Source organism: Amia ocellicauda, unplaced genomic scaffold (assembly GCF_036373705.1).
Source record: "Amia ocellicauda isolate fAmiCal2 unplaced genomic scaffold, fAmiCal2.hap1 HAP1_SCAFFOLD_111, whole genome shotgun sequence".
Lineage (NCBI taxonomy): Eukaryota > Metazoa > Chordata > Actinopteri > Amiiformes > Amiidae > Amia > Amia ocellicauda.
In genome coordinates, this window is record NW_027102676.1 from 183,531 (window position 1) to 248,646 (window position 65,116).

A 65,116-nucleotide genomic window follows, 5' to 3' on the forward strand; every position below is an offset into this window, starting at 1 on the left:
CGTCTGACCTCTGTGATTGCCAACAAGGGTTTTGCCACCAAGTACTAAGTCGAAGGGGTCAAATACTTATTTCCCTCATTAACATGCAAATCAATGTATAACTTTTTTGAAATTTTGCGTTTTTCTTGATTTTTTTGTTGTTATTCTGTCTCTCACTGTTAAAATACACCTACCATTACAATTATAGACTGATCATTTCTTTGTGAGTGGGCAAACATACTAAATCAGCAGGGGATCAAATACTTTTTTCCCTCACTGTATATATATATATGTGATTTGATGTGTATTCTTATTTGATTTCCTCCCTCCTCAGGAATCACTGATAAAACATTGTTATTTGAAGGAGAACCTGACCACTTAATTCCCTCCATATCGGAAGTCCTGCAATGATCCATGTGCTGCTTGGAGGTGCACCAGAAACGGCCAGTCTTGATATTTATGATTGTCCAGATATTGATGTCCGTGAAACAATCAAATTAGTAAGTATTTCAATGGTTGAAACTTGTGTTTGCTCTGTATTCTAAGTTTCTGTGCCTTAGGGAACCTTTGTGACATACTAAAAGGACATACTGGTAAGATGTTGGGCACTTTTCAAACAACAAAAATGGCATTTGGTTAGTTATAAGGGACATTTATACCAGTCTGTGCAAATATCTATGCATATTCCAATGTTTGCTGCAGGACTTACAGATTGAGTGAGGGGGTCAATATGTTTGATTCAGAACTAACCACTGCTTCTTCAATTTTGTTTTAAACATAATTTAAAAGAAAAGTGGGCTATACATTGGTCTTGATAAAAGGAGCAGTGGTCCCTGAAGCAATTATTTTAGTTTTTTGGTCACAATTCCTAAAACCCATTTTCTGTAAAATATGTTATCAACTTGCATTAATATATTATCCAAAGTACAATCATACTAATCATGAAGATGTTCGTATTATTATATTCTAAGGGTTCTAGTCTATTGTGTATTGTGTTTATTATTAGGCCCTTCTCTTATGTTTTACAGTTGTTATTATTATTCCATACAATACAGGGATTAAATTAAGTATTTTAACCACAAACTTGAAGACAAAGTCTTTGAGGAAAGCAGGGCCCTGTTCGTTCCAAGGGTCAAGTTTCTTAAGACTCAAATAGCTATTTAAATGACTTTCGTATTCAGTCGACTTAGTCAATTGTCCAGCTGGATGGCTGGGCACAGGCGGGCAGCGCAGTCTGTAAAGTTCTTTATTTAATAAAGTCCTTTAAAAGAATTCTTCCTACGGCTCAATCTCCTTCTCCCAGTTTAACCCTTCTGTTGCTGGCAAAGACTTAGTTGGTTTCTGGTTCCGGTTCTGGCAACAGAGATACAAGTTCAGCTGTGGCAGCGAGTTACTGGTTTAGGTGAGAGAGAGATAGAGATGCCGTGCGTTATCCTTTATAGGCCTGTCAGATCAATAGGTGATTGGTTCTTTAGTTTGTGAGATTGGATTTCGGTTTCAGCCCCCAGTGTCCTATTGGAGGGGGGCTTGATTTATGACTGATGTCAATCCATGCCATCTTTTGGAAATGCCGGTTGGCACGGGTTCGTAGCTCTGTGTCGGGATTTCGGCTCTCGTCCATTTCAAAGAGTTTTTATTTCCTACAGGCCCCCTTCCCCAGACATCTCACAGCAGGGATTCCAAGCTATTTGGCCCATTCTCGGTGCCATCCTCCCAAGACTGTCACTTTGATGTAAACCAGTTCACATGCTGATGAGTTAAGGAAATCTGATAAATTTGGGGGGGAGAGGTCTTCTTTAGATCAGTGCTTCAGCTCAGAGCTAAAATGCTCTTATCAGAATACACCAACATAACGCTACACTGGTTAATTCTGTTCTGGGAAAAACACAATCCTGCAGGTTTAATAAGTCTCTCTACACATCAGTCCCTGAGTACCTTCAACCAATGGTCATTTTGACCAATTAAGCCCAAGAATTGAGTCAATTAAGTTGTCATGGACTACCCAGTGAAGACGTGAACTCACGACTAGGTCACACTGTGAGCTCACCAGAGCAGACATTACACTGAGCTCACTGTGAGCTCACTTAGCGCTTTTCCAGCGACATGGTGCCGGTGCTGGAGCCGGAGCTGCTGCTCGGCCTGGGATCCAGCTGATCTTTTTTGAACCGGCCCGCTTTTCCACCGGTTTTGACGTCACTGGATGTGGGCGTTCCCAAGCATGGAGTAGAAGTGGAGAAACACAGCAATAGTAATCAGCACCGAGGCGACTGCGTCTTTAAACCCCATTTAACATCACAATCAAACTCATTCCGCGTCTATGGCAAATCGTAACCCTAATGTTACAAATGTTCCCTAAATATGTGTTTTGCAGAATACACAAGCAAACGTTATGGAATATCAGCATTTTACCGACACACATGATAGAACTTATTGTTCTTTAACATTGATGAGAATAATTAACATGAATAAACTTACTGCTGAAGATGTAACCCTTACCCAGTGGCTAACCCTAACTATGTTACAAATGTTCCCTAAACACTTATTTTGCAGGATCAATAAAAAATTGTTAGGATTTTTTAAACTTTTACTGACACACATAGTTAATAGCAATGTGTTATAACTTTACCGAAAATAATAATCTGTATATCTTTAATTGTTTAGACGTTATTAAGATATAATGCATCTTTCACATAGGGAACATTTGTAACATGTTAGGAAAAACAAACAAATGATTTGAAAATATTCATAATTACAGCATACAATTTGTCAGGCTTCATAAGAATGGTATTTATAACATACTCTGTAAAAATCAAGCAAATAGCATTTGTGGTTCACGAGAAAATATATATATATAATCAAAGCTATCAGACTATAGCAGCCGGTGTATGAAGACACATACGATTATACAGCATTATTTGGCAGCTTCGCAAGACCTAATTTGAAACGTTGTTGGTAAGTTAGATAATTAGTGGGGACCCGCTATTTGCAGTTCTTCCCCTCCATAATTGCTAAAATAAAGTTTTACTGACATTTTATTGACCCTACCACTGCATAGGGCACATCTGTAACATGAACGCTACTGAATGGCACATACATTGAAAACTACGGAGAACTGAGACAAATCCACTTTACACTTCATAAATAATCTTAAAACGTTTCCAACCAAGGCAACACCCACTTGAAATACGTTCATTCTCATTTTTGGTAAACAAAAAGAGAGATTGTTACATATGTTCCCTATGATGCATCTACAGAGAGAGAGAGACAGACAGACACTAACTCTCTCTCTCTCTCTCTCTCTCTCTCTCTCTCAGCTGGGAGTGTGTGGGAGGGGTCTGCAGTGAGCGGGAGTGCTGCTGAGAGCTCTGTCCTTTGGCTGCGTTTTTTTGTTGCTTTACTTTTTTCAGTTTGTTTATTTTGTCTTCTGTTTTCAGTGCTTTTCTTATTGTGGGGGAACAGGGGAGGGGAGGGGGGAGTACCGGTAGTTCTTCCCGGGTCGGGGGGTCGGACCCCCTGAATGCGTCTTTTGAAAAACTGACCCGACGCCATGGAGTCAAGATCGCTCCGGTGCAGTTCTGCCCCCTAGAGCAGTGTGTGTTAGCGGTTGGGGAGGTAGCAGGGTGTGAAAATATCAAGTCTGCTGCCATTGTTATCTTCTTAAAAACCACTGATCTGCTCAATCAGCTAGTGGCTAATGGCACAGTGTTAGACGACACTTTCACCCCGGTGTTGCCGCTCGCTGCTCCTGCCCGGAAGGTAACGCTGTCTAACGTCCCTCCGTTCATCCGCACCGGCTCGGGCAGCTGATGTCCGGCATTAAGAGGGTCCCGCTGGGCTGCAAAGCCCCGCAACTGAAACACGTCGTGTCCTTCCGAAGGCAGCTGTATATGATCCTCAATAACATCAATGAGGATCTTAATGTCATTTTTAAATTTAAGATCGACAATACCGACTACGTCGTGTTCGCTACTTCGGAGTCCATGAAGTGTTTCAGGTGTGGGAGCGAGGGGCATGTCGTGAGGAACTGTCCCGAGCAGGACAGGGAGCGGGAGGAGGAGCGGGGCGACGCGGGGAGGAATAGAGACACCGGCCCGCAGCCACAGATGCAGCGGGCAGACAGAGATCGAGCCCCGGCGGAGGAGACAGTCGCCGGTCGGACCGATGGTACCACTGATGCCGTGACGGGGGAAGAGCTGCCCGGAGGCGATGACGCACAGCTGGGGGACGGGGTCGAGGCAGCGGGGGATAGTGACGACCGAGACGCCGGGGGGAGATGGTGTTGAGGCGGTGCACGGGGCGCTGGTTAGTGACGAGGAACAACCTCAGCAGCCAGCAGACGGGCGGACAGACACACAGGGTGTAGCCGAGGAGGAGGCAGGGCCAGGCTCGGCGGTACAAGCCGAGGCGCCGGGTGGAAAAAACGCACTAAGAAGGTGCTGGGAGGGAGCACGGACGGTGTTGGTAAATAGTGGCAGTAAAAGAAGTGGTGGCACAGTAGTGAAGCTGGGGTAGCGAGCGGCTTGGTGGGGAAAGGTCCGGCTACACGCTGGAGCATCGCGGCTCGGAGTGACAGTGAGGGCGGCTTCACGGATTCCTCTCTCGCCTCCTCGTCCTCGGTGAGTCAGAGCTGCAGTGAAGGATATCAGGAGGTTTTTAGAGAAAACGAAGGGAAAGAGGTCTGTTGTAGTGGAGCAGTTTTTCCCAGATCGTGCACGCCTGCTGGCCTCTATTAAGTTTTTACAGAAACCCTGACCTATCAATTTGTACAACACTCACTGAAAACCATGGTTGGGGTCAATTCCTGTTTTTCAATTCCAATTCCTCCTACAAATCAATTCAAAATTGCAATTACTTTTTGCATTCACAGAATATTCTTTATTGGAATTGAATTGAAAAGGGAATTAAAAATTGAATTGGAATTGACCCCAACCCTGTTGAAAACAAAACAAGAAATACAGATCTGGTTCTTCAAATCTTCACTCTGGTTTCATTCTGTGTCGTAGTTCATTTATCTTGCTGTTAATTGCACCACCAATTACACTCTTTGGGGTACTGGGCAATTTTTTCAAGGTAGCCCCTAAAAAACATGTATCACATAGATTTAATGACTTGCACATAGATATATAAAAATCTTTTAATAAACATACCACATATCTTTGAGAAGGGTTCATTAGTTACATATTGCCACAGTAAATCAACATTTTTGTGTGTGGGTGTATTTAAACGTTTTGGTGTATGCTCTTAAACTTGTCTTACACTAGTTCATAGTAAAATCTGTACTTGGCGAAGCAGCTATGCAAAGGCAGTCTTTTCTCCATTAATACCTTGCTTAAGCATTACATTGATGTGGCACAACTGGACTGAAATGTGAAGTATTTGCTCAAAAGTCAAATTTAAATGAGACATGAAAGTTTATATTGTCAAGGATCCCATGGCACTATTCATTATTATTATGTATTAATATGTCTGAAGCATTAATCCAAGGTGATTTACAAGGTGTTGTTGAAAGAGTGACGTGGCTGAATTCAGTCAGGCTTCCCTCAATCAGGTCTAACAAATTTGTTATGACTCCACCTTTACTGCTGTGTAGTAATCTGCTGGTACAAAATGGCTGCACCCCAGAGGGTGGTGGGTGAAGTGAGTCTGTAGAGCACTTTGGGATCTTTCCAGCTGCTACATGTAAGGTATTATTATTTATTAATAAATTAACTCTAGTCTCTGAAACTAAAACAAAGGCCAAAGGAACATTTCAAATGCTAACCCTTTGTGTTCTATACAGTTAAAAAGGAGAGTTAGAAATTTTGTACAACAGCATTTACATACCATATATGGCTTCCACCTTTAAGCGATCCAGAGGTGTCTTTTTCTCCGAAGTTGGATCTCTCTTGCTGCCACCACCACGAAGATTGCTCTTTAATAATGTTGGAAAGTCAAAGACAGCAACCGTCAGGGTTCTTGCATATGACGTATTCGTGCTGCACCTCTCTGCAAGGATCCAGGACAGTTTGTCAATGTAAACTCCAGTGCCTGGGAACTTTTCCACCTAAAAGACAATGGTAAATAAAAAACAAGTTTATCCCCAAACTATTCTTATATTATGTTAAGTGGAATACATTATCAGTAAGGCTGTGATTTTGTTACAGAAATGTGTTATTAAAGACCACAGTATGTCTCAATTCTAAGTTTATTAATTTACAGACATAATAAAGTCAGTGAATCTGTGACACCCATAATTCAATTACATTCTTATTATCAACTATAACTATGAATATAACTGATAATGTAGCATCATTAGATTGTTTACAACCAATATTTGTTTTCAATATATATATTTTTACCTTGTCTTTGTAATATTGTAGACCAAGAGTGTTATACCTGTTTTGGTGATTCTTTGTCAGATTCAGAACAATTTGCTGTGGGGCTGTCAGAACCACTTGATGGTGACACACTTTTGTCTTCATTGCTGATAAATGTGGCTTTTGTTACAATTTTTTTCAGATTGTCCAAAAGGTCTGGAATCTCTGGAGAAAAAAACCTTAGTATTAAATGATAATCATTTCTAGTAATATATTTAATACAAAGTGAAAACAAAACCATCAATGCCTGCAATTATACTTGAGAGACTTGCTCTATGTTATTGGCAAACTGACCTTTTTGTGGGTCATTAACATTAGCTACAAAAAAAATAAAAAAGATAAAATACAAGAATTACCAGGTCTAATGTAATGCATATAGTCATTAATGTAGGATTATGAAGTTATGTTGAAAAACTTTATTTAATAATCAGTATTATTAAACTATTAGACAGTGCACATTAAGAGTCTGTATTGTGGTTCTAGATTACTTCAGTATGATCAACTATAATACATTACTCTGGAATCTAAATTACTGAAGAATAACATTTATCAAGGTAAGGAATTATTTGCTATAAATAAAAAAACTTACCATCAACCATACGGTTTCGAAGACATTGGTTTTCATTTTTAAGTCTTGTGTTTTCCTTTTCGAGCTGCTTAACTTTTTGCTGTAGCTCAACTTCACTGGACTCTTTAAATGTCTGTAGAATATGACGGGATCTAATTCTTGAAGCTCCATCGGTTTTCTTTCTTATTTTGTGCTGTATTCAGAGAGGAAGAGAGTTTAAAATGAAAAAATATATATATATATGAATATGATTAAAAAAAAACAATCCTGCAATACATTTATTTAATATTTGCAGTAATTATCTCACCGGTAACTGTGGTTCATCAAGGTCACTATCATCTGAAATTTGAAGTTTTTTGTTTGGTTTAGGTACTCTCTTCATTTTAGGACAGGGCATTTTTGTTAGGTCATTAAGTTTTCTTCTTAGTTCGCCTTCTTTTCCTAAAATAAAAATAAAATAAATAAAACCCTGCATTATGTCCACAGATATTTGGGGATTATATTTATTTGTCATAAAAATACTGTGCTTTGACCATACAAATTAAGATGAACAGCCAACACTGAATCAAAACTGAAGTTAAATTATATCTGGTTTAATTTATTTTGTGATTTGGGGGATTTTATTGTAAAGCACAACACACAATAAATCGTTCTTACAAATGCCAGTCAAGTATGACGAGTTTTTAGCGCCCTCACCACCACCTACCATGTTATAAGAGTATGTTAGAAGTACAACACATTAATAACTTAAACATTCATTTCAAATATACTGTGATTGTATATATCAAATAGCATGTAAAGACTTTAATGTTTTTTTTTTAAATAAACATTGTTACCAGTCATAATGATCTGCGCTTCATGGACAGGCCATCCACCTTTTGGAGGTTTGTTCGTGTCTCTCCACTCTGCTCTGAAGTTTCGAGTCGTCTCTTCGTCATCATCAGCAATGCTGAATAAATCAAAATTGCGAAAGCAAGCAGTGGGAATCACGCTGTAAGAGTCTTTGTCGACCCCGCTTTCCCACTTCACCAACGCGTGCATCACCGCCATACTACCTTCACCTTCTCGTCCGTTTTTTCTGCGCCTTTTTCCCCCGACAAGTCACGGCACAAAAAACAGTCCCGCTCTGCATTCTGGTACTTGGCGTTCTTAATAACACCAACAGGGTGTAATCGCATAGACCACTCGAGTATAAAGTACTACATATCCCATCAGTTACAGTTTTTTTTCATCTTCTGAAACTGCAATTTAGCACTTTCAACTGTTTCTTAGTGATTCCTAGAATTACTAACCGGTATTGTAGTCAATGTGTTTATAACCTTTTTTGTTTAACGATTTGTGTGTTATCCTATGGGATCCCATGGTCTTTGATTTGGTCACGGAAGTGATTTGTCTTTGATTTGTTGATCTAGAGTTGAATTTTAATTAGTTTTTCCCTTTTGTATAATTAGTGTAGTGCTACATTTAGTCTTTGTTTTTAAATAAATTTGACAATTTATATCTTTGGAATTGGTGTCTGCGTCCAATTATTACAGAAATTGAGTTCTACAAGACTCCAGGATTCGTGATAAGGTGATACTATGAATTCACTTCTTTAATTGAAATGTATAAGTGTACCTTACGCTACATATATGTATGTATGTATGTATGTATGTCCAATTGCTTTGACAATACAAATGAATTGAATTGAGAGGGAGAGAGAGAGAGAGAGAGAGAGAGAGACAGACAGACAGACTGACAAACAGAAAAACAGACAGACACAGACACACACACACACAGAGCCAGCCAGCCAGCCAGCTCAGCGATGACATCACGAGCCTCTCTCAGCTGACTGCTATGACATCACAGAGCACGTACATTCCGTTGCTTGCCGTCTGTCAACCACTCAGTCACTGCCAGCCAGACTGGCTGGCTGGCTGGATGGGGGGGCTGCTTGCTGCTGCTGCGTACCTTAGCAAGCTTATTTGCTTGACCGGCCTTCCTACTCCTCTGCCCACATGCCCACCTATGCCCGATCTGCTGTTCACCTGGATCACAGCTCCGCCCCAACAAGGCAGAGCCCCCCAAGAATGGTACAAACTCACCCACGATCCCCTCCACGGAAAGCTTTAGCAAAAGGCAAAAGCGTTATACGTAATGAAGAGGAACCCGAGTCCAAGACGCATCCGACCAGCCATACATATTTGTGTGTATTAAAGATCACATTTTCTTACATTTAGTTTTTCTGTACTTTATTACATCTTATTGTGATTTATAAAAGTATTGTTTCTTTTCCATATGTATGTATGTATGTGTGTGTGTGTGTGTGTGTGTGTGTGTGTGTGCCTGTCTCTGTGTGAAAGTGTGTGTGTGTGTGTGTGTGTGTGTGTGTGTGTGTGTGTGTGTGTGTGTGTGTGTGTATATGTCTCCCTGTGAAAGTGTGTGTGTGGGTGTGACAGTGTGTGTGAGTGTCTGTCTGTCTGTCTGTCATGTAACTCGCACATCTGTGAGGGCACCATTTTTGCAGAAGAGATGTACACATTTTGGAGCAACATATGCTGCCATCCAGACATCATCTTTTCCAGTGACGTCCCTGCATTTTCAAACAGATCACATTTTATTACACTTTGTTTATCTGTACTTTATTACATCTTATTGTGATTTATACTTGTAATGTTTCTTTTCCATATATATGTATGTACAGTGGGGGAAAAAAGTAATTGATCCCCTGCTGATTTTGTACGTTTGCCCACTGACAAAGAAATTATCAGTCTATAATTTTAATGGTAGGTGTATTTTAGCAGTGAGAGACAGAATAACAACAAGAAAATCCAGAAAAATGCATTTCAAAAAAGTTATAAATTGATTTGCATGTTAATGAGGGAAATAAGTATTTGACCCATTTTCAATGCCCTGGCTTAGGGTTCTCACCCATGATTTGACAGTACATGGCCCCGTCCATCGTCCCTTTGATGCGGTGCAGTTGTCCTGTCCCCTTAGCAGAAAAACAGCCCCAAAGCATAATGTTTCCACCTCCATGTTTGATGGTGGGAATGGTGTTCTTGGGGTCATTCCTCCTCCTCCAAACACGGCGAGTTGAGTTGATGGCAAAGAGCTTGATTTTGGTCTCATCTGAGACCACTTTCACCCAGTTCTCCTCTGAATCATTCAGATGTTCATTGGCAAACTTCAGACGGGTCTGTACATGTGCTTTCTTGAGCAGGGGGACCTTGCGGGCGCTGCAGGATTTCAGTCCTTCACGGCATAGTGTGTTACCAATTGTTTTCTTGGTGACTATGGTCCCAGCTACCTTGAGATCATTAACAAGATCCTCCCATGTAGTTCTGGGCTGATTCCTCACCGTTCTCATGATCATTGAAACTCCACGAGGTGAGATCTTGCATGGAGCCCCAGACTGAGGGAGACTGACAGTTATTTTGTGTTTCTTCCATTTGCGAATAATCGCACCAACTGTTGTCACCTTCTCACCAAGCTGCTTGGTGATGGTCTTGTAGCCCATTCCAGCCTTGTGTAGGTCTACAATCTTGTCCCTGACATCCTTGGACAGCTCTTTGGCCATGGTGGAGAGTTTGGAATCTGATTGATTGATTGCTTCTGTGGACAAGTGTCTTTTATACAGGTAACGAGCTGAGATTAGGAGCACTCCCTTTAAGAGAGTGCTCCTAATCTCAGCTCGTTACCTGTATGAAAGACACCTGGGAGCCAGAAATCTTGCTGATTGATAGGGGATCAAATACTTATTTCCCTCATTAACATGCAAATCAATTTATAACTTTTTTGAAATGCGTTTTTCTGGATTTTCTTGTTGTTATTCTGTCTCTCACTGCTAAAATACACCTACCATTAAAATTATAGACTGATCATTTCTTTGTCAGTGGGCAAACGTACAAAATCAGCAGGGGATCAAATACTTTTTTCCCTCACTGTATGTATGTATGTATGTATGTATGTAAGTGTGTGTGTGTCTGTCTCTGTGTGAAAGTGTGTGTGTGTGTCTGTCTGTGAAAGTGATTGTGTGTGAAAGTGTGTGTGTCTGTCTGTCTGTCTGTGAAAGTGTGTGTGTGTGTGTGTGTGCGTGTGTCTGTCTGTGAAAGTGTGTGTTTGTGTGTGTATGGGTGTGACAGTGTGTATGAGTGTCTGTCATGTAACTCGCACATCTGTGAGGGCACCATTTTTGCAGAAAGAGATGTACACATTTTGGAGCAACATATGCTGCCATCCAGACATCGTCTTTTCCAGGGACGTACCTGCATTTTTCAGCAGGATAACGCCAAACCACATTCTGCCCAGATTTCAAGCGCATGGTTGCATAGGCAGAGAGTGCGGGTGCTAGCATGGCCTGCCTGCAGTCCTGACCTGTCTCCGAATTGAGAATGTGTGGCGCACTATGAAGTGCAAATTAAGACAACGAAGGCCCTGTGCAGTTGCGCAGCTGAGGAAATGCATAATGGATGAATGGGGGAAAATCCCGCTTGCTAAACTTAACCAAGTGGTGTCTTCAGTGCCCAAGTGCTTAATAAGTGTTATTAAAAGAAAAGGTGATGTTACATAGTGGTAAACAGTCGACTGTCCCAACTTTCTTGGTTTCTTTTCACTGCTAATGAGATGCTGTAGAGTGAGTTAGTTATATTGCTTTCAGGAGCTCTAATCGTATTGATGAGTTCATGCAGCATTTGTAATTGAATTTCAAAAAGAAATCTTTGCTGTCTGGCCTGTGTGTATGAGATGTACTCTGTCAATCTTTGGCTAACAACTGAAACATTGGTAGAACAGAAATGGCAACATAAAAAAGAAAAGTACATTTTAAAAGAGCACATTAAATAGGATGAATATACAGTTTTTTACAATCACTTTGTCACTAATTTCAGAACCTTGATGTCATTTTTCAAAACTCTAGACACAAAACTCAAAACGGTCATCACTTGTAACACAGGCTGTCCAATGTTCAAAACATTGCATTGTGCATTCATATCTTTAAAGAAACCTAGCACTTGCAGACTTGTTGGTTCAAATAACTCATTTATCATGAAATACCATAGTAACATAGTAACACAGAAGATACCGATAGTTTCACTGTGTAGTTGTTCGTACAATCATTAAATATTGTAGTACAAAATATGTGATACATGTTTCATTATGGTACTACACATAAATACATCACTGTAAAAGGACTAGTAGAGAGAATACTACAGACACAGTGGAATCATTGAACAAAATCTGAAATGTATTGATGCAATACAATCAAATCACACCATAGGTTTCTTTGAATCCATGCAAAAATAATTAGCTACAAAAACGAACAAAACTACAGTAAAATGTCAACTGCAGTGTTCCTCACCTGGCTTAGTGTAAAAAGCAAAACAAAGGATTGATTACCGTACTTCTAAATTTCCATCAGCCCTGTGTTCAGGTTCAGGTTCTCACAACCATTTTTCACAAGAGGCATTTTGAAACTGAACATACCTGAACATACTCAGTCATCAGCTGCTTCACTCTGTCTGCATTTCTTTCAAAAGGCACACTATACTCTGTGCTACACATTGGTATGCAGTATACAGTCATTTGACAATTGAGAGTAGCCTAATGTTTAGTGCATGCTGAAGACTTGCCGCTTCTCAGTACGGAAATTTCTGATGATTGAGGCCACAGCTGATCCTGAGTTGATTCTGAGGTTTGATTGAATCATTGTAGCTGCCTCAGTCATGGTCATGCCATGATTTACAACATGCTCTACAACTATTTCTCGGATTTCACTGGACACTATTTGCTGTTGCTGCCGCTGTCTGGTCCGTGGCCTTGTCCTCTACCACGTTCCCCCAACACCTCTCAAATGAGGCCCATGGCTGCCTCTCTGGTGAGGCCTAAGCCCTCCTCTATGACGAGGCCCACGACCACCTCTCAGAAGGGGTGCATGTCCCCTTCCATTCCTTTGACCACCACGTCTTCCTCCTCCCACTGCTTGACCTCTATTGTGACCTGGATGACCTGCCGGCTCCATGTTATCACTGTGTTGCTCGGGTGGATAGCACTCATTTCACTCGATACTCGTACCACAATGTGAAATCAATCATCAATAACCAGTTGGCAGTATTGGAAAAGCAATTACAAGGGCCTGCATACATACAGTAATGTCAAATCTGATGTGGAAGAACAATCATCTTCAACCAGGTTGGAGCGTTAGTTGCAATGCCTTTAATACACGCAGCGTGGAGAGGAACAGTGACTCAAGAAGATCCCAAAGTCGCTCTGCCTTCATTTTAACAGTCAGAGCTTTTATACACAAAAATCAAAGAGCTGGTTATAATCAGAAAGTCATTACTATGTTATCTTAAAAGTTAGCTAAGCAGAATTTATATCATTATAGGACAGAGTTCATAGATCAACACATGGATTAGGGAGCAGGCACTTCAATCATACTGTTTGACATTGTCTCCAAGATTCTCATCGTAAATAACAAGCAGAAATCAAACTACCTTCTGGCCTGACCTTCTAGCTTGACCTTATCTTTCTTAAGTATACAAGAGAGAAAAACAGGTATTAGAGAAAGAATTTCTAACTTTCCTTCCACACTGAAAACATGGTGTGGAAAAGTGCTACATGATGATGAATGATGATGAAATATTACATCCATAGATAATGTAGTCCAACTGGTTCATGCTCCTCGGTTATTGGTGTCAATGGATCTCATTATCCTGAAACTTTCATGATCGAAACATGGAATACTGTTCGTCAGTTTCCATAAAACTATGAATTAAGAGTAATGCAACAGTCACTTATCATTTTGAGCAGCTGTATCAATTGATAGTTAGATCTTTGTAATGAAATGAATAGACAGTGATCTCAGATGTAATGTGTGAATTGCATTTTGAAATGGTAATACTTTGACGTTAAGTTGTATCATTTTAGTTCAATGAACAAATGATCTGAGGTTGATGTGTATTGTATCCAAGCAATTGAAAAATGTGCATTTTGATCATCGGGTGTGAGTTTTGTGTCTAGAGTTTTGAAAAATGACATCAAGGTTCTGAAATGAGTGCCAAAGTGATTGTAAAAAAGTGTAATATCAGGGGACAGTGGCTATTACTGATCTGGCCTTCCGTGGCCTCTGTATTAATGTAACAGGTCACATTGTATGTGTACACTGATACTTGATAGTATAATATAGTACAAGTAAAAAACATACATAGGTATCATAGAAGTATTTTGCAGAAATGATTATGGATACTTATCAAAATGGAGAGGAAATGCTAAATCCAGTCTCCCCAGGCTGAGCTTCTATTGCTACACCTGCTAAGTGGCTGCTGGCCCCACTATATGGATAGAGCCACACCAAGTACAAGAGTCTCCCCATTGCTATTTATATCTCCCTATCCAGTCTTCTATACGTGTCAGGTATACAAGTGTGTGTGTGTGTGTGTGTGTGTGTGTGTGTGTCTGTCTGTCTGTCTGTGAAAGTGTGTGTGTGTGTGTGTGTGTGTGAAAGTGTGTGTGAGTGTCTGTCTGTCTGTCTGTCATGTAACTTGCACATCTGTTAGGGCACCATTAATGCAGAGATGTACACATATTGTTTATTTTCCATATATATGTATGTATGTATGTATGCATGTCCAATTGCTTTGACAATACAAATGCACTGAATTGAGACAGAGAGAGAGAGAGAGAGAGAGAGAGAGGTGCTAAGGCACATTTGTAACATAAATTAGGGAACATTTGAAACATGCTTAGGGAACATTCATAAGAACATAAGAACATAAGAAAGTTTACAAACGAGAGGAGGCCATTCGACCCATCATGCTCGTTTGGTGTCCATTAATATCTAAGTGATCCATGGATCCTATCCAGTCTATTTTTAAATGTTCCCAAACTTTCAGCTTCTACCACTTTCCATCTTGAATGCCTTGAAGCCCAATTTCCATTTGTTGTCCCCTGGTGCGTGTGTCCCTGCTGATCTGGAAAAGCTCCTCTGGTTTGAGGAACCTTTCATGATTTTGAAGACTTGGATCAAGTCCCCACGTAATCTCCTCTGTTCCAGGGTGAAAAGGTTCAGTTCCCTCAGTCTCTCCGAGTAGGACTTTCCCTTCAGACCTGGAATAAGTCTGGTTGCTCTCCTCTGAACTGTCTCTAAAGCAGCAATATCCTTCTTGAAGTGTGGTGCCCAGAACTGTACACAGTATTCCAGATGAGGTCTAGCGCATTGTACAGTCTTAACATTACTTCCCTTGTTTTAAATTCTACACTTTTGACGATATACCCTAGCATTCTGTATGCCTTTTGTATTGCTTCCTCACATTGTTTGGATGGAGAAAGTGAATCCACATAGATTCCTAGGTCTTTCTCATGCATTACTTCATCTAGATCTGTACCTCCCATAGTGTAATTATAGTGGACATTTTTGTGTCCTGCATGTATTACCTTGCACTTGTCCACATTGAATTTCATTTGCCAGGTGTCAGCCCACAACTGAATTTATCTAAGTTCCTCTGAATAGCATGTGCTGCCAAGATTGTATCTGCTAAGCCACCTATTTTAGTATCATCTGCAAATTTGACAAGGTTGCTAAGTATCCCAGAGTCCAGATCATTAATATAGATTAGAAAAAGCAAAGGCCCTAGTACTGATCCCTGTGGAACTCCACTAACAACCTCACTCCAGTTAGAAGTGACTCCTCTAATCTGTTTCCTATACATCAACCAGTTCATAATCCATCTACTTACATGACCCTGAATGCCTAAAGCTTCCAATTTGAGGATCAGTCTTTGGTGTGGAACCTTATCAAAAGCTTTTTGGAAATCTAAGTATATCATATCATATGCTTTCACGTGATCTACAGCTGCAGTTCCATGTTCAAAAAAATGTATTAAGTTAGTAAGACATGATCTGCCTCGTCTAAACCCATGTTGACTATCACCAAGAATATGGTTTTCATTGAGATGCTCCTCTATTTTCTGTCTAATCATTTTTTCCAACATTTTACAGGTGATGCAGGTGAGACTGATTGGTCTGTAATTTCCTGGCTCAGTTTTGTCCCCTTTCTTGTGGATTGGTATGAAATTTGCTGTCTTCCAGTCAGTGGGAACATCCCCTGTTCTAAGTGTCATTTGAAATAATCGAGTTAACGGCCTATACATAATTTCCCTCATTTCTTTAAGTACTGTTGGAAATATCCCATCTGGCCCAGGTGATTTGTTTGATTTTAATTCTGCTAGTCCCTTTAGTACCTCCTCCTCATTTATCCTGATCTCTCTTAGGGTTTGACTGGATTGATTGTCAACCTGTGGCATGTCATCTGTTTTTTCTTTTGTACAAACCTCTGTGAAATACTCATTTAGAATATTTGCCACATCTTGTTCGTTTTCCAAGATACCTCCATTTTTGCCCTTTATCTGTTTCACCTCCTCCTTAATTGACCGCTTGCTGTTGTAATTTTGAAAAAAGCTCATTGCATTGGTTGTAGCTCCAAGAGCTATGTTTCTTTCTATTTCCCTCTTTGCTTTCCTGATCCCTCTCTTAAGATCTCTTTGCAGCTCAACATATTCTATGTATTTTGTTTCATCACCATCCCTTTTGTATGTGCTATACAACATTTTCTTCCTCTTTATATTTTTTTGCATGCCTCTGGTTTGTATGTATGTATGTATGTATGTATGTATGTATGTATGTATGTGTGGAAGGAAAGTTAGAAATTCTTTTCTCACAACTGTTTTTCTCTCTTGTATACTTAAGAAAGATAAGGTCAAGCTAGAAGGTCAGGAGGCCATAAGGTAGTTTGATTTCTCTTTGTTATTTACAATGAGAACCTTGGAGACAATGTCAAACAGAATGACCTACGTGCCTGTTCCCTAATACCATGTATAGACCTATGAACTCTGTTCGATAATGATATATGTTCTGCTTAGTTAGCCTTTAAGATAACATAGTAATGACTTTCTAGCATGTATGTATGTATGTATATATATATATATATATATATATATATGTATGAATGTATGTATGTCCAATTGCTTTTGACAATACAAATGAATTGAGAGGGAGAGAGAGACAGACAGACAGACTGACAAACAGAAAAACAGACACACACACAAACACACACACACACAGAGCCAGCCAGCCCGCCAGCCAGCCAGCCAGCTCAGCGATGACATCACGAGCCTCTCTCAGCTGACTGCTATGACATCACAGAGCACGTACATTCCGTTGCTTGCCGTCTGTCAACCACTCAGTCACTGCCAGCCAGACTGGCTGGCTGGCTGGATGTGGGGGCTGCTTGCTGCTGCTGCGTACCTTAGCAAGCTTATTTGCTTGACCGGCCTTCCTACTCCTCTGCCCACATGCCCACCTATGCCTCTACTCCAAGATACTTATACAATAGAAAAACTATGGTAATAATAATATAGCCCAAGACAAAAAATATTAATCTTTCTAGACTGTATTAAAGTTCAGCACTTCGGAAAAATAGAATTATTTTGTATTTCAATAAAACACACACCCAACCAATGTAAATGTCACGGACGGTGTTAATTAGCTCCTTAATCACCATTACTTATTATATTTATATTTCACTTCACTTTATGCAATATGGCTTGTGTATTTTGTTTGGTTCTATATTGCCATTATTTTGTGTGTTGATTATCTTTCACTTTATTGTTTAATTTGTTATTCACTTAGTATTATTTTGATTGTTTGCACGCGTGCCTTATTATTTTTGTTTCTTCTTTCTTTCACAACTCACCTGGGTCCACCTGCACTCTTCACACGCGTCCCCACTTAATCACCCTGCCCTGGGAGAGGAGAGGATTATCTGCTGTAGTCCACTTTCCAATGTGGGAGGTCTCTGCGGCTCATATCTCATTCAATTATTTATTCATTTATCCTACATCAAGTTTATTTATTTTCCCACGTTTCATTCAATCACCATCAGAAGCTCTCTGTGCTAAAAGTGGCAGCACATTTGTCTCACACACATCAAACTCACCTTTTCCTGCTTCCCAAGCCTTATCAACTTACTCAGACCCTCGTCAACTTACTCAAACCCTCTTCAACTTTGGTTAACATTGCTCTGCATTCTAACAGCTATTCTTTCTCCTATTCTTAATTTCTTACAAGAAATGTATTCAGGTTTTTTTATCAATATGTTTTATTTATATTTATACAGATGTCACTCCATTATTCGTTTATTGAAGTCATATATGTACCTAACAAAATATTAGCCAATAGGCCATTGATCTCAATAATGATTCCCATAATCCTAGGACACCTTCTCTTTTACTCTCCCTTTCCATTCTTACTTTTCTCCTGTAAAGCATTTTATATTACTTGAGCTTACTTATTCTATAGTTGTAATCTTATACTTCTGCGGTATCTTACCCTTTTCCTACATCACTCATCTTAAAACCATGGTCTACTTTGACTTTCATTTCAGGTATTATATGCTAGGCACCAATAACCAAACATTTTCTGAAAGACTGTAACATGTCACCAGACTGTTTACATTCTCCTGCTTTCACAGGCTGTCAGGGCTGCACCAGGCTCTCTTCTAGCCTTTCGTTTCCTTGAATTTGACTTTTGACAGAGCTTGTCCATAACATGATGTTTAACAAACAAATTCTGGTTCTTCTTGTGGAGACACCATGACTATTTATGTATTACTATTATTATCCATCTGTTTATTCAATGTATATTTTGGATTACTTTTCTTATAATAGTCTTTCTTTCTGATTTCTGATGCTTGAGGCACTCTGTATAGAGCCAAAGATCCTCATGAATATGATAAATCTGTTGTTACATTTTTAAATATAATTCTAAAATGATTGCCAAAACATAGACATTTACCTTATATCACCTTCAAACTATACATATACATAAACACACAAAGCACATACACATTGATATCTAAAGATAATTCAGATATCCGATCTGTGGCATGTTTTATTGACCCTGCAGTGTCTCAAACAGCCCTTATAACTTATTATTTAAGCTTATGATTATTTAGAATAAAATGTCAAATAATCCCACTCGATTATTTCATTATTTCACTATCTCAGTTTTCTTGATCCATTGTGAAAAAGTTCTGTTATTTCCTCCTCATCTGTAGAGGCTACATTAGCCCACTCCCCGGTCTGATATTCTCGTAGTAACTGTATCCAAATGTTGGGCGGACATTTAGCCTTCACGATGATGTGTACATCGTGCGGGTGAAGGAGGTGAATAACCATCTTTTCATCTAGAATATCCCAAAAAGTTGTGTTACCCTGGTTTGGTTTTAATTTTGGGAGGGACGCCCATATCATTTCTTTTTCTCCTGGGGAGAAGGGGACATGGGTTTTAGTCGTATAGACTATTGATTGACCTTCCTCTTTACTCTGTCTAGTTTTGACTTGCATGGGTGCAGCTGGGACCGTTTTCAGAGCGGTCAGATCTGGATACAATGTATTATTATAACCAAAATCAGTGATTGATTTATATTCCGGATTATATGGGGGAGGAGCGCTAGCAAAACCTCCTTTTTCATATTCCCATGCTTTGCGATCTAAATCATCCCAATCGGGCCTGTCGTCCTCGGAGTGATCTGTGTCGCGACGCGCTCCTAACACGGCAGCACATCGCGCACCTACACCTTCACCTTTTCTGACCACTTTTCTTGCCCTTCTAATTTGCCTTGTAGTTCTATTAATTCTATCGTATTTTTCACAACTTCTTCTCTCAATTCACATTACTGTTTATGATGATCTTCCATTTCTGTTATTTTCTTTTCTTGATTCTCACCAACCTGACACAATATCACAATTCCTTTCTCTGTCTTATCTGGTTGTTGTTGCTTCCACCAGTCCCGGTGCTCCTTCGGAGACCAGTCTTTCTCCCAACTTCCTTCCAACATTTTCTTCTCTACATTCTGTTTTTTTATTTCTCAAAAAACCAATAATGCTGGTGTCACTCACTGTGACGATTTATCTGAAATATTACATTATTATATATTATATTATGTATATATATTATAATAAAAACAAACACTCCAGTAAGGTACGGACACCCGTACATGACACTGGCTAAGGTAAGGGAACCCATAAACAACCATAAGCACCTAGGACCTAGGACAGACTGTAACTTGCTAACTTGCTAACTGTTTTGTTTGCTTCACATCGTTTGCTGCTAGTTGCATGCCAAATGAGTTCGTTCTGTCCAAAATATAAGCTTTTTTCTTCTAATAAACTCAATAAAAATACAGTGCACTAGCAACTATTTCCCTTTCAAAAGTTGTAGTCCCGTTTCAGTTAAAACAAAATGTGTTCTTCAAACAAAGAAAATACTTGTGTTTCTTTTCCCTCTTTACCTGCTCTTATCACAAAGCTTCTCAACACAATCTCAGGTGCAGGTGCACTCTGCGCTATCCTTTGCCCGAGCTTTGTCCAGGAAAACTCACTGTAGCCATCTTAGTTCAACACGGGCTCTCCTTACCTGCGAGTCACACGGGTCCAGTTCACTTTGCAAGTGAACAGTCTCTTCTCAGAAACAATAAGGAAACTTGGAAAGAAACACAATCCCAGGTCGGTGTTAAAAAAAAGTTCTTTGTTTTCATATTAAAAGAAAACATTTGTATTTTCTCTGCACACTTCACAGCTCCAATTAGCACACTCAACTAATCCCTGCCCCCCTCAGAACCGTCACTAAAGAAAGGTACTCACAGTCATTTTAAATATGACATCCTGTAGTGTTTGTTTTCAAAATATGATCTTATTATCACTTGAACCAAATAAATCCTTTGACCCACTAATACCAAATTACAGTTATGGGGGCCACAGATGTGATTTGAAAATACGATCTTCCATGTCTTTCTGTTGTGTTTTGACCTGGGGATCTGTAATTGTCCAAGTGGCTACTGCACATGTACTTATTTAATATTAAATGTGTTATTTAATTAGGCTTGGTTCTGGTGAGCATGTACAAGACGTCAGCTTTTTAAATAACTGTGTGTATTGGATCATACACATTTTAGAAATACTCTCTCAAACTTCCCGCATTGGTACCTCACCAGGGAGGTAGAAAACAGCAATAGCATTGAAAAAGTGTGATTGTAGTTCTGCTCTTCTGCAATATATTTCTACAATATCTTTAACATCTTCTTTAACATTGTTTTAAAGGCTGGGACCAATATGGTGGAATATCTCCAACACACGGACATTGAGAGACTCGACCCCTTTGTGCTGCTGCTCAGAGACCAACTCTCAGTTGTCTCTGAGTAGGCTATGGATCAACTTCCTTTCCTAATATGAAGGAGACCATGGATACAAAACCTATGAAAAACAGGTGATTATTGTTATTCTTCTCATTATAAACTACTTAATACATCTCTCCCATAAAGTACAACAGGATAGTGGTGACGTCATTCAGGATTGGATTGCCATTGGTCAAAAGCCCTCTGAGAGAAATTGTGTGGCGACACTCCACACTCTTAGAAGAAATTGTTCTGCACAGAACCATAAAGGGTTCCTCGAGTAATCGCTCTGGTGGATCCCTTTATGGTTCTATGTAGAACCCCTTCAAAGGGGTTACATGAAGAACCCCCAAACATAGCGTTCTACACAGAACCATTCGTTTTAAAATGTTATATATAGAACCCATTCAAAAGGGGGACACGTGCTATACCTGAATTTGTTTTCCAAATACAATCTTTAAAAAATGTATGAGTTCATATATACAAACACACATACACAACGTAGAAATCGCACTACTAGTGAAGTAACTTCATTTACATTATATGCCACAACTCCTCAATTTGGAACGCAAAAACAAGACATCTGATGTAAAAGTGTAAACTAATTACGAACAGCACTTTTGATTTTTATCTTCAATTCAGGGGCTACTTATTCGAACAGTAAACTGTATTCTCTCTTCAGAGTGACTGGAATGTTTTTGCCTACATTCAACTTAAATATGAAAGTTTCCAAAAACGGCATAGTTTTCTTTAAGGCTATTCAATGCCAAACACAAAATTCTCTCTGCTTTCAGTGCTTGTCCTTCAGCACAATTACACAGGTTCATGATGTTCTCATTTCAATACATTGTTTTCTTATTTAAACTATTTGACTTTGAGCTTACATTGAGAATAAAATCACTTTTGCAAGTAAAACCTGGCCAAGAAAGGAAGCAGCACTACAATAAAACAATACACAGAATACAAAGCAGTTCCTTCAAAAGTGAAAGTGATAAAGAGTGATGTCTGTCAGTAAATTACGTTGAGATACATATTGGTTATTTTGAATTAGGAGTCCAACTTCAATAACTTCTATTAACAAGCCAAAATACAGATCAGAATTACGGGTAATTGAAAATAATATGTAGCGCCTAGGTAAGCTTGGATGTGTTCAGAGAAACACTAAAAACGGACCTTCCTCACACCCGTCTTGTTGAGGTGGACGTGGTCATACAGGTGATGTGGCTGGATGTCTCAGTGGTGTGCCAGGTGGACGTTGGGGAGGAGGGCACATCTTCGGGATACTTCTGCGTTGATGGCCTGGATGATGTGCAGGGGCACGTCTGTGCGGGGCAGCAGTGTGGAGATGGTGATTTTGGCAGTTTGGAATTCCTCTGTGGCTTTCTTTGCCACCTGTCTCAGGGCTGAGGCCACATCGCCCCTGCGGGCACTCAGGTCGTTAGTGCCGGTGTGGATGAGGATGTGTTTGACCTGGCACAGCCTCCTCTTGGAGAGCAGCTCCAGGGCTCTCTGTGCTGTCGGGCACCAAAGCTTTTTCACTTTTCGCCCAGGGAAGAGGCGCCTCTCATCCAGGAACTTCCCATTGGAGTCGCTCAGAATGACCACCTCTGTGTTGACCTGCCACTCCGGGTTTTGCGTCGGGAGTGGTGGGGGCAGCGGGTGTGTTATAGGGGAGTGGCGTTTCAGGGGTTTGTGTATTAGTGGCAGGTCTGGTGATAGTGGGGGTGTCAGGAGTGGTGGGGAGTGTGGGTGGATCAGTGGGTGCGTCAGTGGGTGCGTCAGGGGTTGTAGGTGTTGTGGGGTCAGTGCAGTGCAGTCTCTGTGCTCCTCTCTTAGCTTCTCCAGCTGGCTCTGCAGGCTCCTCAGCTGGCTGTGCTGGGGTGTCCTGGTCAGCTCCTCCCTCGCTCTGTGCAGCTCCGTCCTCAGGGTTTGGCTCTGCTCCTCCTGGTCTCTCACTGCTGCTCTCAGCTTATGGATCTCAGCCTTGTGGTGCATCTTTAGTCCCTGAACTCCGCAAACTTCAGCTCCAGCACTGATAGGCATTCCTTTAGTGTTTTAATGTTGCTGGAGAGTTTGGGTAGACAGGGGGGCAGTCTGTGGGAGATGGGGCACTGTCTGGCTCCGTGTGGCTGGGGGCAGACTGCAGGGTGGCTGGCTCTGGCTTGTGTTTCTCTACCTCAGTCTGCTGCTTTGAGGTGTGGAAGCCGAGAGATAATTGGTCCAGGCTGCTCTCGCTGTCCTGCACCATGATGGTCCCGTTGTGGTATACATTAAAAGTGAGCATCACACTGTCTGTGTCTTTCTCTACCAGCACTGAGATCTGCCTGCCTCTGCTAATGCCCCTCTTGTTGTTATTGGGGTATGTCTGGCACAGGGTTTTGTGAAAGGCGGTGGGGTACTGAGTGTAGAACAGTAGATTGTTCTTGACCCTGTTTTCTCCTTTACCGGTGTAGTCTAGGATGAGGGTCTCAGGAGATGCTCTCATCACAGCTTGTTTGTAGTCCTTCTTAGCCTGTGCAGAGCGAATGTCTTCAGGGTATCGGATTTCAAAAGGCAGCTCTGCAGTCAGACTGCTGTTCGATAGATTTCTATCAGTCTCAGTGGCAGTTGGGCTCTCTCCTACTGTCACTCTATTCAAATCGGAGCTCTGCATTTTCATTGGCTGAGTCAACTACTGAGAATGCTTATTTATTTTATTAATACATATTTTTTTGTTTAATTATTTGTCTCTATAGGTGAAAGGTCTTACCTCCAATTCTTGTCTTCAGCTTTTCTTTTCTGACTTTTCTTCCTGAACTGTCTCTCTGCTTTCTTCTTTTTGTGTTTCTCTTAAAATTATTATTTTTTGAATACTTTTCCTTCTGAATTTCTATTCCATGTCTTCTGTGTATGTTTATAGTGCTATATATTCATTTGTAAATGACAAATTAAATCCGCTTATGTATAAAAACAAATGTTTTTTAGGAGCTCATATTCCTCTCTCTCTCTCTCTCTCTCTCTCTCTTTCTCTCTCTCCCTCTCAATTCAATTCATTTGTATTGTCAAAGCAATTGGACATACATACATATACATACATACATACATACATACATACATACATACATCTACACGGAAAATAAATAATAGAATTATGAATCACAATAAGATGTAATGAAGTACAGAAAATGAAAATGTAAAAAAATGTGATCTTTAATACATACAAATAAAGAAAATAGGTTTACTATTTCCAGATTCCTTTTTTGAAATACAATAACATGCATAACAAACAAGTATTTACATTATATTTACAGCCGGTGCTCGTGTGTCACTGTGTCCCTCAGGCTGTGGTAGGCGCTGACATATTGGGCAGCCAGGGTGGCTGTGTGTCCCTCCCCCAGGAGGACTGGCGTTTTTCTTTTTTCTCAGTTTTGTCACAGGTTGGGTGGGCATCCATTATGTTGTTACAGAATTTGTCCCTTATTTTGGGCTAAAGCTTTCCGTGGAGGGGATCGTGGGTGAGTTTGTACCATTCTTGGGGGGCTCTGCCTTGTTGGGGCGGAGCTGTGACCAGGTGAACAGCAGATCGGGCATAGGTGGGCATGTGGGCAGAGGAGTTGGAAGGCCGGTCAAGCAAATAAGCTTGCTAAGGTACGCAGCAGCAGCAAGCATCCCCCACATCCAGCCAGCCAGCCAGTCTGGCTGGCGGTGACTGAGTGGTTGTCAGACGGCAAGCAACGGAATGTACGTGCTCTGTGATGTCATAGCAGTCAGCTGAGAGAGGCTCGTGATGTCATCGCTGAGCTGGCTGGCTGGCTGGCTCTGTGTGTGTGTGTGTATGTCTGTGTGTGTGTGTGTGTGTCTGTTTGTCTGTTTTTCAGTCTGTCTGTCTCTCTCTCTCTCTCTCTCTCTCTCTCTCTCTCTCCCTCTCAATTCAATTCATTTGTATTGTCAAAGCAATTGGACATACATACATTCATACATACATATATATATATATATATATATATATATATATATATATATATATACATACATACATGCATACATGCTAGAAAGTCATTACTATGTTGTCTTAAAGGCTAACTAAGCAGAACATATATCATTATAGAACAGAGTCCATAGGTCTACACATGGTTTTAGGGAACAGGCACGTAGGTCATACCGTTTGACATTGTTTCCAAGGTTCTCATCGTAAATAACAAACAGAAATCAAACTAGCTTCTGGCCTGACCTTCTAGCTTGACTCTATCTTTCCGCCTTATATACTTGGTGAATAATTGAGGAAGTAGCACCAAGTGACCACATTAGGCTGCCTGAGGGTTTCTGGGGAGTGTAGTTGTCTAGGGTCGGTTTTCTTCCCTAGAGTGCAGACCTTGCAGCAGACCTGGCCTGACATGTCTGCCATGTATGACCCTGCCCCTTGGTTTGTCCCACATCCTCCCCCCCAGCTGCGACCCCATAGGTCGAGCGACAGCCGCAAAAAAGCATGCACCCGGGACAGCCCATCAACATTCCCCATGGCCTTCCCTGGCCTGTGCTGCAGGGTGAAATGAAAATGTTGGAGACTCAAAAACCACCTCATCACACGGGCATTCCTGTCTTTCGAACGATGCATCCAAGTGAGGGGGGCATGGTCAGTGATCAGGGTGAAGTGCCTGCCCAACAAATAGTATCGAAGACTGTCCAAAGCCCACTTCACTGCCAAACATTCTTCTTCAACTACCAAATAATTTATTTCATTGGATTCCAACTTTCTGCTAAGGAACAACACCGGGTGTTCATGATCACCCATTCTTTGGGACAAAACCACTCCGATCCCCACCTCAGAGGCGTCCGTCTGGACTATAAATTCTTTCTGAAAGTCAGGTACCATTAAAACGGGGTTGCGGCAGAGCGCCTCCTGTAGGCTCCGGAAAGCCCGGTTTGCTGTATCACCCCATCTAACCATATTGGGTTCTGTAGCCTTAGTCATATCAGTCAGAGGGGCCGCTAAGGTAGCATAGTTGGGAATAAACCTCCGGTAATACCCAGTTAACCCTAAAAATGCCCTAACCTGCTTTTTATTGACAGGCCTAGGCCAAGAGTTTATGGCTTCAACCTTGGATATTTGGGGTTTCACCATACCCCTCCCTACTGTATAGCCCAAGTATTTGGCCTCTTCCAACCCCAAATTGCATTTGGTTGGATTAGCCATCAGGCCTGCTGCATGTATTGAATCCAATACCGCTTGGAGCTGAGACAAATGTGATTCCCAATCTGGACTGTGAATGACCACATCATCTAAATATGCTGCCGCATACGTCCTGTGTGGTCTAAGTATGTGGTCCATCAACCTTTGAAAGGTGGCAGGAGCACCATGCAGGCCAAAGGGCATCACTGTGTAGTGAAACAGACCATCTGGGGTTGCAAAGGCTGTTTTTTCTTTGGCACCCGGGGTCAAGGGAATCTGCCAGTAGCCCTTGGCTAAGTCAATAGTTGAAATATAGCGAGCATTCCCAATATTCTCTAACAATTCATCTACTCGGGGCATTGGGTATGCATCAAACTTTGAAATTTCATTAACCTTTCTAAAATCATTACAGAATCTCCAGGAGCCATCAGGTTTGGAAACCATGACTATAGGGCTGGACCACTCACTGTGGGATTCTTCAATAACCCCTGCCTCCAGCATTTCCTTAACCTCATTTCTAATAGTGTTCCTGCGAGCTTCTGGTACCCTGTAAGGCCTCATATTTACCTTCTTTCCTGGGAGAGACACAATGTTGTGAGAGACTAAATGGGTACGCCCCGGTATGCCTGAGAAAACTTCCCTATTACGTATTATCAAGTCGTTCACCTCCTTCAACTGGTCAGGTGACAAGGCAGCTGCAATATTCACCTTCGGTGTCCCTAGTGGCTGAGGGGGGTAAGTCAACATCAACACTTCCCTGTCCTTCCAGGCTTTTATTAAGTTGACATGATATATTTGTTCTGGGGGTCGGCGGCCGGGTTGCTGAACCTTATAGTTCACTTCCCGTATTCGCTCTATAATCTCATAAGGTCCCATCCACGTAGCCAGAAATTTACATTCTACAGTGGGAACCAACACCAACACCCTATCACCAGGCTGGAACACCCTCAGTGTAGCCTGACGATTATAGGCGAATTGTTGGTGTTCCTGTGCCTGCCTTAGGTGCTCTCTCACAATGGGAGTGACTGTGGCTATTCTCTCTTGCATAGCATTGATGTGCTCGACTACACTCCGGAAAGGAGTGGACTCGTGTTCCCACGTTTCACGGGCTATGTCTAATATCCCCCTGGGGTGCCTCCCATATAACAGTTCAAAAGGCGAAAAGCCCAGGGAAGCCTGTGGGACTTCCCTAATGGCAGACATCAAGTAGGGCAGCATGAATTCCCAATTTTTCCCATCCTTATCGATTACCTTTCTTAGCATGGACTTCAGGGTCCTATTAAATCTCTCAACCAACCCATCTGTTTGTGGGTGGTAGACTGATGTTCTCAACTGCTTAACCTGCAACAATTTACACAGATCGGTCATAACCTTAGACATAAAGGGTGTGCCCTGATCTGTTAATATCTCCCTCGGTATCCCCACCCTACTACACATCAACATTAGCTCTTTTGCAATACCTTTTGAAGCCATGGTCCGCAGTGGAATGGCTTCTGGGTACCTGGTGGCATAATCCAAAATAACCAGTATATACTGATGCCCTCTGGCTGATTTTGGGAGAGGTCCCACCACATCCATAGCTATCCTAGCAAAGGGGGTCTCTATGATGGGCAAAGGGACCAGTGGGCTTCTGAAGGCTGGTTTAGGAGCATGTAGTTGACATTCAGGACATGAGCTACAATGTTCTGTCACGTCTGCATGTACGCCTGGCCAGTAAAACCTCCTCAGGAGTCTATCCTTGGTTTTGTCCATCCCCAGATGTCCCCCCAGGATATGCCCATGTGCCAGACTGAGAACTGTTCGTCTGAATGGGGTGGGAACTAGCAATTGCTCCACAATGTCCACCCCTATCTTATTTACACGGTACAATAGGTCATTTTTTACCATAAAATAAGGATAAGCTGTTGGCGGGTCTGCAGTAGTCATAGGGGTCCCATTTACTACCTTCACATTTTCTTTAGCATAGTGTAGAGTGAGATCTCGCACCTGTGCGCTGCCAAAATCAGTGGGGAGTCCCTCTAACACTGACACTTCTACATTGTCAGCTTCAGGGGTCTCTATGAATGGATTCTCACCCACCCTGCTAGTGCTGGGTTCCTCACCCTCCATAGGGTCATCTACGTCACTACATTCCACCCCTATGTTTTCAGTTTAATTTTCCCCAACCAAAACCTTCACTGTCGACTCAACTGGAACCAGGTCTACTTTTAGCTCTAGTTGTGGGATCGAGGCAACTTCTGGCTTACAGTTTTCAGTGTGCATTTCCAATTTACTATGTTTTCTATCTAGTTTTCCAAAATTAGGAAAATATCGTCCCAGTATCACATCATATGGCATGTTGGGTACCACACCGACTTCGTAATCTAGTTTCCCGGCCTCTGTCTGTATGTTTACAAGGGCTGTGGGATAGGGGCGTGTGTCACCATGTGTGCATGTGATACTGAGCTCCTGATGTCTATCCAGCTTGTTGGTCGCTACTAATTTTTCTGTGACCAGTGTAACCATACTGCCAGAGTCGAGTAGAGCAGCCACTTCTTTCTCATCGACTATCACTGTACACATGTGTTTTGGATTAGGTACTCCGCCTATGAAAACATCCGTCCCAACAGGGCAGGCATAAAATACCGGTTTCTCTTTCCCCATATCACACACATTACATTGCATTGGTTCCTCTCTACCTGGGCAGTGGGCCGCAATATGTCCTACTTTGTCACAATTGTAGCAGACAATTGGTTGTGATGGTGACCCCCTATAACCCTTAGTCTCGGCTTTAGGCCCCACCTTTGCCCCCCCCAGTCTTGCTCTTTTCTTCCAGTCCAGCGCGTCATGTTTCCCAGAGTACTTTGGAACCATCTTACCCGGTCCGCTGGTTCGTCATGGCCTGGGGAACGAGTTTTTAACCTCCGGTACATGCTCTGCTGCTCCGGCTGTATAGAACCGCTCTACAATGGCCACCAAGGTGTCAGCGGACAGCACCTCATTCTGGCCAACCCAGCGTCGAACGTCCTTGGGCAAACAGCGTTGGTAGTTGTCAAGGACTATGGCCTCCACCACCTCGGCTGATGAATGGACCTCTGGCTGTAGCCATTTCCTGGCCAGATGGATCAGATCAAACATCTGCGTTCGGATTGGTTGTCCTGGTTGGTAGGCCCACTGCTGAAACCGATGTGCCCTCACTGCGGTGGTCACGCCCAATCGGGTCATTATCTCCGCTTTCAATTTATCATAGTCCTGGGCGTCCTTCAGCTCCAGATCAAAGTACGCTTTCTGTGCATCCCCTGCCAGATAAGGTGCCACAAGCCCTGCCCAGGAATCTTTTGGCCATCCCTCTCTCTGCTGTCCTCTCAAAGGTCATAAGGAAGGCCTCAACATCGTCCTGTTTTGTCATTTTCTGCAGAAAGTGATTGGTGCGGGGAGTGGAATGGGTTGCAGCCCCCTGTGGCCCAATCCTGGTTGCAAGTGCTTCAACACTCTCTTTCAGCTCTTTAGTCACCTTTTCCTGCTCTTCTCTAAACATTTTATTTGTATCATGCTGGACCTGCAGTGCTTCCTGATGCATCCGCATAGCATCCTGGTGAGCCACCTGCTGCACCCTGGTCGCTTCCTGTTGGGCTATTACAGCCTGTAGTTTTTTTTTTTTGGATAAAAAAATTCACTCAGCCAGTCTGGGTTTCATGAGGTGCTGCCCGCATTCTACACCAAATGTGACAAAACGCCTTGGCTGTACACATGTGCGGGTCTTCTCTGTGATCTTCTTAGGAGTAAAAACCAGTCATGACCCAGGGAGGAGGTTGCAAATACAGGGCTGTGCCTGTATGTTTACTTCAAACAAAACAAATCTGAAAACAAAACCTAACTCACACTGGAGTTGTAACTAATCTTACATAATCATTCTATTTTAAACAAAGTCTGGAATAAATAAGTCTTGGCTTTCTCCTTATGAGCTACCTCTGTTTTCCAGATAACTCACCCTATTGTCTCTCACTTCTCTCTCTCTCAGGCCCGCCTTATATACCTGGTGAATAATTGAGGAAGTAACACCAAGTGACCACATTAGGTGCTAGAATGGCTGCCTGAGGGTTTCTGGGGAGTGTAGTTGCCTAGGGTCGGTATTCTACCCTAGAGTACACACCTTGCAGCAGACCTGGCCTGACATATCTGCCATGTATGACCCTGCCCCTTGGTTTGTCACAATACATACATACATACATATACACGGAAAATAAATAATAGAATTATGAATCACAATAAGATGTAATGAAGTACAGAAAAAGAAAATGTAATAAAATGTGATCTTTAATACATACAAATAAAGAAAATAGGTATACCATTTCCAGATTCCTTTTTTGAAATACAATGACATGCATTACAAACGAGTATTTACATTATATTTACAGCCGGTGCTCGTGTGTCACTGTGTCCCTCAGGCTGTGGTTGGCGCTGACATATTGGGCAGAATGTGTCCCTTATTTTGGGCTAAAGCTTTCCGTGGAGGGGAACGTGGATCAGTTTGTACCATTTTTGGGAGGATCTGCCTTGTTGGGGCGGAGCTGTGATCCAGGTGAACAGCAGATCGGGCTTAGGTGGGCATTTGGGCATAGGAGTAGGAAGGCCGGTCAGGCAAATTAGCTTGCTAAGATACGCAGCAGCAGCAAGCAGCCCCCCCATCCAGCCAGCCAGCCAGTCTGGCTGGCAGTGACTGAGTGGTTGACAGACGGCAAGCAACGGAATGTACGTGCTCTGTGATGTCATAGCAGTCAGCTGAGAGAGGCTCGTGATGTCATGGCTGAGCTGGCTGGCTGTCTGGCTGGCTGGCTCTGTGTGTGTGTGTGTGTGTGTGTGTGTGTGTGTGTGTGTGTGCGTGTGTCTGTCTGTCTGTCAATTCATTTCAATTCAATTCAAAGGTGCTTTATTGGCATGATCTATCACAATATTGCCAAAGCAGATACAAATGTTCTATCAATCAAGACAAAACATTGCAATACAAGATTCAGTGGAACAAATATAGTACACATTGAAATAAAATTAAGTAGGATATAAACCATATTTGTTGTTTGTATCAAAATTTGTGTCATGACATCAGAAAAATCACTGTTTTTATTTTGTTTTGCAAATGGAGTGCCACAGGCTGGTGTCTACACACTGTCTCGCAGGCTGTGGCAGGTGGATACATATTGCGCTGCTAAGAAGGCAGTGCGCTCCTCCTCTCCCAGCAGGACGGGGAGTTTGCAGCAATCGGGGATCATGCTGAACTCAGGGATATGCATTTTTAATATTTTAAAGTATGTCTCCCTGATTTTTGTGTATTTAGGGCAGGACAGCAGGAAATGCGCCTGTGTTTCGACCTCCCCTAGGTCACACTGGCTGCACAGCCGCTCTTCTCTGGCAACCCAGAATTTTCTGTAGCGGCCTTTTTCAATGGCGAGGCTGTGGTCACTGAGCCTGTATTTAGTTAGATTTTGTCTCTCTTTTATATTTTGGATTTTTAAGTATTCAGCCAATGTAATGTTTCTATTCAGGGCCTGGTAGCATTCCAATTTGTTTTGTAATTCTAATTCGTGTCTCTAATCTTTTGTGTATTTGCTTTTCAGGTACATGTCAATTTTCCCAATTGTTGTTGTTTTGGTCATTGTGTGTTCGGGCTCTGTGAGCCTCAGAGCCGTGGGGGCGTTTCTGTGTACGTGTAAGATGTTTTTATTAAATTCTAGGTGGAATATTTCCATGGGGCTTTTGTCCCAATTGTTGTTATTGAGGTTCATGAGGGGACCCCACACTTCGCTCCCATATAGCAGGATTGGTTGGATGATGGAGTTTAATATTTTAATCCAAATAGTTATTGGTATTGTTGTTTTCCCAAATTGTGTCTTTATGGCATAAAATGCCCGGCGTGCCTTGTCTTTTAATGCGTTTATAGCCAGGCTGAAGCTCCCTGACGCACTGATGGTCAGGCCAAGGTAGTTGTATCTGGTGCAGTGCTCTAATCCAGTGCTGCCCAGAGTGAAGCGGTACCTGTTTCCCTGAGATGGGGCTTTTTTCTGGAAAACCATAACTCTGGTCTTGTCCAGATTGACTGCCAGGGCCCATTTCTGACAGTACTGCTCTAGCAGCGCCAGGTTCTGCTGAAGCCCCTGCTCTGTGGGCGACAGCAGCACCAGGTCGTCTGCGTAGAGCAGGAACTTGATCTCTGTGTCATGGAGAGTTAGGCTGCGGGCGTCAGACTGCTCCAACACTGTGGCCAACTCGATGATGTAGATGTTGAACAGTGTTGGACTCAGACTGCAGCCCTGTCTCACTCCCCGCCCCTGAGTGAAGAACTCTGTTCTTGAGTTGCCAATTTGAACTCCGCATTTGTTTTCAGAATACATTGATTTAATGATGTCATAAACTTTACCCCCTACACCACTCTGTAGAAGTTTATAAAATAATCCCTTGTGCCAGATTGAGTCAAATGCCTTTCTAAAGTCTACAAAACAGGCAAATATTTTTCCTTTATTGTTTTGGGTATATTTATTTATGAGGGTGTGTAGAGTGTAAATATGATCGGTTGTGCGGTGTTATGGTAGGAAGCCAATCTGACTCTTATTCAGGACACTGTGCTTGGTAAGGAAGGCCAGTATCTGGGCGTTGATGATACTGCAGAACACCTTCCCCAGGTTACTGCTCACACAGCTGCCCCAGTAGTTATTGGGGTCTAATTTGTCTCCACTTTTAAAAATCGGGGTGATCAATCCTTGATTCCCGACCTCAGGGAAACACCCGGCTCTCAGCACCAGGTTAAAGAGTTTGAGCAGAGCCTCCTGCAGCTGCGGGCTGCTGTGCTTCAGCATCTCAGGGCTGATGCTGTCGGGGCCGCTGGCTTTCCTGGGTTTGAGGATTTTGAGTTGATGTTTTAGTTCCTGTATTGTAAATGGGTTATCTAAGGGATTTTGGTTATTCTTAATGATTTCTTCCAATTTATTTAGGTTTTTTAATATTTTAACCTGTTCTGGCTTTGGATTGTTTTCAACATTTTGGTAAAGTTTTTCAAAGTGTGTTTTCCAGATTTCTCCATTTTGAATTGGTATTTCATTTTTTGTTTTTGGGGTATTTATTCCGCCCATATAGTGGTCTTTTTTCTTACTGAGGAGTTGCTTGTAGTGCCGCAGGGCCTGGCAGTAGCTGAGGCGAGCCTCCTGGTTGTCGGGCTCTCTGTGTTTAGTGTTGGAGAGATGTCTCAGGTGTTTCCTAGAAGTTTCACACTCCTGGTCACACCACTGTTCTTTTTTTCTTTTAGACGATTTCATATTTTGGTTTTTAATTGTTTTAATGTTTGATTTTAAAGCCAGTCTCTCAAATATTTCATTCAGTGTTTTGGTGGCTGAGTTTATTCCGTTTTGGTTTATTTGATAGTGTGAGGATTGATATCTGTCTAACATGTTTTCAATCTCATCACTATTCAGGGCTCTTGTGTAGTTCTCTGTGCTGGGCTCTGACCATCTCTAACTGGGTGGCAGGGAGACCAGTTTTGTGGGAAGTTTGGCTCTGACTTGTGGCTGCGCTGATCTTTTTAGGTAAAGTGTTATTTGGCTGTGGTCTGATAGTGGAGATTGTTGTCTGACTATAAACGCATTGTTGGCTTGTGGGTCCAGGTCAGTTATGGCGTAGTCCACCACACTGCTGCCCAGAGCCGAGCAGTATGTGAATCTCCCCAGAGAGTACCCCCTGGTCCTGCCATTGATGATATATAGACCCAGGCTTTTACATAGGCGCACTACCTGCTTCCTGCTCTTGTTTACCACGCTGTCGTGGCTGTGTCAGTGTGGAGGTGTGTGTGTGGCACAGCGGGGAGTCTCCAAACAGGTGTGTGTTCCCCTCTGTATTGATGTAGTCCATCTCTCTGCCAGTCCTGGCATTGAGATCGCCACACAGCAGTACAGAGCCCAGGGTCTGGAAGTGGCAGATTTCGTTTTGAAGCTCATGAAAGCCTTCCTCATTATAGTAGGGGGAGTCTGCGGGTGGCATATAAATTGCACATAGGTATATATCTGTGTTATTTTGTAGGGTGTCTTTTCTGATTTTCATCCACAGGTGTGTGTCTCCTCTCTGTACTGGGCATAGGGCTGCTCGGAGCTCCTCCCTGTACCACACGATAATCCCCCACGAGGCCCTGCCACACCTGACTTTGGGTTTTTTATAGGAGGGCACAATCAGCTCCCTGTATCCATTGTATCCATCCAGTGTATAGACATATCTGCACAGCACCAAGTCTCTACAAGAATGAAAACATCTGAACTATTTACAGTGTTGATCAGTTCAGGGCCTGTGCTCTTCATTCCAAAAGTTGAGGAGCGTAAACCCTGCATATTCCAACTGCTTATTTTAAAGGACATGTTCATATATTTTATTATACTTGTCTCTTCTACATAAGAAAGTTTAATTTGTGGTCTACAACTGATATTATATTACTATTAATAATTATATATGGATATACATAATAATCACTCAAAGATTTTATCTTTGCATCAAAATATCAGAATAATTAAATCACATTTTTTCTTACTCTCCATCTCCACAACCATATATATGTGTGTTGAGGCTCAGTTAACTCAGCAGTGTGGAACAGATGACACTGAGGAGTTGCCTTATCTGGGCCAGCTGGGCAGCATCGGGCCTCCAGGCTCTGGAAGCCGCTGCTGCGTGGCTGTGTGGCTGTGCTGGTCCCCGGCTGTCCGCTCTGCTGTGCTGGACGGGCCCTCTGGGGATGGGGGGGTGGGGAATGGGGCCGCGGGGTCTCAGGGGCTGGGGCTGGGGTGGAGCCGGTGGCTGGGGATGTGGCCGGGGGCTGGGGGGTTTGCTCCTGGTCTCGAGGTGGGGGTGTGTGGGGTTTCGGCCCAGGGTTGTGTCCTTGAGGACCTTTGAGATGATCCTCACACCCGTCTTGTTGAGGTGGACGTGGTCATACAGGTGATGTGGCTGGATGTCTCAGTGGTGTGCCAGGTGGACGTTGGGGAGGAGGGCACATCTTCGGGACACTTCTGCGTTGATGGCCTGGATGATGTGCAGGGGCACGTCTGTGCGGGGCAGCAGTGTGGAGATGGAAATTTTGGCAGTTGGGAATTCCTCTGTGGCTTTCGTTGCTACCTGTCTCAAGGCTGAGGCCACATCGCCCCTGCGGGCACTCAGGTCGTTAGTGCCGGTGTGGATGAGGATGTGTTTGACTTGGCAAAGCCTCCTCTTGGAGAGCAGCTCCAGGGCTCTCTGTGCTGTGGAGCACCAAAGCTTTTTCACTTTTCGCCCAGGGAAGAGGCGCCTCTCAACCAGGATCTTCCCATTGGATTCGCTCAGAATGACCACCTCTGCGTTGACCTGCCACTCCGGGTTTGCGTCGGGAGTGGTGGGGGCAGCGGGTGTGTTTTGGGGGAGTGGCGTTTCAGGGGGTTGTGTATTAGTGGCAGGTCTGGTGATAGTGGGTGTGTCAGGAGTGGTGGGGAGTGTGGGTGGATCAGTGGGTGCGTCAGGGGTTGGAGGTGTTGTGGGGTCAGTGCAGTGCAGTCTCTGTGCTCCAGTGATGTGTAGCTCCTCTCTTAGCTCCTCCAGCTGGCTCTGCAGGCTCCTCAGCTAGCTGTGCTGGGGTGTCCAGGTCAGCTCCTCCCTCGCTCTGCGCAGCTCCGTCCTCAGGGTTTGGCTCTGCTCCTCCAGGTCTCTCACTGCTGCTCTCAGCTCATGGATCTCAGCCTTGTGCTGCATCTTTAGTCTGTGCATCTCATCCCGGAGCTGATCGCACAAGGAGGTCTGGGCCAGGGTGCTCAAGGTCTGCTCCCTGAACTCCGCAAACTCCAGCTCCAGCACTGATAGGCATTCCTTTAGTGTTTTAATGTTGCTGGAGAGTTTTGGGGAGACAGGGGGGCAGTCTGTGGGAGATGGGGCACTGTCTGGCTCCGTGTGGCTGGGGGCAGACTGCAGGGTGGCCGGCTCTGGCTCTTGTTTCTCTACCTCAGTCTGCTGCTTTGAGGTGTGGAAGCCGAGAGCTAATTGGTCCAGGCTGCTCTCGCTGCCCTGCACCATGATGGTCCCGTTGTGGTATACATTAAAAGTGAGCATCACACTGTCTGTGTCTTTCTCTACCAGCACTGAGATCTGCCTGCCTCTGCTAATGCCCCTCTTGTTGTTATTGGGGTATGTCTGGCACAGGGTTTTGTGAAAGGCGGTGTAGAACAGTAGATTGTTCTTGACCCTGTTTTCTCCTTTACCGGTGTAGTCTAGGATGAGGGTCTCAGGAGATGCTCTCATCACAGCTTGTTTGTAGTCCTTCTTAGCCTGTGCAGAGCGAATGTCTTCAGGGTATCGGATTTCAAAAGGCAGCTCTGCAGTCAGACTGCTGTTCGATAGATTTGTATCAGTCTCAGTGGCAGTTGGGCTCTCTCCTACTGTCACTCTATTCAAATCGGAGCTCTGCATTTTCATTGGCTGAGTCAACTACTGAGAATGCTTATTTATTTTATTAATACATATTTTTTTGTTTAATTATTTGTCTCTTACCTCCAATTCTTGTCTTCAGCTTTTCTTTTCTGACTTTTCTTCCTGAACTGTCTCTCTGCTTTCTTCTTTTTGTGTTTCTCTTAAAATTATTATTTTTTGAATACTTTTTCTTCTGAATTTCTATTCCATGTCTTCTGTGTATGTTTATAGTGCTATATATTCATTTGTAAATCACAAATTAAATCCGCTTATGTATAAAAACAAATGTTTTTTAGGAGCTCATATTCCTCTCTCTCTCTCTCTCTCTCTCTCAATTCATTTCATTTGTATTGTCAAAGCAATTGGACATACATAAACATACATACATATACACTCACCTAAAGGATTATTAGGAACACCTGTTCAATTTCTCATTAATGCAATTATCTAATCAACCAATCACATGGCAGTTGCTTCAATGCATTTAGGGGTGTGGTCCTGGTCAAGACAATCTCCTGAACTCCAAACTGAATGTCTGAATGGGAATGAAAGGTGATTTAAGCAATTTTGAGCGTGGCATGGTTGTTGGTGCCAGACGGGCCGGTCTGAGTATTTCACAATCTGCTCAGTTACTGGGATTTTCACGCACAACCATTTCTAGGGTTTACAAAGAATGGTGTGAAAAGGGAAAAACATCCAGTATGCGGCAGTCCTGTGGGCGAAAATGCCTTGTTGATGCTAGAGGTCAGAGGAGAATGGGCCGACTGATTCAAGCTGATAGAAGAGCAACTTTGACTGAAATAACCACTCGCTACAACCGAAGTATGCAGCAAAGCATTTGTGAAGCCACAACACGTACAACCTTGAGGCGGATGGGCTACAACAGCAGAAGACCCCACCGGGTACCACTCATCTCCACTACAAATAGGAAAAAGAGGTGAGACATTCAGATGGTAGAGTCAGAATTTGGCGTAAACAGAATGAGAACATGGATCCATCATGTCTTGTTACCACTGTGCAGGCTGGTGGTGGTGGTGTAATGGTGTGGGGGATGTCTTCTTGGCACACCTTAGGCCCCTTAGTGCCAATTGGGCATCGTTTAAATGCTACGGCCTACCTGAGCATTGTTTCTGACCATGTCCATCCCTTTTTGACCACCATGTACCCATCCTCTGATGGCTACTTCCAGCAGGATAATGCACCATGTCACAAAGGTCGAATCATTTCAAATTGGTTTCTTGAACATGACAATGAGTTCACTGTACTAAACTGGCCCCCACAGTCACCAGATCTCAACCCAATAGAGCATCTTTGGGATGTGGTGGAACGGGAGCTTCGTGCCCTGGATGTGCATCCCACAAATCTCCATCAACTGCAAGATGCTATCCTATCAATATGGGCCAACATTTCTAAAGAATGCTTTCAGCACCTTGTTGAATCAATGCCATGTAGAATTACAGCAGTTCTGAAGGCGAAAGAGGGTCAAACACAGTATTAGTATGGTGTTCCTAATAATCCTTTAGGTGAGTGTATATGGAAAAGGAACAATATGTGTACATCTCTGCTGCATTGCTGCACTGATATTTTTCCCTCCATTTTTCTTTATCCATTTTTTTTTTGCTGGAAGTTCCGTCAATACCCTTCAGCCTTTAAGAGACATCATGCAGCCAGGCCTCTTGGCTTGCGGCCACACCGTCCTGAACGCGCCCAATCTCATCAGATCTCGGAAGCTAAACGGGGCAAGGGTTCGTCAGTACTTGGATGGGTGACCTCCTGGAGATATCAGGTGCTGCAAGTTATTTCGTCTCCTGGGTAACTTTATCGTAGCTCTAAATACTCTCTTTCTGTCTGGAGGAGATATAATTGAAGAATTGTACACATACCCGGCTACTTTCAACACCCTTTGCTGCACTGATATTTTTCCCTCCATTTTTCTTTTTTCTTTTTTATTTTGCTGGAAGTTCCGTCAATAACCTCCAGCCTTTGAGAGACATCATGCAGCCAGGCCTCTTGGCTTGAGGCCACACCGGCCTGAACGCGCCCGATCTCGTCAGATCTCGGAAGCTAAACGGGGCAGGGCCTGGTCAGTACTTTGATGGGAGACCTCCTGGAAATACCAGGTGCTGCTAGCTTTTTCGTCTCCTGGGTAACTTCATCGTAGCTCTTAATACTCTCTTTCAGTCTGCAGGAGATATAATTGAAGAATTGTACATGTACCCGGCTACTTTCAACACCCTTTGCTGCACTGATATTTTTCCATCCATTTTTCTTTTTTTTTTTTTTGCTGGAAGTTCCGTCAATACCCGCCAACCTTTAAGAGACATCATGCAGCCAGGCCTCTCGGCTTGCGGACACAAAGTCCTGAACGCGCCCGATCTCGTCAGATCTCGGAAACTAAACGGGGCAGGGCCTGGTCAGTACTTCGATGGGAGATCTCCTGGAAATACCAGGTGCTGCCAGCTTTTTACGTCTCCTGGGGAACTTCATCGTAGCTCTTAATACTCTCTTTCTGTCTGGAGAAGACATAATTGAAGAATTGTACACGTACCCGGCTACTTTCAACACCCTTTCCTGCACTAATATTTTTCCCTCCATTTTTCTATTTTTTTTTTTTTTTTTTTGCTGGAAATTCCGTCAATACCCGCCAGCCTTTAAGAGACATCATGCAGCCAGGCATCTCGGCTTGCGGCCACACCATCCTGAACGCGCCCGATCTCGTCAGATCTCGGAAGCTAAACGGGGCAGGACCTGGTCAGTACATGAATGTGAGACCTCCTGGAAATACCTGGTGCTGCAAGCTTTTACGTCTCCTGGGTAACTTTATCGTAGCTCTTAATACTCTCTATCTGTCTGGAGGAGATATAATTGAAGTATTGTACACGTACCCAGCTACTGTCAACACCATTTGCTGCACTGATATTTTTCCATCCATTTTTCTTTTTTTTTTTTTTTTTTGCTGGAAGTTCCGTCAATACCCGCCAACCTTTAAGAGACATCATGCAGCCAGGCCTCTTGGCTTGCGGCCACACCGTCCTGAATGCGCCCGATCTCGTCAGATCTCGGAAGCTAAATGGGGCAGGGCCTGGTCAGTACTTGGATGGGAGACCTCCTAGAAATACCAGGTGCTGCAAGCTTTTTACGTCTCCTGGGTAACTTTATCGTAGCTCTTAATACTCTCTTTCTGTCTCCAGGAGATATAATTGAAGAATTGTACACGTACCCGGCTACTTTCAACACCCTTTGCTGCACTGGTATATTTCCCTCTATTTTTCTTTTTTTTTTTCCTGGCAGTTCCGTCAATACCCGCCAGCCTTTAAGAGACATCATGCAGCCAGGCATCTCGGCTTGCGGCCACACCATCCTGAACGCGCCCGATCTCGTCAGATCTCGGAAGCTAAACGGGGCAGGACCTGGTCAGTACATGAAAGTGAGACCTCCTGGAAATACCTAGTGCTGCAAGCTTTTACGTCTCCTGGGTAACTTTATCGTAGCTCTCAATACTCTCTCTCTGTCTGGAGGAGATATAATTGAAGTATTGTACACGTATCCAGCTACTGTCAACACCCTTTGCTGCACTGATATTTTTCCATCCATTTTTCTTTTTTCTTTTTTTCTTTTTTTTTTTTGCTGGAAGTTCCGTCAATACCCGCCAACCTTTAAGAGACATCATGCAGCCAGGCCTTTCGGCTTGTGGCCACACCGTCCTGAATGCGCCCGATCTCGTCAGATCTCGGAAGCTAAACGGGGCAGGGCCTTGTCAGTACTTGAATGGGAGACCTCCTAGAAATACCAGGTGCTGCAAGCTTTTTACGTCTCCTGGGTAACTTCATCGTAGCTCTTAATACTCTCTTTCTGTCTCCAGGAGATATAATTGAAGAATTGTACACGTACCCGGCTACTTTCAACACCCTTTGCTGCACTGGTATATTTCCCTCTATTTTTCTTTTTTTTTTTGCTGGAAGTTCCGTCAATACCCGCCAACCTTTAAGAGACATCATGCAGCCAGGCCTCTTGGCTTGCGGCCACACCGTCCTGAATGCGACCGATCTCGTCAGATCTCGGAAGCTAAACGGGGCAGGGCCTGCTCAGTACTTGGATGGGAGACCTCCTAGAAATACCAGGTGCTGCAAGCTTTTTACGTCTCCTGGGTAACTTCATCGTAGCTCTTAATACTCTCTTTCTGTCTCCAGGAGATATAATTGAAGAATTGTACACGTACCCGGCTACTTTCAACACCCTTTGCTGCACTGGTATATTTCCCTCTATTTTTCTTTTTTTTTTTTGGTGGCAGTTCCGTCAATACCCGCCAGCCTTTAAGAGACATCATGCAGCCAGGCATCTCGGCTTGCGGCCACACCATCCTGAACGCGCCCGATCTCGTCAGATCTCGGAAGCTAAACGGGGCAGGACCTGGTCAGTACATGAAAGTGAGACCTCCTGGAAATACCTAGTGCTGCAAGCTTTTACGTCTCCTGGGTAACTTTATCGTAGCTCTCAATACTCTCTCTCTGTCTGGAGGAGATATAATTGAAGTATTGTACACGTATCCAGCTACTGTCAACACCCTTTGCTGCACTGATATTTTTCCATCCATTTTTCTTTTTTCTTTTTTTCTTTTTTTTTTTTGCTGGAAGTTCCGTCAATACCCGCCAACCTTTAAGAGACATCATGCAGCCAGGCCTTTCGGCTTGTGGCCACACAGTCCTGAATGCGCCCGATCTCGTAAGATCTCGGAAGCTAAACGGGGCAGGACCTGGTCAGTACTTGGATGGGAGACCTCCTGGAAATACCTGGTGCTGCAAGATTTTACGTCTCCTGGGTAACTTTATCGTAGCTCTTAGTTCTTTCTTTCTGTCTGGAGGAGATATAATTGAAGAATTGTACACGTACCCAGCTACTGTCAACACCCTTTGCTGCACTGATATTTTTCCATCCATTTTTCTTTTTTTTTTTTTGCTGGAAGTTCTGTCAATACCCGCCAACCTTTAAGAGACATCATGCAGCCAGGCCTTTCGGCTTGTGGCCACACCGTCCTGAATGCGCCCGATCTCGTCAGATCTCGGAAGCTAAACGGGGCAGGGCCTGGTCAGTACTTGGATGGGAGACCTCCTAGAAATACCAGGTGCTGCAAGCTTTTTACGTCTCCTGGGTAACTTCATCGTAGCTCTTAATACTCTCTTTCTGTCTCCAGGAGATATAATTGAAGAATTGTACACGTACCCGGCTACTTTCAACACCCTTTCCTGCACTGATATTTTTCCCTCCAGTTTTCTATTTTTTTTTTTTTTTTTTTGCTGGAAATTCCGTCAATACCCGCCAGCCTTTAAGAGACATCATGCAGCCAGGCATCTCGGCTTGCGGCCACACCATCCTGAACTCGCCCGATCTCGTCAGATCTTGGAAGCTAAACGGGGCAGGGCCTGGTCAGTACTTGGATGGGAGACCTCCTAGAAATACCAGGTGCTGCAAGCTTTTACGTCTCCTGGGTAACTTTATCGTAGCTCTTAATACTCTCTATCTGTCTGGAGGAGATATATTTGAAGAATTGTACACGTACCCGGCTACTTTCAACACCCTTTCCTGCACTGATATTTTTCCATCCATTTTTCTTTTTTTTTTTTTTTTTTGCTGGAAATTCCGTCAATACACGCCAGCCTTTAAGAGACATCATGCAGCCAGACATCTCGGCTTGCGGCCACACCGTCCTGAACGCGCCCGATCTCGTCAGATCTCGGAAGCTAAACGGGGCAGGACCTGGTCAGTACTTGAATGTGAGACCTCCTGGAAATACCTGGTGCTGCAAGCTTTTACGTCTCCTGGGTAACTTTATCGTAGCTCTTAATACTCTCTATCTGTCTGGAGGAGATATATTTGAAGAATTGTACACGTACCCGGCTACTTTCAACACCCTTTCCTGCACTGATATTTTTCCATCCATTTTTCTTTTTTTTTTTTTTTTTTGCTGGAAATTCCGTCAATACACGCCAGCCTTTAAGAGACATCATGCAGCCAGACATCTCGGCTTGCGGCCACACCGTCCTGAACGCGCCCGATCTCGTCAGATCTCGGAAGCTAAACGGGGCAGGACCTGGTCAGTACTTGAATGTGAGACCTCCTGGAAATACCTGGTGCTGCAAGCTTTTACGTCTCCTGGGTAACTTTATCGTAGCTCTTAATACTCTCTATCTGTCTGGAGGAGATATAATTGAAGAATTGTACACGTACCCGGCTACCTTCAACACGCTTTGCTGCACTGATATTTTTCCCTCCATTTTTCTTTTTTCTTTTGTTTCTTGCTGGAAGTTCCATCAATACCCTCCAGCCTTTAAGAGACATCATGCAGCCAGGCCTCTTGGCTTGAGGCCACACCGTCCTGAAGACGCAAGATCTCGTAAGATCTCGGAAGAAAAACTGGGCAGGGCCTGGTCAGTAATTGGATGGTTGACCTCCTGGAAATACCAGGTGCTGAAAGCTTTTTACATCTCCTGGGTAACTTCAGCGTAGCTCTTAATACTCTCATTCAGTCTGGAGGAGATATAATTGAAGAATTGTACATGTACCCGGCTACTTTCAACACCCTGTCCTGCACTGATATTTTTCCCTCCATTTTTCTATTTATTTATTTTTTATTTTTTGCTGGAAGTTCCGTCAATACCCGCCAGCCTTTAAGAGACATCATGCAGCCAGGCCTCTTGGCTTGCGGCCACACCGTCCTGAACACGCCCGATCTCATCAGATCTCGGAAGCTAAGCGGGGCAGGGCCTGGTCAGTACTTGGATGGGTGACCTCCTGGAAATACCAGGTGCTGCAAGCTTTTTACGTCTCCTGGGTAACTTCATCATAGCTCTTAATACTCTCTTTCAGTCTGTAGGAGATATTATTGAAGAATTGTACACGTACCCGGCTACTTTCAAAACCCTTTGCTGCACTGATATTTTTCCCTCCATTTTTCTTTTTTCTTTTTTTTTTTGCTGGAAGTTCCGTCAATACCCGCCAGCCTTAAAGAGACATCATGCAGCCGGGCCTCTCGGCTTTCGGCCACACCGTCCTGAATGCGCATGATATCGTCAGATCTCGGAAGCTAAACGGGGCAGGACCTGGTCAGTACTTGAATGTGAGACCTCCTGGAAATACCAGGTGCTGCAAGCTTTTACGTCTCCTGGGTAACTTTATCGTAGCTCTTAATACTCTCTCTCAGTCTGCAGGAGATATAATTGAAGAATTGTACACGTACCCGGCTACTTTCAACACCCTTTCCTGCACTGATATTTTTCCCTCCATTTTTCTATTTTTTTTTTTTTTTTCTTTTGCTGGAAGTTCCGTCAATACCCGCCAACCTTTAAGAGACATCATGCAGCCAGGCCTTTCGGCTTGTGGCCACACCGTCCTGAATGCGCCCGATCTCGTCAGATCTCGGAAGCTGAACGGGGCAGGGTCTGGTCAGTACTTGGATGGGAGACCTCCTAGAAATACCAGTGCTGCAAGCTTTTTACGTCTCCTGGGTAACTTCATCGTAGCTCTTAATACTCTCTTTCTGTCTCCAGGAGATATAATTGAAGAATTGTACACGTACCCGGCTACTTTCAACACCCTTTGCTGCACTGGTATATTTCCCTGTATTTTTCTTTTTTTTTTTGCTGGCAGTTCCGTCAATACCCGCCAGCCTTTAAGAGACATCATGTAGCCAGGCATCTCGGCTTGCGGCCACACCATCCTGAACGCGCCCGATCTCGTCAGATCTCGGAAGCTAAACGGGGCAGGACCTGGTCAGTACATGAATGTGAGACCTCCTGGAAATACCTAGTGCTGCAAGCTTTTACGTCTCCTGGGTAACTTTATCGTAGCTCTTAATACTCTCTCTCTGTCTGGTGGAGATATAATTGAAGTATTGTACACGTATCCAGCTACTGTCAACACCCTTTGCTGCACTGATATTTTTCCATCCATTTTTCTTTTTTATTTTTTTATTTTTATTTTTTGCTGGAAGTTCCGTCAATACCCGCCAACCTTTAAGAGACATCATGCAGCCAGGCCTTTCGGCTTGTGGCCACACCGTCCTGAACGCGCCCGATCTCGTCAGATCTCGGAAGCTAAACGGGGCAGGGCCTGGTCAGTACTTGGATGGGAGACCTCCTAGAAATACCAGGTGCTGCAAGCTTTTTACGTCTCCTGGGTAACTTCATCGTAGCTCTTAATACTCTCTTTCTGTCTCCAGGAGATATAATTGAAGAATTGTACACGTACCCGGCTACTTTCAACACCCTTTCCTGCACTGATATTTTTCCCTCCATTTTTCTATTTTTTTTTTTTTTTTTTTTGCTGGAAGTTCCGTCAATACCCGCCAACCTTTAAGAGACATCATGCAGCCAGGCCTTTCGGCTTGTGGACACACCGTCCTGAATGCGCCCGATCTCGTCAGATATCGGAAGCTAAACGGGGCAGGGCCTGGTCAGTACTTGGATGGGAGACCTCCTAGAAATACCAGGTGCTGCAAGCTTTTTACGTCTCCTGGGTGACTTCATCGTAGCTCTTAATACTCTCTTTCTGTCTCCAGGAGATATAATTGAAGAATTGTACACGTACCCGGCTACTTTCAACACCCTTTGCTGCACTGGTATATTTCCCTCTATTTTTCTTTTTTTTTTTTGCTGGCAGTTCCGTCAATACCCGCCAGCCTTTAAGAGACATCATGCAGCCAGGCATCTCGGCTTGCGGCCACACCATCCTGAACGTGCCCGATCTCGTCAGATCTCGGAAGCTAAACGGGGCAGGACCTGGTCAGTACATGAATGTGAGACCTCCTGGAAGTACCTGGTGCTGCTAGCTTTTACGTCTCCTGGGTAACTTTATCGTAGCTCTTAATACTCTCTATCTGTCTGGAGGAGATATAATTGAAGTATTGTACACGTACCCAGCTACTGTCAACACCCTTTGCTGCACTGATATTTTTCCATCCATTTTTCTTTTTTTTTTTTTTTTTTTTTTTTTTTTTTGCTGGAAGTTCCGTCAATACCCGCCAACCTTTAAGAGACATCATTCAGCCAGGCCTCTCGGCTTGCGGCCACACCGTCCTGAATGCGCCCAATCTCGTCAGATCTCGGAAGCTAAACGGGGCAGGGCCTGGTCAGTACTTGGATGGGAGACCTCCTAGAAATACCAGGTGCTGCAAGCCTTTTACGTCTCCTGGGTAACTTCATCGTAGCTCTTAATACTCTCTTTCTGTCTCCAGGAGATATAATTGAAGAATTGTACACGTACTAGGCTACTTTCAACACCCTTTGCTGCACTGATATTTTTCCCTCCTTTTTTCTTTTTATTTTATTTTTTTGCTGGAAGTTCCGTCAATATCCGCCAGCCTTTAAGAGACATCATGCAGCCAGGCCTCTTGGCTTGTAGTCACACCGTCCTGAATGCGCCCGATCATATCAGATTTCGGAAGCTAAACGGGGCAGGGCCTGGTCAGTACATGGATGTGTGACCTCCTGGAAATACCAGGTGCTGCAAGCTTTTTACGTCTCCTGGGTAACTTCATCGTAGCTCTTAATACTCTCTTTCTGTCTCCAGGAGATATAATTGAAGAATTGTACACGTACCCGGCTACTTTCAACACCCTTTGCTGCACTGATATTTTTCCCTCCATTTTTCTATTTTTTTTTTTTTTTTTTTTTGCTGGACGTTCCGTCAATACCCGCCAGCCTTTAAGAGACATCATGCAGCCAGGCATCTCGGCTTGCGGCCACACCATCCTGAACGCGCCCGATCTCGTCAGATCTCGGAAGCTAAACGGGGCAGGACCTGGTCAGTACATGAATGTGAGACCTCCTGGAAATACCTAGTGCTGCAAGCTTTTACGTCTCCTGGGTAACTTTATCGTAGCTCTTAATACTCTCTCTCTGTCTGGAGGAGATATAATTGAAGTATTGTACACGTATCCAGCTACTGTCAACACCCTTTGCTGCACTGATATTTTTCCATCCATTTTTCTTTTTTATTTTTTTATTTTTATTTTTTGCTGGAAGTTCCGTCAATACCCGCCATCCTTTAAGAGACATCATGCAGCCAGGCCTTTCGGCTTGTGGCCACACCGTCCTGAATGCGCCCGATCTCGTCAGATCTCGGAAGCTAAACGGGGCAGGGCCTGGTCAGTACTTGGATGGTAGACCTCCTAGAAATACCAGGTGCTGCAAGCTTTTTACGTCTCCTGGGTAACTTCATCGTAGCTCTTAATACTCTCTTTCTGTCTCCAGGAGATATAATTGAAGAATTGTACACGTACCCGGCTACTTTCAACACCCTTTCCTGCACTGATATTTTTCCCTCCATTTTTCTATTTTTTTTTATTATTTTTTTTGCTGGAAGTTCCGTCAATACCCGCCAACCTTTAAGAGACATCATGCAGCCAGGCCTTTCGGCTTGTGGCCACACCGTCCTGAATGCGCCCGATCTCGTCAGATCTCGGAAGCTAAACGGGGCAGGGCCTGGTCAGTACTTGGATGGGAGACCTCCTAGAAATACCAGGTGCTGCAAGCTTTTTACGTCTCCTGGGTAACTTCATCGTAGCTCTTAATACTCTCTTTCTGTCTCCAGGAGATATAATTGAAGAATTGTACACGTACCCGGCTACTTTCAACACCCTTTGCTGCACTGATATATTTCCCTCTATTTTTCTTTTTTTTTTTGCTGGCAGTTCCGTCAATACCCGCCAGCCTTTAAGAGACATCATGCAGCCAGGCATCTCGGCTTGCGGCCACACCATCCTGAACGCGCCCGATCTCGTCAGATCTCGGAAGCTAAACGGGGCAGGACCTGGTCAGTACATGAATGTGAGACCTCCTGGAAGTACCTGGTGCTGCTAGCTTTTACGTCTCCTGGGTAACTTTATCGTAGCTCTTAATACTCTCTATCTGTCTGGAGGAGATATAATTGAAGTATTGTACACGTACCCAGCTACTGTCAACACCCTTTGCTGCACTGATATTTTTCCATCCATTTTTCTTTTTTATTTATTTATTTTTATTTTTTGCTGGAAGTTCCGTCAATACCCGCCAACCTTTAAGAGACATCATGCAGCCAGGCCTTTCGGCTTGTGGCCACACCGTCCTGAATGCGCCCGATCTCGTCAGATCTCGGAAGCTAAACGGGGCAGGACCTGGTCAGTACTTGGATGGGAGACCTCCTGGAAATACCTGGTGCTGCAAGCTTTTACGTGTCCTGGGTAACTTTATCGTAGCTCTTAATTCTCTCTTTCTGTCTGCAGGAGATTTAATTGAAGAATTGTACACGTACCCAGCTACTGTCAACACCCTTTGCTGCACTGATATTTTTCCATCCATTTTTCTTTTTTTTTTTTTTTTTTTTTTTGCTGGAAGTTCCGTCAATACCCGCCAACCTTTAAGAGACATCATTCAGCCAGGCCTCTCGGCTTGCGGCAACACCGTCCTGAATGCGCCCAATCTCGTCAGATCTCGGAAGCTAAACGGGGCAGGGCCTGGTCAGTACTTGGATGGGAGACCTCCTAGAAATACCAGGTGCTGCAAGCCTTTTACGTCTCCTGGGTAACTTCATCGTAGCTCTTAATACTCTCTTTCTGTCTCCAGGAGATATAATTGAAGAATTGTACACGTACTACGCTACTTTCAACACCCTTTGCTGCACTGATATTTTTCCCTCCATTTTTCTTTTTATTTTATTTTTTTGCTGGAAGTTCCGTCAATATCCGCCAGCCTTTAAGAGACATCATGCAGCCAGGCCTCTTGGCTTGTAGTCACACCGTCCTGAATGCGCCCGATCATATCAGATTTCGGAAGCTAAACGGGGCAGGGCCTGGTCAGTACATGGATGTGTGACCTCCTGAAAATACCAGGTGCTGCAAGCTTTTTACGTCTCCTGGGTGACTTCATCGTAGCTCTTAATACTCTCTTTCTGTCTCCAGGAGATATAATTGAAGAATTGTACACGTACCCGGCTACTTTCAACACCCTTTGCTGCACTGATATTTTTCCCTCCATTTTTCTATTTTTTTTTTTGCTGGAAGTTCCGTCAATACCCGCCAGCCTTTAAGAGACATCATGCAGCCAGGCATCTCGGCTGGCGGCCACACCATCCTGAACGCGCCCGATCTCGTCAGATCTCGGAAGCTAAACGGGGCAGGGCCTGGTCAGTACTTGGATGGTAGACCTCCTAGAAATACCAGGTGCTGCAAGCTTTTTACGTCTCCTGGGTAACTTCATCGTAGCTCTTAATACTCTCTTTCTGTCTCCAGGAGATATAATTGAAGAATTGTACACGTACCCGGCTACTTTCAACACCCTTTGCTGCACTGGTATATTTCCCTCTATTTTTCTTTTTTTTTTTTGCTGGCAGTTCCGTCAATACCCGCCAGCCTTTAAGAGACATCATGCAGCCAGGCATCTCGGCTTGCGGCCACACCATCCTGAACGCGCCCGATCTCGTCAGATCTCGGAAGCTAAACGGGGCAGGACCTGGTCAGTACATGAATGTGAGACCTCCTGGAAGTACCTGGTGCTGCTAGCTTTTACGTCTCCTGGGTAACTTTATCGTAGCTCTTAATACTCTCTATCTGTCTGGAGGAGATATAATTGAAGTATTGTACACGTACCCAGCTACTGTCAACACCCTTTGCTGCACTGATATTTTTCCATCCATTTTTTTTTTTTTTTTTTTTTGCTGGAAGTTCCGTCAATACCCGCCAACCTTTAAGAGACATCATGCAGCCAGGCCTTTCGGCTTGTGGCCACACCGTCCTGAATGCGCCCGATCTCGTCAGATCTCGGAAGCTAAACGGGGCAGGGCCTGGTCAGTACTTGGATGGGAGACCTCCTAGAAATACCAGGTGCTGCAAGCTGTTTACGTCTCCTGGGTAACTTCATCGTAGCTCTTAATACTCTCTTTCTGTCTGCAGGAGATATAATTGAAGAATTGTACACGTACTAGGCTACTTTCAACACCCTTTGCTGCACTGATATTTTTCTCTCCATTTTTCTTTTTATTTTATTTTTTTGCTGGAAGTTCCGTCAATATCCGCCAGCCTTTAAGAGACATCATGCAGCCAGGCCTCTTGGCTTGTAGTCACACCGTCCTGAATGCGCCCAATCATATCAGATATCGGAAGCTAAACGGGGCAGGGCCTGGTCAGTACATGGATGTGTGACCTCCTGGAAATACCAGGTGCTGCAAGCTTTTTACGTCTCCTGGGTAACTGCATCGTAGCTCTTAATTCTCTCTTTCTGTCTGGAGGAGATATAATTGAAGAATTGTACACGTACCCGGCTACTTTCAACACCCTTTGCTGCACTGATATTTTTCCCTCTATTTTTCTTTTTTTTTTTTTGCTGGAAATTCCGTCAATACCCGCCATCCTTTAAGAGACATCATGCAGCCAGGCATCTCGGCTTGCGGCCACACCATACTGAACGCGCCCGATCTCGTCAGATCTCGGAAGCTAAACGGGGCAGGACCTGGTTAGTACATGAATGTGAGACCGACTGGAAATACCTAGTGCTGCAAGCTTTTACGTCTCCTGGGTAACTTTATCGTAGCTCTTAATACTCTCTATCTGTCTGGAGGAGATATAATTGAAGAATTGTACATGTACCCGGCTACTTTCAACACCCTTTGCTGCACTGATATTTTTCCCTCCCTTTTTCTATTTTTTTTTTTTTTTTTTGCTGGAAGTTCCGTCAATACCCGCCAGCCTTTAAGAGACATCATGCAGCCAGGCCTCTTGGCTTGCGGCCACACCGTCCTGAACGCGCCTGATCTCATCAGATCTCGGAAGCTAAATGGGGCAGGGCCTAGACAGTACTTGGATGGGTGACCTCCTGGAAATACCAGGTGCTGCAAGCTTTTTACGTCCCCTGGGTAACTTCATCGTAGCTCTTAATACTCTCTTTCAGTCTGGAGGAGATATAATTAAAGAATTGTACACGTACCCGGCTACTTTCAACACACTTTGCTGCACTGATATGTTTCCCACCATTTTTCTTTTTTCTTTTTTTTTTTTGCTGGAAGTTCCGTCAATACCCGCCAACCTTTAAGAGACATCATGCAGCCAGGCGTCTCGGCTTGTGGCCACACCGTCCTGAATGCGCCCGATCTCGTCAGATCTCGGAAGCTAAACGGGGCAGGGCCTGGTCAGTACTTGGATGGGTGACCTCCTGGAAATACCAGGTGCTGCAAGCTTTTTACTTCTCCTGGGTAACTTTATCGTAGCTCTTAATACTCTCTTTCTGTCTGGAGGAGATATAATTGAAGAATTGTACACGTACCCGGCTACTTTCAACACCCTTTCCTGCACTGATATTTTTCCCTCCATTTTTCTATTTTTTTTTTTTTTTTTATGCTGGACATTCCGTCAATACCCGCCAGCCTTTAAGAGACATCATGCAGCCAGGCGTCTCGGCTTGTGGCCACACCGTCCTGAACGCGCCCGATCTCGTCAGATCTCAGAAACTAAACGGGGCAGGACCTGGTCAGTACTTGGATGGGAGACCTCCTGGAAGTACCAGGTGCTGCAAGCTTTTTACGTCACCTGGGGAACTTCGTCGTAGCTTTTAATACTCTCTTTCTGTCTGGAGGAGATTTAATTGAAGAATTGTACACGTACCCGGCTACTTTCAACACCCTTTACTGCACAGATATTTTTCCCTCCATTTTTTTTTTTTCTTTTTTTTTTTTGCTGGAAGTTCCGTCAATACCCTCCAGCCTTTAAGAGACATCATGCAGCCAGGCTGCTTGGCTTGCGGCCACACCGTCCTGAACGCGGTCGATCTCATCAGATCTCGGAAGCTAAACGGTGCAGGGCCTCGTCAGTACTTGGATGGGTGACCTCCTGGAAATACCAGGTGCTGCAAGCTTTTTCGTCTCCTGGGTAACTTCATCGTAGCTTTTAATACTCTATTTCTGTCTGGAGGAGATATAATTAAAGAATTGTACACGTACCCGGCTACTTTCAACACCCTTTGCTGCACTGATATTTTTCCCGCCATTTTTCTTTTTCTTTTTTATTTTTTCTGGAAGTTCCATCAATATCCGCCAGCCTTTAAGAGACATCATGCAACCAGGCATCTCGGCTTGCGGACACACAGACCTGAACGCGCCCGATCTCATCAGATCTCGGAAACGAAACGGGGCAGGACCTGGTCAGTACTTGAATGTGAGACCTCCTAGAAAAACCTGGTGCTACAAGCTTTTACGTCTCCTGGGTAACTTCATCGTAGCTCTTTATACTCTCTTTCTGTCTGGAGGAGATATAATTGAAGTATTGTACACGTACCCGGCTACTTTTAACACCCTTTGCTGCACTGATATTTTTCCCTCCATTTTTCTTTTTTCATTTTTTTTTGCTGGAAGTTCTGTCAATATCCTCCAGCCATTTAGAGACATCATGCAGCCAGGCCTCTTGGCTTGCGGCCACACCGTCCTGAACGCGCCCGATCTCGTCAGACCTTGGAAACTAAACGGGCCAGGGCCTGGTTAGTACTTGGATGGGTGACCTCCTGGAAATACCAGGTGATGCAAGCTTTTTACGTATCCTGTGTAACTTCATCGTAGCTCTTAATACTCTCTTTCAGTCTGGAGGAGATATAATTGAAGAATTGTACACGTACCCAGCTACTTTCAACACCCTTTGCTGCACTGATATTTTTCCCTCCGTTTTTCTTTTTTTTTTTTTTTTGCTGGAAGTTCCATCAATACCCTCCAGCCTTTAAGAGACATCATACAGCCAGGCCTCTTGGCTTGCAACCACACCGTCCTGAACGTGCCCCATCTCGTCAGATCTCGGAAGCTAAACGGGGCAGGGCCTGGTCATTACTTGAATGTGGGACCTCCTGGAAATACCTGGTTCTGCAAGCTTTTTACGTCTCCTGGGTAACTATATCGTAGCTCTTAATACTCTCTTTCTGTCTGGAGGAGATATAATTGAAGTATTGTACACGTACCTGGCTACTTTCAACATCCTTTGCTGCACTGATATTTTTCCCTCCGTTTTTCTTTTTTTTTTTTTTTGCTGGAAGTTCCGTCAATACCCGCCAACCATTAAGAGACATCATGCAACCAGGCCTCTCGGCTTGTGTCCACACCGTCCTGAACGCGCTCGATCTCGTCAGATCGCGTAAGCTGAACGGGGCAGGTCCTGGTCAGTACTTGGATGGGTGACCTCCTGGAAATACCAGGTGCTGCAAGCTTTATACGTCTCTTGGGTAACTTCATCGTAGCTCGTAATACTCTCTTTCAGTCTGGAGGAGATATAATTGAAGAATTGTACACATACCCGGCTACTTTCAACACCCTTTGCTGCACTGATATTTTTTCCTCCATTTTTCTTTTTTCTTTTTTTTTTTGCCGGAAGTTCCGTCAATACCCTCCAGCCTTTAAGAGACATCATGCAGCCAGGCTGCTTGGCTTGCGGCCACACCGTCCTGAACACGGTCGATCTCATCAGATCTCGGAAGCTAAACGGTGCAGGGCCTCGTCAGTACTTGGATGGGTGACCTCCTGGAAATACCAGGTGCTGCAAGCTTTTTCGTCTCCTGGGTAACTTCATCGTTGCTTTTAATACTCTATTTCTGTCTGGAGGAGATATAATTGAAGAATTGTACACGTACCCGGCTACTTTCAACACCCTTTGCTGCACTGATATTTTTCCCGCCATTTTTCTTTTTATTTTTTCTTTTTTCTGGAAGTTCCATCAATATCCGCCAGCCTTTAAGAGACATCATGCAACCAGGCATCTCGGCTTGCGGACACACAGACCTGAACGCGCCCGATCTCGTCAGATCTCGGAAACGAAACGGGGCAGGACCTGGTCAGTACTTGGATGGGAGATCTCCTGGAAATACCAGGTGCTGCCAGCTTTTTACGTCTGCTGGGTAACTTTATCGTAGCTCTTAATACTCTCTTTCAGTCTGGAGGAGATATAATTGAAATATTGTACACGTACCCGGTTACTTTCAACACCCTTTGCTGCACTGATATTTTTCCCTCCATTTTTCTTTTTTCTTCATTATTTTGCTGGAAGTTCCGTCAATATCCTCCAGCCTTTAAGAGACATCATGTAGCCAGGCCTCTTGGCATGCGGACACATTGTCCTGAATGCGCCCGATCTCATCAGATCTCGGAAGCTAAACGGGGCAGGACCTGGTCAGTACTTGAATGTGAGACCTCCTAGAAAAACCTGGTGCTGCAAGCTTTTTACGTCTCCTGGGTAACTATATCGTAGCTCTTAATACTCTCTTTCTGTCTGGAGGAGATATAATTGAAGTATTGTACACGTACCTGGCTACTTTCAACATCCTTTGCTGCACTGATATTTTTCCCTCCGTTTTTCTTTTTTTTTTTTTTTGCTGGAAGTTCCGTCAATACCCGCCAACCATTAAGAGACATCATGCAGCCAGGCCTCTCGGCTTGTGTCCACACCGTCCTGAACGCGCTCGATCTCGTCAGATCGCGTAAGCTGAACGGGGCAGGTCCTGGTCAGTACTTGGATGGGTGACCTCCTGGAAATACCAGGTGCTGCAAGCTTTATACGTCTCTTGGGTAACTTCATCGTAGCTCGTAATACTCTCTTTCAGTCTGGAGGAGATATAATTGAAGTATTGTACACTTTGTCTTAGGGACAGTCTGGCTAGCAGTGACTGAGTGGTTGACAGACGACAAGCATCGGAATGTACGTGCTCTGTGATGTCATAGCAGTCAGCTGAGAGAGGCTCGTGATGTCATCGCTGAGCTGTCTGTCTGTCTGTCTGTCTGTCTCTCTCTCTCTCTTTCTCTCTCTCTCTCTCTCTCTCTCTTCCTCTCAATTCAATTCATTTGTATTGTCAAAGCAATTGGACATACATACATACATATATATATATATATATATACATACATATATACATCTATACATGCTAGAAAGTCATTACAATGTTATCTTAAAGGCTAACTAAGCAGAACATATATCATTATAGAACAGAGTTCATAGGTCAACACATGGTTTTAGGGAACAGGCACGTAGGTCATACCGTTTGACAATGTCTCCAAGGTTCTCATCGTAAATAACAAACAGAAATCAAACTATCTTCTGGGCTGACCTTCTAGCTTGACCGTATCTTTCTTAAGTATACAAGAGAGAAAAACAGGTGTAAGAAAATAATTTCTAATTTTCCTTCTACACATATATACATACATACATACATATGTAGCATTATGTTGGGTGTATTTTGATAAGAGCATTTGGGCTCTGAGCTGAAGCACTGATCTAAAGAAGACCTCTCCCCCCCCAAAGTTATCAGATTTCCTTAGCTCATCAGCTTGGAACTGGTTTGCATCAAAGTGACAGTTTTGGGGAGGATGGCACCGAGAAGAGGCCAAATAGTTTGGAATTCTGCTATGAGATGTCTGGAGAAAGGGGCCTGTAGGTGATAAAAACTCTTTGAAGTGGATGAGAGCCGAAATCCCGACATAGAGCTACGAACCCAGGCCAACCGGCATTTCCAAAAGATGGCATGGATTGACATCAGTCATAAATAAAGCCTCCCTCCAATAGGACACTTGGGGCTGAAACCGAAATCCAATCTCAAGAACTCAGGGACCAATCACCTACTGATCTGACAGACTATAAGGAACAGCGGACAGTCTTTCTCTCTCTCTCTCTCTCACCTGAACCAGAATCTCGCTGCCACAGCTCAACCTGTAGCTCTGTTGCCAGAACCGGAATCAGAAACCAACCAAGTCTTTGCCGGCAACAGAAGAGTTAAACTGGGAGAAGGAGATTGAGCGAAGAATTCTTTTAAAGGACTTTATTAAATAAATAACTTCACAGACCCACCTGATCAGTGGAGTTTTACAGCTGGACAATTGACTAAGTCGACTGAATACGAAAGTGTCAGTCACTTAAATAGCTATTTGAGTCTTAAGAAACTTGACCCTTGGAATAAACAGGGCCCTGCTTTCCTCAAAGACTTTGTCTTCAAGTAACTACGGTGGAACCCTGCTTACAAAGAAGATTTTGTGCACTACCTTGGAGCCTTCAAACCAGTGGAAAATCTGTTTGGAAAAGACTCTACATTCGCGAAACCCCAACTTCCAGGTGCATCGACTGAGTGGAAGTTCTTGGACAAAGCCGAACCGGACTGCCTTTGTTCCAAACCACACGGACCTCGTGCCGTGTGCTGTTATCTGAGCCCGAAGCCAGAGAGGCCTCTCTGCGACGAAGTTCACATAAGTTTAACAGTTTGGAGTTCATGATTCATGACATTTGAGAAATCAATTAGAAATGTTAATCTGTGATTCATAACTCTAGAATGTGTAATATCATTTAGTTTTCTTAAATATAAATGTGTGTTGCATTCAACTGTTTTGTTGATAATTTTAGAAATAAAATCTGACAACGCCGAGAAATATCTTCTCATTCCTGTTTAACTGTTTAGTCTGAAATTGACACAAGTTAATAGACACCAGATTATAGGTGGCCCTGCCTATCCTTAATCATTGAATAATAATCAGTTAAGGGAAATTGTGGTAACAAGTAATGATAGGATCTTTCTCTCCACCTAAACGTTAATGAGACTGATATATATATAACGAGAAGTTACCTGACATAAATACTAACCTGCGTAGTTATTGAATGTCTGACTAACAATACTAATGAGAGACTCACCTTCGTCTTACTAACCGGTATTGTAGTCAATGTGTTTATAACCTTTTTTGTTTAATGATTTGTGTGTTATCATATGCGATCCCATGGTCTTTGATTTGGTCACGGAAGTGATTTGTCTTTGATTTGTTGATCTAGAGTTGAATTTTAATTAGTTTTTCCCTTTTGTATAATTAGTGTAGTGCTACATTTAGTCTTTGTTTTTGAATAAATTTGACAATTTATATCTTTGGAATTGGTGTCTGCATCCAATTATTACAGAAAATGAGTTCTACAAGATTCCAGGATTCGTGATAAGGTGATACTATAAATTCACTTCTTTCATTGAATTTTATAAGTGTACCTTACGCTACACCTTTGACCACCACGTCTTCCTCCTCCCACTGCTTGACCTCTATTGTGACCTGGATCACCTGCCGGCTCCATGTTATCGCTGTGTTGTTGAGGTGGATAGCACGCATTTCACTCGATACTCGTACCACAATGTGAAATCAATCATCAATAACCAGTTGGCAGTATTGGAAAAGCAATTACAAGGGCCTGCATACATACAGTAATGTCAAATCTGATGTGGAAGAACAATTCCTTTATCCCTCTGTTCTCCACCAGGGTTGTGCTGATCGCCTCGATTGGCAAGTTTGCAGTGTGAGGAGTGGATCCATGTCGTCGTTCCTAGGCACTTCACAGCTGTGTGGGTGGTCAGGAGCACCTGGTAGGGCCCTGTCCACCTGGGCTGTTGGGAGGACTTTCTCTTGTGTGCTTTGATATACACAGTCATCTTGCTGGAAGGGGTGGTAAACCTGCTGGGATGGTTCAGTCTGGGCGGCTTTCATCTGTGAATGGACAGCTTCGAAAGCACGTGTTAGTCCCATACAAAGAGACAACATAGCATCATCCATCAAGTGGATGTCCATTTCCCTTACAGACAATGGAGGAGTGATGGAGAGTCTCATAAGTCATCCCATAATAATCTCACACGGAGAAAGACCTGTTTTTCTCAATTTGCTGACGATTTCATTGTCATTAGGACTATAGGAAGGGGATCTGGACGTTTGAGTCCTGTTTGTTTGCATATATTAGACAGCTTATTCTTTAATATCCCATTTTGTTTCTCCACTGCTCCAGCTGACTGAGCCTGATGGGGCAGTGAAAATGTTGTTTACCTCGCAGGGCTTTGCATAGTTCCTGCACTATTGTCCCAGTGAAGTGAGTGTTCCTATCACTGGAAATTTCCCTGGAATGCGAAATCTACATATAACATCCCTTAACTGTATTTTTGCTACTTTTACTACTTCAGCCTTCCTACGGGATAGGCTTCAACCCATTTAGAACACCTATATATTATTACAAGTATATATTCATATCCACAACATTTAAGCTTTTGAACACAATCTATTTGCATATTGCAGGATTATGAGCTTGACAAATGTGGCAAGTTCTACAATATTGCTAAGCTGTTACTATAAAACCTGGGGCAAACCAATTTAAAAGACTGATGCACACATCCCCCCTTTGCCCGTGTGGCCAACACCATGTGCCACATGGGCAAACCAGGGAAAGAGTGCCTGTGAGGCAACCAATGCATTAGCAAATGTTTGAGCTCTCTTATGGAAGGTGCAGTGGCCAGTTGCAATTTCCTGGAGCTTTTACAGTGCATCTCAAATTAAATTTCATCCAGCCCCAGGTCATAAAAGTCAAACCCTAGTTACGACATACATAACACATACATTTTGTTGCTTCAAAGAGAATACAAAAGTCAGCAAAACATTCTTTTTTACAAATTCAGTTTGTAAACTGTATTGTACATATATTTGTTGCGTTTTGATTTATAAACATTATACATTGTACAAATCTTAAGTGAAGGGCAATGGACTGATTCTGACTTCATGGCTGTCATTCTATTCATTTGAATAATGTGACATCTCCACTAATAGTACATTATAAATTAAACTATCAATAGAAGAATATGTGCTACTGCGGACGTCATCTGAGCAGTTTCACAATATATTGTAGATTCCTATAATCTGGAAAACCTTTAATTATAGTATTTTAACTTATTTCTCCACTGAGTCAAGCATCACTTCAGCGTAGTGGACCTCAGCATTGGTCTGTTCAAGTTGCTGTGAGGCTGTCTTTAAAGCCGCGCCCTCGGCCTACTGTGTCTCAACAAGAACACCAGCATCTTCTCCATATGGGTCAGACATCGGTTCCTTCAGGACACGATTCATAATATGCATATCTGCCATGTGGAATAAATCAGTCTGAAGACACAATGTGTGGTTCACACAACATCAGAGATCGTCCTTATAAAAGGCATCTCTATCACATTAGTTGACATTCGCACAATCTATAAGGTTTCTAGTAAAGGGACAATTCAAAATAATAATAATCTTGATTCCAATTTATCTCATTTATCAAATTATTTCAGTACAGCACTCAGCTGTCGTCAGCAGCATCATATCTCCTGTGTTTATTGAATCAGCTTTACTTCCTAGTGTAGATACTCTTTTTGTGTGGAGTTGTCAAAGTTTCAAAACAATGTGCTTATCTTTGTCCTTTTATCTAACTTAAATACCTGAGAACATTACAATAACTATTACAGCAGCTCCTTCAACACCATAGTTAATAGTAGTTGGGTAAATGATGGCAGTTATTAATCTTTGTTTCTCAATTCATTTTTTACCAATAAACCATAATTTGAAATTATTTCCATACTCCTATTATTCCTATTTTCATTATTATTAGTTTTATGCGGTTGTCATCTAGTATGTGATGTATTCGTCTGTATCAACATCAATATTATTATCATTATTAATACAAGCAGTGTAAATTACCATTCATTACACTCTTGCTCTGTTTGTAATAAGTTATGAACCCTTACACGTACTTACAGTCTCTGCCTTGTCTCTGACTTCTCTCTCTCTCTCTCTCTCTCTCTCTCTCTCTCTCTCTCTCTCTCATCTCAGGCTGCTTGTCTGCTCAGGCGAACAGGGGGAGCAGAGGAGCACATACGGCCCTTGCCCCCTGCCCCCCTCTTCCTAATTGATAGGGTATTTCTGTTTGTGAAAGGACTATTTCCAAACAGTTTTATAACTTGCCATGACTATGTTTCATTAAATTAGTTATGTTACACCTTTAGTTATACCTGTAGTAACTTCATTATTTTCCCTCATATTCCAGTCAATCACCATCAGAGTCTCTCGTGGCAGTACATTTGTCTCACACAGAACAAACTCTCCTTTCTCAACCGCTTTCAATTTTGGATAACATCGCACTGCATCCCAACAGCTGTTCTTTCTCCTATTCCTAATTTCTTACAAGAAAATGCAAGTTATATTTGATCGATTTGTATTATTACTATTTATATACATTTCACTACATTATTGTAGTTAATGAATGTATTTAATCTTTGGAAAATAAGCCTTTTCATTGATCTCAATAATGATGTCCAGGTACTTCAGGAAAGCACATTTTCAAAAAATGTGTCCAGTCAATGATTTCCCCAAGTAAGAACCTGCGTGGGCACTAAGACTGTCCTCCTGCGCGGCTCATGTCTTTATTGTGTCACTTCCTCCTATTGAAGTCCAATCTACACCAGTACAGGTTCAGAAGAACTGTTCCCGAATCCAGATTGAACTGATCAATAGTTAATTTCTTACCTACACATTGTATTTAGGGATCTATTACTAGGGATTTAAAAACTCTTCATTGTGGAACTCATAGCTTCCAAATGAGCACATCGTTAATTTCCTGGAGTATCTGGTTATCTATTTATCAATATGTAAGAAACCTTCACCGAATGTTTGTGGTTGCCTCGGATTCCTATTTCTAAATTTGGCTCTAATTCCATTTCTAACATGTTACTTTTAACTTCTGTATTCGTAAGACCTATTTAAATAACTTAATTTTGTATTATTATTTCTGTTTGCAATAGCATTCTGTGTACAGTTAAATGCTGACTTTCTTGTAGGTCTGTTATTACAACATATTTAACTGGCGTTTTTTAGCTATCATTCTGTAACTATTTGTGACTTATGACTCTCTTAGTCATATTCTGGACTATACAGTACATGAAAAAGTCAAAATATGGACATTTACCTTGCGCAAACTGAAAACGTACAAACATACAAAGAGACACATATTAATTTATATCCATAGTAAATTCAGATACCATGGTTTTGGTTGGCATGTTATATTGACCTGCAGTGTCTCAAACTACCCTTATTTATTACTTATCTAGTAATTTTCCTTCAGTATCTTGAGGACTGTCATTTATACTGAAAAACATATATATATATATATTTTTAATTTGTCTTCGGGGCATTCAGATTGAATTATGCCTGTTGTCTTTTCTTTCTTTTCTCTAACAAATGTTTTAAGATAGCTAGCTTTGGTTTCTCATTTCTTAATGCTTTGTATTCCTATTTTGCAAAACCGTTTTTAGGTGCTCAAGTCTATCTGAATCAAAAGTCCCATCTTCTGGAAACCTTAATTTTCTGTCACCTATTGTCCAGTCAAACGCACCGCTTCACTCCATAGTTATCATACATGTACCTTACATGTGTACCTTTAAGTGGCGGGTCGCCCATCTTACTAGAGCTGTTCCCACACAGTAACACGTTTTCCCATTTTCTATGTATCGTTTTGTACACAACAACCAAGGCGTGCAAGCCCGCAAAATAACAATAAACGACAGGGGAGAAAACATAGCAAAAAACAAGAAAACACAAATAATACTAAATCCTATATAGGAATAACAACAAACATGCTTTTCAATGTTTGCATTTATAGAACTTGTATATAACTTAATGACTTTTCTTCATTTACCATAAACACTATAAACTTCTATAAACTATAAACACGTTATTTTATATTATCACCGGCGTATCAGATATTGAACAATTAATTAGCGCTCCTTTTTTTTTTTTTTTTTTCTAATAGTAGGTCAAACCCACTTAAGCCTGCGGGAACCCAGACAGGAAAACACAGTCCTGTTCCTTCACAAACAAGAAGACACAGTCAAGTCTATGGTAACCCTAAGAAACCATGCTCCTCGGTTATTGGTGTCAATGGATCTCATTATCCTGAAACTTTCATGATCGAAACATGGAATACTGTTTGTCAGTTTCCATAAAACTATGCATTAAGAGTAATGCAACAGTCACTTATCATTTTGAGCAGCTGTATCAATTGATAGTTAGATCTCTGTAATGAAATGAATAGACAGTGATCTCAGATGTAATGTGTGAATTGCATTTTGAAATGGTAATACTTTGATGTAAGTTGTGTCATTTTAGTTCAATGAACAAATGATCTGAGGTTGATGTGTATTGTATCCAAGCAATTGTAAAAAAGTGTTAGAGTTTTGAAAAATGTGCATTTTGATCATCGGGTGTGAGTTTAGTGTCTAGAGTTTTGAAAAATGACATCAAGGTTCTGAAATGAGTGCCAAAGTGATTGTGAAAAAGTGTAATATCAGGGGACAGTGGCTATTAGTGATCTGGCCTTCCGTGGCCTCTGTATTAATGTAACAGGTCACATTGTATGTGTACACTGATACTTGATAGTATAATATAGTACAAGTAAAAAACATACATAGGTATCATAGAAGTATTTTGCAGAAATGATTATGGATAGTTATCAAAATGGAGAGGAAATGCTAAATCCAGTCTCCCCAGGCTGAGCTTCTATTGCTGCACCTGCTAAGTGGCTGCTGGCCCCACTATATGGATAGAGCCACACCAAGTACAAGAGTCTCCCCATTGCTATTTATATCTCCCTATCCAGTCTTCTGTAGGTGTCAGGGTGGGGTGCCTATTCCCCTGCATGCTTTGAAACCTATAGCACCTGGGACGCACACTTGGGATCCGGTTCCTCTGCCCCTCACATACACATGAGGAATCCTAGGTGCTCAATACGTCATACTGTCTCTTTCATCTCATGTGTAAACTATGGACAAATACATGACTAAACGTGTTTAGTTGCTTTTCCCAGAATGCTTTGCGCCACGATATGCAAATAACGGGGACTATGATTGGCTCCCTGACATTACCCACACTGCGACTGATGCTACCCATTTCACTACCCAACAAAGACCCATAATATGCGTGTGTCTGTCTGTCTGTCTGTCTGTCTGTGTGTGAAAGTGTGTGTGTGTCTGTCTGTCTGTCTGTCATGTAACTTGCACATCTGTGAGGGCACCACTAATGCCGAAAGAGATGTACACATATTGTTTATTTTCCATATATATGTATGTATGTATGTATGCATGTCCAATTGCTTTGACAATACAAATGAATTGAATTGAGAGGGAGAGAGAGAGAGAGAGAGACAGACAGACAGACAGACAGAGATACACACATACACACACACACACACACACACACACACAGAGAGCCAGCCAGCCAGCCAGCCAGCTCAGCGATGACATGACGAGCCTCTCTCAGCTTACTGCTATGACAGCACAGAGCACGTACATTCCGTTTAACAAATCGTTAAACAAAAAAGGTTATAAACACATTGACTACAATACCGGTTAGTAAGACGAAGGTGAGTCTCTCGTTAGTATTATTAGTCAGACATTAAATAACTACGCAGGTTAGTTTTTATGTCGGGTAACTTCTCGTTATATATATATCAGTCTCATTTACGTTTAGGTGCCGAGAAAGATCCTATTTGTTACCACAATTTCCCTTAACTGATTATTATTCAATGATTAAGGATAGGCAGGGCCACCAATAATCTAATGTCTATTAACTTGTGTCAATTTCAGACTAAACAGTTAAACAGGAATGAGAAGATATTTCTCGGGGTTGACAGATTTTATTTCTAAAATTATCAACAAAACAGTTTAATGCAACACACATTTATATTTAAGAAAACTAAATGATATTACACATTCTAGAGTTATGAATCACAGATTAACATTTCTAATTGATTTCTCAAATGTCATGAATCACAAACTCCAAACTGTTAAACTTATGTGAACTTCGTCGCAGAGAGGCCTCTCTGCCTTCGGGCTCAGATAACAGCACTCGGCACGAGGTCTGTGTGGTTTGGAACAAAGGCAGTCTGGTTCGGCTTTGTCCAAGAACTTCCACTCAGTCGATGCACCTGTAAGTTGGGGTTTCGGGAATGTAGAGTCTTTTCCAAACAGATTTTCCACTGGTTTGAATGCTCCAAGGTTGTGCACAAAATCTTCTTTGTAAGCAGGGTTCCACCGTAGTTACTTGAAGACAAAGTCTTTGAGGAAAGCAGGGCCCTGTTTATTCCAAGGGTCAAGTTTCTTAAGACTCAAATAGCTATTTAAGTGACTGACACTTTCGTATTCAGTCGACTTAGTCAATTGTCCAGCTGTAAAACTCCACTGATCAGGTGGGTCTGTAAAGTTATTTATTTAATAAAGTCCTTTAAAAGAATTCTTCGTACGGCTCAATCTCCTTCTCCCAGTTTAACTCTTCTGTTGCCGGCAAAGACTTGGTTGGTTTCTGATTCCGGTTCTGGCAACAGAGCTACAGGTTGAGCTGTGGCAGCGAGTTTCTGGTTCAGGTGAGAGAAAGAGAGAGAGAAAGACTGTCCGCTGTTCCTTAAAGTCTGTCAGATCAGTAGGTGATTGGTCCCTGAGTTCTTGAGATTGGATTTCGGTTTCAGCCCCCAGTGTCCTATTGGAGGGGGGCTTGATTTATGACTGATGTCAATCCATGCCATCTTTTGGAAATGCCGGTTGGCCCGGGTTCGTAGCTCTATGTCGGGATTTCGGCTCTCGTCCACTTCAAAGAGTTTTTATCACCTACAGGCCCCTTTCTCCAGACATCTCATAGCAGAATTCCAAACTATTTGGCCTCTTCTCGGTGCCATCCTCCCCAAAACTGTCACTTTGATGCAAACCAGTTCCAAGCTGATGAGCTAAGGAAATCTGATAACTTTGGGGGGGGGAGAGGTCTTCTTTAGATCCGTGCTTCAGCTCAGAGCCCAAATGCTCTTATCCAAATACACCCAACATAACGCTACATATGTATGTATGTATGTATATATGTGTAGAAGGAAAATTAGAAATTATTTTCTTACACCTGTTTTTCTCTCTTGTATACTTAAGAAAGATACGGTCAAACTAGAAGATCAGCCCAGAAGATAGTTTGATTTCTGTTTGTTATTTACGATGAGAACCTTGGAGACAATGTCAAACGGTATGACCTACGAGCCTGTTCCCTAAAACCATGTGTTGACCTATGAACTCTGTTCTATAATGATATATGTTCTGCTTAGTTAGCCTTTAAGATAACATAGTAATGATTTTCTAGCATGTATGGATGTTTGTATGTATGTATATATATATATATATATATATATATATATATATATATATATATATATATATATATGTATGTATGTGTGTATGTATGTCCAATTGCTTTGACAATACAAATGAATTGAATTGAGAGGAAGAGAGAGAGAGAGAGAGAGAGAGAGAGAGAGACAGACAGACAGACAGACAGCTCAGCGATGACATCACGAGCCTCTCTCAGCTGACTGCTATGACATCACAGAGCACGTACATTCCGTTGCTTGCCGTCTGTCAACCACTCAGTCACTGCTAGCCAGACTGGCTGGCTGGCTGGATGGGGGGGCTGCTTGCTGCTGCTGCGTACCTTAGCAAGCTTATTTGCTTGACCGGCCTTCCTACTCCTCTGCCCACATGCCCACCTATGCCCGATCTGCTGTTCACCTGGATCACAGCTCCGCCCCAACAAGGCAGATC

General features: G+C 43.0%; 14 non-coding genes and 33 pseudogenes across 14 annotated transcripts; 46 read left to right on the forward strand and 1 right to left on the reverse strand.

The window, feature by feature from the left end:
• Window positions 1-8,944: 8,944 nt before the first annotated feature.
• Window positions 8,945-9,059, reverse strand: LOC136721210 (U5 spliceosomal RNA). Its single transcript, XR_010805841.1, has one exon. It is a non-coding gene; the product is annotated as a U5 spliceosomal RNA (small nuclear RNA).
• A 29,318-nt stretch (window positions 9,060-38,377) lies between these two features.
• Window positions 38,378-38,496, forward strand: LOC136721188 (uncharacterized; annotated as a pseudogene).
• Window positions 38,497-38,711: 215 nt separating this feature from the next.
• LOC136721064 (uncharacterized) lies at window positions 38,712-38,830 on the forward strand (annotated as a pseudogene).
• Window positions 38,831-39,041: 211 nt separating this feature from the next.
• Window positions 39,042-39,160, forward strand: LOC136721185 (uncharacterized; annotated as a pseudogene).
• A 219-nt stretch (window positions 39,161-39,379) lies between these two features.
• On the forward strand, window positions 39,380-39,498 carry LOC136721078 (uncharacterized; annotated as a pseudogene).
• A 215-nt stretch (window positions 39,499-39,713) lies between these two features.
• LOC136721215 (5S ribosomal RNA) lies at window positions 39,714-39,832 on the forward strand. Its single transcript, XR_010805846.1, has one exon. It is a non-coding gene; the product is annotated as a 5S ribosomal RNA (ribosomal RNA).
• Window positions 39,833-40,041: 209 nt separating this feature from the next.
• Window positions 40,042-40,160, forward strand: LOC136721136 (uncharacterized; annotated as a pseudogene).
• A 224-nt stretch (window positions 40,161-40,384) lies between these two features.
• LOC136721057 (uncharacterized) lies at window positions 40,385-40,503 on the forward strand (annotated as a pseudogene).
• A 209-nt stretch (window positions 40,504-40,712) lies between these two features.
• On the forward strand, window positions 40,713-40,831 carry LOC136721055 (uncharacterized; annotated as a pseudogene).
• Window positions 40,832-41,041: 210 nt separating this feature from the next.
• On the forward strand, window positions 41,042-41,160 carry LOC136721139 (uncharacterized; annotated as a pseudogene).
• A 224-nt stretch (window positions 41,161-41,384) lies between these two features.
• LOC136721090 (uncharacterized) lies at window positions 41,385-41,503 on the forward strand (annotated as a pseudogene).
• A 210-nt stretch (window positions 41,504-41,713) lies between these two features.
• Window positions 41,714-41,832, forward strand: LOC136721157 (5S ribosomal RNA). The gene has a single exon (XR_010805835.1). It is a non-coding gene; the product is annotated as a 5S ribosomal RNA (ribosomal RNA).
• A 219-nt stretch (window positions 41,833-42,051) lies between these two features.
• On the forward strand, window positions 42,052-42,170 carry LOC136721025 (5S ribosomal RNA). Its single transcript, XR_010805822.1, has one exon. It is a non-coding gene; the product is annotated as a 5S ribosomal RNA (ribosomal RNA).
• Window positions 42,171-42,385: 215 nt separating this feature from the next.
• LOC136721053 (uncharacterized) lies at window positions 42,386-42,504 on the forward strand (annotated as a pseudogene).
• A 215-nt stretch (window positions 42,505-42,719) lies between these two features.
• LOC136721054 (uncharacterized) lies at window positions 42,720-42,838 on the forward strand (annotated as a pseudogene).
• Window positions 42,839-43,393: 555 nt separating this feature from the next.
• LOC136721015 (5S ribosomal RNA) lies at window positions 43,394-43,512 on the forward strand. The gene has a single exon (XR_010805813.1). It is a non-coding gene; the product is annotated as a 5S ribosomal RNA (ribosomal RNA).
• A 216-nt stretch (window positions 43,513-43,728) lies between these two features.
• Window positions 43,729-43,847, forward strand: LOC136721199 (uncharacterized; annotated as a pseudogene).
• A 220-nt stretch (window positions 43,848-44,067) lies between these two features.
• LOC136721118 (uncharacterized) lies at window positions 44,068-44,185 on the forward strand (annotated as a pseudogene).
• Window positions 44,186-44,394: 209 nt separating this feature from the next.
• LOC136721112 (uncharacterized) lies at window positions 44,395-44,513 on the forward strand (annotated as a pseudogene).
• A 224-nt stretch (window positions 44,514-44,737) lies between these two features.
• On the forward strand, window positions 44,738-44,856 carry LOC136721193 (5S ribosomal RNA). Its single transcript, XR_010805838.1, has one exon. It is a non-coding gene; the product is annotated as a 5S ribosomal RNA (ribosomal RNA).
• A 220-nt stretch (window positions 44,857-45,076) lies between these two features.
• On the forward strand, window positions 45,077-45,195 carry LOC136721071 (uncharacterized; annotated as a pseudogene).
• Window positions 45,196-45,405: 210 nt separating this feature from the next.
• Window positions 45,406-45,524, forward strand: LOC136721126 (uncharacterized; annotated as a pseudogene).
• Window positions 45,525-45,751: 227 nt separating this feature from the next.
• On the forward strand, window positions 45,752-45,870 carry LOC136721225 (5S ribosomal RNA). Its single transcript, XR_010805855.1, has one exon. It is a non-coding gene; the product is annotated as a 5S ribosomal RNA (ribosomal RNA).
• Window positions 45,871-46,086: 216 nt separating this feature from the next.
• LOC136721117 (uncharacterized) lies at window positions 46,087-46,205 on the forward strand (annotated as a pseudogene).
• Window positions 46,206-46,426: 221 nt separating this feature from the next.
• LOC136721113 (uncharacterized) lies at window positions 46,427-46,545 on the forward strand (annotated as a pseudogene).
• Window positions 46,546-46,769: 224 nt separating this feature from the next.
• LOC136721224 (5S ribosomal RNA) lies at window positions 46,770-46,888 on the forward strand. The gene has a single exon (XR_010805854.1). It is a non-coding gene; the product is annotated as a 5S ribosomal RNA (ribosomal RNA).
• A 221-nt stretch (window positions 46,889-47,109) lies between these two features.
• LOC136721169 (5S ribosomal RNA) lies at window positions 47,110-47,228 on the forward strand. The gene has a single exon (XR_010805836.1). It is a non-coding gene; the product is annotated as a 5S ribosomal RNA (ribosomal RNA).
• Window positions 47,229-47,437: 209 nt separating this feature from the next.
• LOC136721109 (uncharacterized) lies at window positions 47,438-47,556 on the forward strand (annotated as a pseudogene).
• A 224-nt stretch (window positions 47,557-47,780) lies between these two features.
• Window positions 47,781-47,899, forward strand: LOC136721070 (5S ribosomal RNA). Its single transcript, XR_010805827.1, has one exon. It is a non-coding gene; the product is annotated as a 5S ribosomal RNA (ribosomal RNA).
• A 220-nt stretch (window positions 47,900-48,119) lies between these two features.
• Window positions 48,120-48,238, forward strand: LOC136721042 (uncharacterized; annotated as a pseudogene).
• A 216-nt stretch (window positions 48,239-48,454) lies between these two features.
• Window positions 48,455-48,573, forward strand: LOC136721115 (uncharacterized; annotated as a pseudogene).
• A 211-nt stretch (window positions 48,574-48,784) lies between these two features.
• LOC136721026 (5S ribosomal RNA) lies at window positions 48,785-48,903 on the forward strand. Its single transcript, XR_010805823.1, has one exon. It is a non-coding gene; the product is annotated as a 5S ribosomal RNA (ribosomal RNA).
• A 210-nt stretch (window positions 48,904-49,113) lies between these two features.
• LOC136721110 (uncharacterized) lies at window positions 49,114-49,232 on the forward strand (annotated as a pseudogene).
• A 212-nt stretch (window positions 49,233-49,444) lies between these two features.
• LOC136721181 (5S ribosomal RNA) lies at window positions 49,445-49,563 on the forward strand. The gene has a single exon (XR_010805837.1). It is a non-coding gene; the product is annotated as a 5S ribosomal RNA (ribosomal RNA).
• A 216-nt stretch (window positions 49,564-49,779) lies between these two features.
• Window positions 49,780-49,898, forward strand: LOC136721167 (uncharacterized; annotated as a pseudogene).
• Window positions 49,899-50,109: 211 nt separating this feature from the next.
• On the forward strand, window positions 50,110-50,228 carry LOC136721153 (uncharacterized; annotated as a pseudogene).
• Window positions 50,229-50,445: 217 nt separating this feature from the next.
• On the forward strand, window positions 50,446-50,564 carry LOC136721243 (5S ribosomal RNA). Its single transcript, XR_010805871.1, has one exon. It is a non-coding gene; the product is annotated as a 5S ribosomal RNA (ribosomal RNA).
• Window positions 50,565-50,781: 217 nt separating this feature from the next.
• Window positions 50,782-50,900, forward strand: LOC136721137 (5S ribosomal RNA). The gene has a single exon (XR_010805833.1). It is a non-coding gene; the product is annotated as a 5S ribosomal RNA (ribosomal RNA).
• A 219-nt stretch (window positions 50,901-51,119) lies between these two features.
• Window positions 51,120-51,238, forward strand: LOC136721086 (uncharacterized; annotated as a pseudogene).
• Window positions 51,239-51,455: 217 nt separating this feature from the next.
• Window positions 51,456-51,574, forward strand: LOC136721100 (uncharacterized; annotated as a pseudogene).
• A 548-nt stretch (window positions 51,575-52,122) lies between these two features.
• Window positions 52,123-52,241, forward strand: LOC136721074 (uncharacterized; annotated as a pseudogene).
• A 214-nt stretch (window positions 52,242-52,455) lies between these two features.
• LOC136721201 (uncharacterized) lies at window positions 52,456-52,574 on the forward strand (annotated as a pseudogene).
• Window positions 52,575-52,787: 213 nt separating this feature from the next.
• Window positions 52,788-52,906, forward strand: LOC136721155 (uncharacterized; annotated as a pseudogene).
• Window positions 52,907-53,122: 216 nt separating this feature from the next.
• LOC136721106 (uncharacterized) lies at window positions 53,123-53,241 on the forward strand (annotated as a pseudogene).
• A 215-nt stretch (window positions 53,242-53,456) lies between these two features.
• LOC136721184 (uncharacterized) lies at window positions 53,457-53,575 on the forward strand (annotated as a pseudogene).
• Window positions 53,576-53,791: 216 nt separating this feature from the next.
• LOC136721163 (uncharacterized) lies at window positions 53,792-53,910 on the forward strand (annotated as a pseudogene).
• A 213-nt stretch (window positions 53,911-54,123) lies between these two features.
• Window positions 54,124-54,242, forward strand: LOC136721156 (uncharacterized; annotated as a pseudogene).
• Window positions 54,243-65,116: the final 10,874 nt, after the last annotated feature.